Source organism: Oryza sativa, chromosome 5 (assembly GCF_034140825.1).
Source record: "Oryza sativa Japonica Group chromosome 5, ASM3414082v1".
NCBI lineage: Eukaryota > Viridiplantae > Streptophyta > Magnoliopsida > Poales > Poaceae > Oryza > Oryza sativa.
Window position 1 is genome coordinate 10,675,251 of NC_089039.1, and position 71,681 is coordinate 10,746,931.

General features: G+C 44.4%; 3 protein-coding genes and 1 long non-coding RNA gene across 15 annotated transcripts; all 4 read right to left on the minus strand.

Annotated features, from left to right (window-relative positions):
- Positions 1–6,908: 6,908 nt before the first annotated feature.
- Positions 6,909–13,847, minus strand: LOC107281151 (uncharacterized). The gene is made up of 5 exons (XM_066310871.1): positions 13,839–13,847; positions 11,374–11,854; positions 10,842–11,291; positions 8,919–8,973; positions 6,909–7,536 (listed from the first exon to the last, which is right to left on the minus strand). Exons 1-4 carry the CDS (start codon positions 13,845–13,847, stop codon positions 8,942–8,944), a joined length of 972 nt encoding a protein of 323 aa, XP_066166968.1. The 3' UTR covers positions 6,909–7,536; positions 8,919–8,941.
- On the minus strand, positions 13,042–31,052 carry LOC112939045 (uncharacterized). 12 transcript variants are annotated; one of them, XR_010741526.1, is made up of 8 exons: positions 28,566–30,153; positions 28,034–28,483; positions 26,111–26,165; positions 19,974–22,595; positions 19,631–19,891; positions 19,442–19,553; positions 17,519–17,573; positions 13,042–16,136 (listed from the first exon to the last, which is right to left on the minus strand). XR_010741526.1 is itself a non-coding variant. In XM_066310731.1 (8 exons), the coding sequence occupies exons 5-7, from the start codon at positions 20,455–20,457 to the stop codon at positions 17,542–17,544; spliced, it is 966 nt and encodes a 321-aa protein (XP_066166828.1). In that variant the 5' UTR covers positions 20,458–22,595; positions 26,111–26,165; positions 28,034–28,145; positions 28,223–28,483; positions 28,566–30,153; the 3' UTR covers positions 13,042–16,136; positions 17,519–17,541. The 12 variants fall into 12 exon arrangements, 8 of the variants coding, with proteins under 8 accessions (XP_066166828.1, XP_066166827.1, XP_066166826.1 ...); XR_010741525.1 differs by having other exon boundaries at positions 19,974–24,728; XM_066310731.1 differs by having other exon boundaries at positions 19,442–19,891; positions 28,034–28,145; positions 28,223–28,483.
- Positions 31,053–31,838: 786 nt separating this feature from the next.
- LOC4338247 (uncharacterized) lies at positions 31,839–35,363 on the minus strand. The gene is made up of 5 exons (XM_015785295.3): positions 34,970–35,363; positions 34,090–34,269; positions 32,996–33,097; positions 32,473–32,718; positions 31,839–32,321 (listed from the first exon to the last, which is right to left on the minus strand). The coding sequence occupies exons 1-5, from the start codon at positions 35,048–35,050 to the stop codon at positions 32,079–32,081; spliced, it is 852 nt and encodes a 283-aa protein (XP_015640781.1). The 5' UTR covers positions 35,051–35,363; the 3' UTR covers positions 31,839–32,078.
- A 21,292-nt stretch (positions 35,364–56,655) lies between these two features.
- LOC136356579 (uncharacterized) lies at positions 56,656–58,702 on the minus strand. The gene is made up of 2 exons (XR_010741527.1): positions 58,384–58,702; positions 56,656–58,069 (listed from the first exon to the last, which is right to left on the minus strand). It is a non-coding gene; the product is annotated as an uncharacterized lncRNA (long non-coding RNA).
- Between the last annotated feature and the right edge of the window lie 12,979 nt (positions 58,703–71,681).

Below are 71,681 nucleotides of genomic sequence, written 5' to 3' on the forward strand. Positions count from 1 at the left end.
CCATGCTCATGTAAATATATGAAACCAAAATGGCATGCACGCCCCCGACACTAATAATTGCATTTTATATTTTTCAAGTTTCCATGCATTCAATATATAAATATATGAAGACAACCTAGGACAAAATAATGTGCAAAGAGGAGTCATTCATTAATATGTGAACAGAGATCCAATACATAGTATTTCGAATTCACATATTGAAATCAAAGTTGTAGTCTGTAGGAAAAAATAATAGTGCAAACACGTATCATTTATTAAAGTTCAATGTTTCAGAATGTCCAAGCATGAACTTGGACAATTGTTGCATAATGCTAGCAATATTTTCAAATATTCGGCCCAAACCACGAGCGGACATACATAGTATAAGTGTCCTCGACACTTTCGTCCTCTGCTGGAAAGGCTTGATGATGTTGGTATGCTTTTCAGTGTTATCTTCATTCTCTGGAGATGTTTGGTGATGTTGGTTTGCTTGTCCAAATATATCTTCGGTTTGTGAGGGCATTTCTCCATTCCTAAAATTACATGAACCATCCTACATTGAAAAATGGATGAAAAACTTCAAAATAAGTACAGACCACAGGACGCTCAACAGTAACGCTGAAAATAATATAAAAAGTTCTAAATGAGTTTATTACCCAATGAAAACCTAGAGATGGAGCTGTACAAAAAAAAATGCAGCAAAGTTGAGTTGTGGTGGAGGAGCACCATATTGTGGTTATCTATAGTACTGTTGATAATTGCATCCGAATTAATATGTTAATTCTAAAATATTACAATGATAGGAATGCAAGTAATTCTCATATATATTCTGATGAGAAGGAAAAGAACCTGGGTACATTTGTTGGTTAAAGTGAAGTAATGCATTTATCTTTCCTTGATGCTCTAGATCTAGTCGTTGTCTTTTCAGTTCTTAAATTTCTTAATTAAGTTAGTTCTGAATGACCATTGTTGGAGATTTGAACCTGAGATGAGGAGCTTTGTGCATGAGATGGGACAACATTAGTTGACATTTGCACTACAGAGTACTGACATGGCTGTTGGATTTGTATACACTATAAGTGACAGTCCTGTTGCTATAATCAACTATGAGAGGGTTGTTTGTGTATCTACATATCTTTTGCCATGAGCATTGTTGTAAATCGTTTTAGTTGTTGGGCAAAACTGCAGCTGCTGTAATGTCTTGTGGCTAAGGGTTATACCAAAAGGAAGGCGAGCACTTTTTGAACACTTTTTCATCAGTTGCTTGCTTGTCCACGATTCGACTATTACTTGCTATGGCAGCCCCTCATGATCTTCTCATTTATCATATAGACGTTAAGACAACTTTCCTAAATGGAGAGTTGGAGGAGGAGATCTACACATATCAACCGAACAAGTTTGAACTAGAAGGTCAAGGAATGGTGTGCAAGCATCTAAGTAGTGACATGAGAAGTTCGATAGAACTCTGATATCTGTTGGCTTTGTTGCGAATGAAGCCGATAGATGCGTGTACTATCGCTATGATGGAGGAGAGGGAGTGATATTGTGTTTATATGACGATGACATATTGACTTTTTGGAACAATCTCAATGTGATTGAAGAGGCCAAGGACTTCCTGTATGAAAGCTTTGAGATGATAGATTTGGGGGTAGTTGATCTTATTTGGAACATTAAGCTACTAAGAGAAGACAGTGATGGGGTTGCACTACTGTAATTCCACGATGTAGACAAGATTTTGAGTTGCTTTGGTTATAGTGATTGCAAGCCAACTCCCACTCCTTATAATCCGAGCGTGTTATTAAGGAGAAAACCGAAGAATAAAAAGGGGTCAACTAATTAGATACTCTTAGATCATTGGTTCACTGATGTATTTGGCTAGTGCAACGAGGTCTGACATCTCATTTCCTATGAGCAAGTTGAGCCAGTTTGTTTCTAATCTAAGAAGTTATCACTAGCGTGCTCTAAAAAGAATTATGTGCCATCTAAAAGGCATTGTTAAGGGTACAAAGAATTATGCGCAAACCAAAATTCTCTGAGATCTTTATAATATTTCCTTATTTCTTTAGCATGGACATTCACTAATGTTAAGTTAAATAATGCATCACCTCATACAGAGACTGCATGGCATAATTCAATAATCATATTAAAAAATTATTTTATGGAGATATTGATTTGGTTATATTAAATAAAAAATTGTAAGGATCATAGAGAACTTTAGTTCACATCAATCGGACTTTAAATGATTTTCTATAAGTTTTTAAAAAGGATTTTCCACATCTGGAATTCTTAGTGAACACCAAAACCACGCTTGACTACGGGAGCAATATTATAATAATAGGAAACCAAATCATAACTCTTTCATAAAAAGTTGGTTGATGACCAACGTTATATATATGAACACTATTGTAGGTCTTGGTGAAACCTACAACTTTTATTTAAAAGTCTTTTTGTTTGAGATCGTTACAAGCCCTTAGGTGTAGTTTGAAAAGGTGGATGTTTGAGTTTTTAAATGACCTTATATGAAGACATGCTCTATATCAAAGTTTTACAGCTCGAAGATATTTTGAAGTTTCTAGTGGACGTATTTTCATTTTATGTCGTTGAAGGTGCCAAATTCAAAAGAATAGCATCTATCCTAGTCATGATAGTGATTGACCTAAGGTCAGATCGTAACACTACTACAGAACCCCTAATATATATATCAGCTCATGGTAAAACCGACAGTCACTGACCGTTTTCCACCTCCGCAAGATGAAAAATAAAATAAAACCAGTACTTTTGAGCAACTATAGGTGTTGGCTATATATAAAAAAACTGGCATCAGTATTTTCAAAAGAACATGCGCCAAAAATATATTATAGGTGCTAGTCTTAAAGAACCAGCATCTATACTTATATTGGGGGTACCGGTTCTTTTCAAAAATAAAAAAACGATCTGAGCCATGAGCCGAGCCGAACCCGTCCTTATCTCCTTGCCTTATCCTCAACTCTCTCTTTTGTGCGTCTCTCCCACTCCCTCTCAGGTGCATGTTGTTGATGTAAAAAACACGAGGACTGGGAGATCTGCTTAACTCCAGTGCAGGTCCAAAAATCTTGCCTTTAGGTTCGTGAGCGTGCCAGTTGATTTGATCCTGCAATTAACAAGAAATAAAGACAAAGAAACCGCGGTTAAATCCATAAACGATAGCCGATCGGCTAGTTGCCGATGACATATCATTTATCTCTGAGCCGATGTCATATGTGAATCGATCGGCAATCATGAATAAATAAGAAAGAACTAAATCTACTCAATATATATTAACAATATATAATCCTTATGTCGATATATACTTAAATCAAGTGATTGGGATAGATCGGTCGCCATACCAAGACAGTATAAACCACTTAAATCGAAATATATATTAACAATGAGATTATAGATGTTCATAGCATAGCCGATCAGATATATCTGGCATGTATCGGCTAATACTCTGATACTACTCTATATTAAGATAGTAAAGCAAGTAGAATATACCAAACAGAAGCCTAATATACTTAGATGCAACAAGATCTTAACATAAAGGGCAAATTTAACATATCAATGAAGCATATAAGATATAAAGTAGTTAAATCAGGTAAGATCGGCTGAAACTCCGACGCTACCCTAATCAGCAACCAAAAGCAGGCTAGAGATTGAGATTCTAATCACGACTTGTAAGGTCAAACTCAACTGATGCAGCTATAAGTATGAAAAGAAGGACAATATCTAGACAATCAAGCTGTTGATTGTTTCATAGAGTGGTGGATATCCTATATAATCTAAGTCAACATTGGTATTTAACCTAATCGGCTGCCTTCTAGCAACTGATATTAGCCGATTAGAGGTTAGATAACAATATTGCCAAGGATTATATGGAATATATGATAACTCAACGAATTACATAAACAAGATTATAGTATCATAAAGATGGAAGCACTAATCCCGAGAACGCAAGCCGTCATAACAAGTTTTACCTCTAGTTGAAGATCGAAACCGTTGCAGCTCAACCCGAAAGCAAGAACTCGTCGAAACAAAACGAAAGTAAAAGGGTGGCGATGCGCCGAGATTGTATTGAACGTCTGTTGTTGTATTACATGGGGCTCGGGGTCTATTTATACCCAAGATTACAAAATATGTCCGTGTCGGACACGACTCTTATCTCTAACAAACTTAAAGATACCATAAGTCTTTGCGACAGACTTTTGCCCAAACATATCTATAAGAAAACTACATGAAATATCCTAATTAATAGATACCATTGCCTTCTCAGGACTCAATCCGTGCATGGCAATCCTCATGAAGCACATTAACTCAACCCGACAACGTGTACCACGTCATATTGTCAGTATCGGCTGAATCGGCCAACCTAGTCCGACTCGAACTCTACCGATCCTGGTCGCAGCCGATTCAGACTTTAGCCGATCCTCACTCTGTTTCCGGAACGATTCCATCTCGAATTCCGCTTCGATCCTATCTTCATCTCCGATACTTGGATTACCAAATTTGGTTGTTAACACATGTCCCTCACCATCTCAGACGCGCTCCTCCGGTGTATCTTCACTCCCTCCATTGGCACCTCTCACACTCTGAGCTTGGCGGTTGGTGATCGGCTTTCCCAAACGATGTGGTGGTGGAGGCAGCCGGCCCGTGTCCATGGAGAGCAGTGGCGGACAATCCCAAGCGACCAAGACCTCTTTCCCTAGCAGCCAGAAGAGGTGGCTCGGGGGATGGGCAGATATGGCCTGTAGCAGTTTGGAGGCGTCGAGATCTAGTAGCCCTCAGCGGGCACGGTAAGGGATAGCCCCTCCCCAGCAAGCGATGTCGCATCCCAACGAGTGACGGCGGCGATGTAGTTATCCACATGATTGGTGCATTTTTTATTTGGTTTTCTAGACTCCTCGATTATTGTTTTACATTTTTTATTATGTGATGTGAACTTGTTGATGAATGTATAAGTCTATGGTTTGTAATGTGAAGTTGTTGATTCTCCAATATGAATTTGAATATTTTTTTGGATTTCTGATTTATTTTTTTAATTGAATACTCCTAGGCATTTACCCAGTAGTGTAGTTTTATAAAAGAGAAATAAAGTATTTACAACAAAATTTACAAGAGGTAAACAGCTCCAAAAGTGAAATTAAAGGTTGTGCAACCAATCAAAAACTGCTTGTTTAAGAGTTTTATTCATCCTACACATTTGTAGGAGAATCTCATTTGTGAAGGCACACCACCAATTGTGAAAAGAAGGATCAATATTCTGAAAAATCTTCCCATTGCATTGCTTCCAAATATGCCAACACGCTATGAAGAAAATTTCCAAGAAACCCTACTGCCTAAACCCCAATCTTGCTAAGGCCATCATCTGAAAGAATTGCAAATAGGTATTCCTAGATATTCCATGTTTATGCCAACATGTCTTATTGAAAGGGCATAGAAAAAAGAAATGAAGAAAGGTTACCCTTTGCTGCAAATAACAGACGATACATGTAAGATCAGCATTCAAGGGGGCACATTTTCTCCTGTCCAGCATGTCCCTTGTATTCAGCCTGTCATTGAAAAGCAGCCAAATAAAGACTTTGATCTTCATCACACATTTTGTTTTCCAAATCAAGCGAAAATGTCTTGGAGGTTGCATGGAAGCAAAGTTCTGCTTGTAAAAGATTTTTGAGGTGTAGGTGTTTCGGTTCCAAATGAAACTCCAATTATCCCCGTGCTGGTTGGATAGAGTTAAATTATCAAGTTCCCCTCTGAGCTACAGGAATTCCATATAAGCCTCATGAGTGAGTGGCAGTTTAAAAGAATTCTCCAAAGGTTTTGAAAAAGTGACAGCCACCGATCAAAAACAGATTTCTTCTTAGTATCAAGAATAGCATGCTTGCTTGACAGGAATGAATGCCTGAGGCAGTGAAGATTTTTTCGAAACCACTTTCGCAAAAGAAATCCCAGGTTGAATAACACCGTTCGAAATAGTTTTAGATTTTCTGGCAACTTTTGTCCAAGAACTTCAATAACCCATTGAGTATACTCATGATACCTATCAGGACCACCATTTCTCCACAAATGGAAGTGCAACTTGAATAACTTATTTTGAAAGGATTTCAAGGAATAGATACAAAGATCTACTTTCTTATCGGCCACCCAGAAACAATACCAAGAATTTTGAACATGTCAAACTCAATAATCATTGGGATTACCACCAAGACAACAATTAAGGGCTAGCGCCACAGATCCCACAGAAAGCCAAAAAGAGAAATGTGAAAAACATACCACCAAATGGAAAGATGAGGAAGAAGGGGAATGAGATCGAGAAGAGTGCATCGGTAGACGATGCAAACCCGGGAGACAAAATCAAGCCCGGAGAGAAATCCCACTTATCTGTGAAGGAGAAATCCTCCATTGCTGGGCGAGATCGCCATCAGATCGCATCACCATGCCCCTTCGTGAAAACCGGACTTTTTATTTAATTTTGGTGGCTTTGAAGCATCAGGTCAAATTCAGATGAGCCGGCTTTCTTTTTTTTTTTTTGCAAACCATTCACCCCAGAGGTGTCGCTTTTGTAACCGGCATCTATACCATCCGCATAGGTGCTCCTTACTGGGTACTGGTTGGGAAACTAGCACCTATAATGGAATCCCAACATATACCCATTTGGGAGACTATAGTAGTGTAAGAAGGCTATGTTTTGAGTAAGAGATTTTGGGTTTAAATCTTATATATCACGCATGCATATATTTTACGCGTAAAACCATGTGATCATGTATGGATGCTTTCTAAAATTTGAAGTACTTTTTATCTTTTTTGCGGCTATAAAATTGAAAAGTAAAAATTAAGTTTACGTGCAATAGAAAGGATAATTGATTTTTGGGTGCAATAAATAGGATTCTGACAGCCTATATAATTGTTTCGTGTTGTAGATGAAACTCCGTTGGTTGATTTTATCGATTGTTGCCAATACAGGTAGAGATAAATTTCATCATTTTCTTCCCTAACAAGAAAAGAGATAAAATAGTGTCGTAGGCTCTCCGGACCTTCCATTATATTTGAGAGATGAAGTGAATAATTCAAATCATCAAACAAGCATAATGAAACATCCGACACCTCGAGAGAGGAATATTGGAGACATTGCTGGGCCCTTAGCCTGCCAGTCAACTTCAGCCTGAGATGTGCCCGTCAAACCACTCGAAGGCGGCGACCAGATGTGTTACACATTCAGGAGACTTGACAAAAATGGCTAAAGATCTACAACCTCTCAAATATTCCTAACTCATACTCATGTGAATCTAGTTCCCAGGATGTGCACTAGATTCACACTTTCATCTTAAGCATGATTACACATAGCAAACACAACTAAGATGAAAGAAACTTAAGACTTACAACAACTTAATAATTACATAGGCCGACCGGCCAAATAGACTTATTAGAGAACAGCGGAAGCTTGACTACCCAATCACAAGCACACCGACTAGGGGTTTACCCCATTAAGTTCTCATCCTAGAAGAAGCAATCGAAACCCGCATCACTCAAAGACTAAGACTAAACCTGCAAACAAAAGGTTATATCAAACAGCAAGAGTCAGTACATTAAACAAGTTAATGTACTGGCAAGTACAAGTCAATCCTACTATACTACATGTAAAGCATATATTCAAAGGAAGGCAATATGTAGTTCATTTTCAGCATAAAGCAAGTTTTGTTTCACAATTCTTTTGTAAAAGAGTTGATGCTTCAATTAACAAAGACAAGTTTTAAGTTTTCATTATTAACTTCTTCATAATTCCATCATAAACAATCTCTTATTACCGTACTTAACAATAAGTCATAATGTATCACCACATACACAACTCAACACATTTATCAATTTCAAACCAATGTCACAAGATCACATTTTTAAAACATAGTCTATACTCATGGCACATCACCAAAGCGCTCATGACCGTGAGCACGGCTAATCGATTAGTTTAAAGAACTCTGCAGAGTTTGTACAGCTTTACCCACATGATATGAACTCTCTAGTTTGTTTTGAGTTTGCAAGACTCCATCACACTCTTCATGTTGAATGTGATCTAGAGGTCATAACGAAGCCTTTACACTACTTAGAATCTAGCCTTGCACCAGCACGATACGTGTTCCTCCATCCTAGGCATACTTGGAAATATGTCTAGAACCGTTAAGTGGCGGGCCCACGCCTTAAACTTAACGCCGTGGTGGCGGACACAACGGGAACCCACCACGTGGCACAATACCGTTGTATTGGACAGACTTAGTCACCTAAACTACCACGTCGGGGCAAATAGGAAGTTCCTCTGAATCATCGACTAATTCCTCAGAATTATCGACTAACTCATACACACCGGCCTACCAGAATGCAAGGCTAGTCCTAAATAGATTAATCAGCTTAGGCCATCCCATACTAGCACATGTGGATGTACGGATAACTTTAAATGGGTGACACAAGTTCGGTCCTTATGGACTTGGGCAAACACTTCCCCTATCGGTATGCAACTAACACTATATGCACACCACTTGCTGCCCAAGTGTAAAATCACATTTTACACATTTTAGTTCGCAAATACCCATCATATTCATTTTATTCCAGCAAAGGTTCAAGTATCAAAACCACATTTTAATTATAGATGGAATGAGCATTTGCATATTTCTAAGCATGGCTAAGCAAGTAATTGCACATAGAGCATATATAAACCCATTTGAGCACAAAGAGTGTACTCTAACCATTTCTAGGGGTTTAAACAGCAAGAGGATCAATTATTCAAGGTGGAATATGCAGCAAATAGGTCATAACTACCTTAACCCAATTTCAAATACCAATATAGTCTAAGTTCACATGCAACTTTGCAAACAAATATTTTCATTCCTCAAATCATGGGATTCAATGTGTTCAAAGGATGGGAGGAGAAAACTTGCCTTGATCAGAGAATTGTTAGCACCTAATCCACTTCTTCACCGATTATGCAATTATCTAGATAAAGGACACGATATGCAATTAAACACCGAAAGAGCTGAAAATCCAAAATGCTCTAAAATGCATGATTTATGCACAGTGGGTTGGTACTGATCTAAAATGAATTTAGGTGAAAGAATTTTTATTTTATCTTATTCCATTAGGGAGTTATGAATTTTTAGAAGTTTTATCGGTTTATAGTAGTATAGTCTTAGGTAGTGTTATGAAATACTTTTGTAAAGTGATTTTTACTAGATTAGACTTCACAGGGGTGTGGAGATGTGTTTTCTAAGACTAACACATTTGGTTTCACAATTTTTGGATTTATAATGAATTCTTTATGCATTTTACAAGTTATAACGTGTTATTGGTGTATAGTGTTTTATATGTTCATGACTTTTGAGTTATAGGTTCAGAACATGCTACTTCCTGTATAAGTTGAATAAAAGGAATAATTTGGTTATCTAAAACATTTTTAGTTCACATGTTTATGGTCTTTACTAGTATGGTTCATATTTTATAAACTAGAGATGCTCTAATCTAAACTAGCAATATATTATATTAACCTAGAAATTGTTATATGAGCTAAGTTCTTCTAAGTTTTAGTGGATGAGGATGGAACTATGGCTTCACTGGTCAATCAAGTTTTTATTTAGGTTTAATTAGACCTAAAGTGTATATATATACTTATACATGTTTATGTATTACTTAAACAACACTATGTGTTTAAATTCTTATTTCACTAAGTTAAGGTTTTGATCAATGTTCTCTACAGAAGGTGCCAAATTTTATTTTACTATGTTGAAGCTAACTATTTGCTGGTTCTATAGAAACTTTGTTCATTTCATTTGGACTAAAAATGAATTTTCTACAAGTTTTACAAATTAAAGGCTGCTCTATGTTAGTAAATCCTTATATGAATATTTAGAGACTTTTACTACACAGCAAGTATATAATATTATTTCATAACTTGGAAATACATGTGTTAGTGATCCTACATAACTTAAGTTTATTCAAATTGAAGCTAAATTGGGTTCTACATGAATTTCTAAAGTTTAGCTTATCTAAAACTAGTCATTTTAAAGATAATAGTTTTAGAGGCTTTTGATGCAAAGTAAGTAATTACTTTTATTTCACTTAATCAGAGACTGTATGATGATGAATGATGAATCTGATTTTGTTTCAAAATGAGTTGAAATGAATTTTCTATGTATTTTATAAGTTTGTACATGTTTTATGTATAACCTATCTTAGATAAATTTTAGAGACATTATTTGTACAGTGAGTGTCAAGTTTTATATTCCTGGAATAAAGTTCATAACATCAAGAATCTACAGCAACTGGAATCACTTCAAAATGAGCTATATTTGATTTTATATAGATTTTACAACTTTGTGCATTTTTCTGCTAAACATATAATTGTTTGGGCATTTTCCTAATTTTTCTTCAGATTTTAAAGGATGGGTCCACATGGCTGTGAGGGACCAATATGCACAAAGGCCCTTGAGGTTTCTAGGAATCAACCCGCAGTCCTAGGCCCATATGTCAGTGTGTTTCTACAATTGTAAACGGATCCCTGCACTTAATCTAATTCACGGAAGTCATCCCTCTGCTCTAGACATAGCAGAGCTAGCCATGGCTGAGCTCGATCTGGAGCTCGCCGGCGGCAAACGGTGGCTCGTTTGAGGTTGAGGTCAAAAGATAAAATGAAGAGCAAGCTCTCGCGATTCCATTCCTCTAGTTTTCTTGGTTAGAGGACATCGGAGTAGCGCCGATGGCGAGTGTGAGCGGCGGTGGTTTTGGGGTGAAAGTGCATGTGCGCATGGAAGTCGATTACGAACGAAAAGGATGCATGCATGCGGTCTTCTAGACTTCAGGATGCTCACCGTGGGTCGAGCTAGGGTTGTCGAGGTCTTGGCGGCAGCGGTGACTTGTGGAACGGCTCGGCGACGGCGCTCCTCCTCGGGTGAACGACGACGGCTCGAACGGGACAATGAGCTGCTTCAAGCAAGCATGCACGAGGGTTGTGAGGTCAAGGAGATGGTGTATGCGCAAGGAATCGAACAATGGCTCACCGAGGCAGCGGTAATCGACGATGACGGCGGAGGCGATCCTAGATTGGCGCCGGTGAAGAAAAGGATGTGTTCTCCGTGTTCTTGATGTTTTCGGCTGGGGTTCTTGAGGTGTTTTGAAGAGGAGGTTGAGGCGATGACAATGGCGCAGCGGCTTTCTCTGAGGTGGATGAGAATGGCCGGACGACGACGATGGTTGAAGCGGCGGCGCACCGGTGCGTGCTCCAGGGCGTTGTCGACGTGGCTTGCGTTCCCGGCGATGCACTGCACGAGAGGGGTTTAGGTCAAAAGAGGAAATGCTCGGCATTGTGTGGAGAGATGGGAACGCGAAAGAGATGGAGGTGACCTTGACTCAAACGGAGATGGCGAAGGTCGTCGTCACTACGACCGGCGGCGAGGTTGAGGATGACGGAGAGGCAGAGAACCTCTCCCTCGGCTTCTTCAGCTCCAAAGTGATGTGTGGAGTTGGGCGACTCGGTCTGGAGGAGATGGAGGCATGACTCAGTGACTTGAAGGCGTCGACACGTCGTCACCACGCGTCGACGCGTCCAGGACTCGGTCGGCTCTCGATCTCTCCCTCTCTGTGTTTCTTGGTCGGCTGAGGATGAGGGACAGAGGAAGGGCGAGCTGGAGAGGCTGCCAGGTGGGACCAAGTCGTGGCAAACTAGGCTAGGGTGAGAGGGTTGGGTAAGATTCTGGGTAAACTTGATTTTTAGATTAATTTTCGGAATTCTTTTCTCCTCTAACTTTGTAGCTTCATAACTTAATGTGTAGACCAGAAGAATTAGTGTAGATTTTACCGGTGGTAGATGATTACACCTAGATACCTAGATTCCATTTTCTTTGGTTGCACTCAAAAATAATGGGTGGACTGCTCACAGAAATTAAACAAAGATGGGCTATTAGAAAGCTAGATTGAATTTTTAGGAGGCTTAAACAGAGGAGGAAAAATCTAGAAAAATTACATTTATTCATGATAACTAATCTAGTATTTGAATAAATTATTTCCCATGTTCACTTATGTGCAGTTAAATGTACTTTTGGATGAAATATGGTTTTAGCCGATTAAATTTAATTTGATTTCTTTTAGTTGTCTGCTTCAACCGATTAATTTGAGATATCAACTTGAGTGTTAACACGTTACCAAATTACGGAGGATAAGTTTGTGCTAATCATTGTCCACATAAATTTTTCTATGATTTTATCTTGCACAAAATATTTTAGAGAATTAGGATGACCTTTGTTTGTATATGTGTTCCCACTTCATAATTGCATCTAATATTATTATAGGGATTACATTAAACTTCTTTTAGACTGAGAAGATGATATTTGAGTTTAATATTAAGTCCACATGTTATCACTCAAGATTAACTATAGGTTTGTTTAGTGAAGTAATTCTTTTAGATTATGCTCATGGGATCTATTATGGAATGCAAGACCAAAACTCCAAATGCACAAAGAACTCGAGCCTAGGCATGCATTATGTACATGTATGCTTAATGACATTTCTAGTCTAATGTTGGGAATGAAAAGATTTTATTTTGTTCTCAAATTTTAATCATGCAATGGTTTAAGTTGATCATCACCTAAATTAAAACGGAAATTTTTGGCTCTCGAAATTTGGAGAAGTTAACCTCTAACTATTTTGACAAGAAATTTTAAGTCCTAAAATTTCGGGTATGTTACAGTCTATCCCCCTTAAAATAAATCTCGTCCCCGAGATTTGGGTAGGGTTGGCTTAAGTTATGACTATCTCCAGAGGATTGACATTGACAGCAGATAATAATTTCTTTTAAGTTGTATGACAGACTTGCTACCATAAAACATTTGGAAACTTTTATTTCGCGGGTGAGTGGCAAGTTCTACTCAGTTGTGGGTTTATGGAAGCTTAGATAGTTAGTTAAATTGACACTAGAGAAGTTAGTTCCAACAAGATAAATGTTGGTTCATATTAACAGGAGCTTATAACCAGATTTCTAACTTAGATGAACTTATGTTTACAGATTTTCCAAAGTTCTGGACAGCAAGCACAGAGGTTACTAAATTAAGGACAAACGAGTTCTTAGTTACTATTACATCCATCCAACAAGTTCTTACATAAATGGAGTACATGGCAGCCATATTACATATATTACATACCATGATTTTCTTCCAAAATGGGCCACCATATACCTAGCGTATTCCTTAAGCTTGTCCTTAAGTCATACTACCGTGGCAGTAGAGGTTAGATAGGACTATTGCTTAGTCTCTCATCCTCAGCTTGAAGACTCGACCATACCATTGAACATACTCTGGCGGTCCATACGGTCCAGTGGTTCCAAGTGGAGGATAAGCAGTCCTGACATCGACGCGCGAAGGTGGGCTTCTTTCAAAATACATTCCAACAGGTGGTGGTATATCTTCTGCTGGTGCAAGCATGGCATCCTCACCAAACATGAACTCCGATGTATAATGTCCCTGGCGATACCTTGGCATAATGCTTCTTTCTAAAGTGGCTACCCTGGTGCGGACGCGTTGCAGCTCAGCAAAGGTTGAGCGATAAAGCATATCTAGTGAGCGCACAAAGTTTGCAAGTTGGAGGTATGGGGTATGTAGTCCTACACCTATTTCAGCTAACCCTGGGTAGGTAGTGTGTTGAGCTCCCTCAGTTAAGGATGGAACGTAGCAGTAAAATTCTTCTATCTCAGGTAGCTCATAGCGAAGGCGGATGATAGCAACATAAGCACAGTTTTGCAAAGCGGACTTAATATCCCACCCATAACCAGTATATTGAAGGTCTTTCTCTAGTGGAGTTCTACCCCGAATGCTTACACGAACCATGACTGCGGTTTGGGATGTTCCAATAGGTTTCTTGAGGATATGATACTCAGGTGGATAGGTGAATCGGGCGTACTGAAGCATAAGCCATAGCACATGCTAAGTTGAGTTCCAGGTGAACCCACGGCAATAGCAGTACAGTGTGTACATGGTAGGCATCTATAAGAATAAAATTTTGAACAGGGATTAGCCAAAAACTTCTAAAATTAAACACTTGCAAATTAAAGGTTTTCCTTACTGTTATTATTAAGGTCGACACACATTTTTTTAACAACCTATGGTTATATAGACCTCTAATCATTAATTCTGGTCATATTAACGGTACAGGGCTTACTAGAATGGGATTTCTATTTTAGGTCTAAGAAGAATTATGCAAGGTTAAAAATTTTATCTTTGGTTTTGATACAAATATGGCTTACTATCCCCCTTAAATTAAAATAATTTTTTTTTTGCACTAGGTTTTTTTTTTTAACAAATTTCAGAAGGTAGGAGCTAATCTGACATGAGTGCTAGGTGCTGGAATTCATCACTTTACTGTCTTAATCAAATTTTTAGGTCTAGCTCTAAAGATACAAAAATTTTGACAAAAATCAGAGAGATAGACGGGTTAGATTAGGAACTACCCTAAAGGAATCATGACTTTATCATTTGTAGTTTAGGCTACACAAATTTGTGAAACTGACAACCTACAGATTTCAGGACAGAACTATACAGTATTATATGAATTTTTATGCCATGATGCAATGACTCAAAAATTCAACCAAAATTCGTGGAGCCTACAGGTTATGTATGAAAACTACTGTAAAAAGATGCATATTTAATCAATTATGGTTTGGGCTACATGAAAAGATGAATGCAGCTACTACCAATTTCCAGAATATGATTATGCTAACTATCTAGATTGTTTCACTATGATGCAGGGGTCTAAAAATTATGCCAAAATTCATGAAGCTTACTGGGTTAGTCTACATGATGCATGTAAAAATTCTCATGTTTATCACCTACAGTTTAGTCTAGACAAAATTAACAAGCAGACTGACTCAAGATTCCAGAAAAAGAACAACCGGCACAAAATGAAACTTTAATCAAGTTTTAGGTTGTATAAATTTTATCACCATTTTAGTCATATTATGTTAGGGTGGTCCAGAAGCTAGATGAATTTTGGGTGGTCCATCTAAGCAAACAATCTAAAGGGTTAAGCACAGCAAATTCTATTCTATACCCATCTACACGCTTTAGGTCATACCGGTAAAATTTTGAAATATCGGGAGAGGAAAGTACAAAATCCCACCAAATTCATTTTGGTTCAGAGACAACATAGGGAGATGGAATTCCAATATTGTCTAGCAAGTTTTAAGTTTTATCGACTCATTTTCAAAACCCATTTACTAGGGGCTATGTTTAACCCGATATTTTAGAAATCCGTGCTAATACATAGGAGTAGTTTGCAAATGGATTTCAAAACTTTTCAAAACACTATGTTACTGTTTTGCTGTGATTATTAAGTGATTTCAAATAAAATTCAACAAGAGTAGTATTTCCAAAATGTTTCGGTCCTATAGAGCAAGATAAGAGTTTTAAAAATCAAAACATGAGACATAAAGTAAAATAATCTCTAAAGAGGGATGAGATATAAGATTGAACATGATTTTTGCAAATAATTTGTAACTGAGAGCATAGCACTCAAAATAATTTTTAAGAAACAATTCTAAGCAACCAACTTAAGGGGCTCCTATAGTCGGTATTTGCTCTGATACCATGCTGTCGTAGGCTCTCCGGACCTTCCATTATATTCGAGAGATGAAGTGAATAATTCAAATCATCAAACAAGCATAATGAAACATCCGACACCTCGAGAGAGGAATATTGGAGACATTGCTGGGCCCTTAGCCTGCCAGTCAACTTCAGCCTGAGATGTGCCCGTCAAACCACTCGAAGGCGGCGACCAGATGTGTTACACATTCAGGAGACTTGACAAAAATGGCTAAAGATCTACAACCTCTCAAATATTCCTAACTCATACTCATGTGAATCTAGTTCCCAGGATGTGCACTAGATTCACACTTTCATCTTAAGCATGATTACACATAGCAAACACAACTAAGATGAAAGAAACTTAAGACTTACAACAACTTAATAATTACATAGGCCGACCGGCCAAATAGACTTATTAGAGAACAGCGGAAGCTTGACTACCCAATCACAAGCACACCGACTAGGGGTTTACCCCATTAAGTTCTCATCCTAGAAGAAGCAATCGAAACCCGCATCACTCAAAGACTAAGACTAAACCTGCAAACAAAAGGTTATATCAAACAGCAAGAGTCAGTACATTAAACAAGTTAATGTACTGGCAAGTACAAGTCAATCCTACTATACTACATGTAAAGCATATATTCAAAGGAAGGCAATATGTAGTTCATTTTCAGCATAAAGCAAGTTTTGTTTCACAATTCTTTTGTAAAAGAGTTGATGCTTCAATTAACAAAGACAAGTTTTAAGTTTTCATTATTAACTTCTTCATAATTCCATCATAAACAATCTCTTATTACCGTACTTAACAATAAGTCATAATGTATCACCACATACACAACTCAACACATTTATCAATTTCAAACCAATGTCACAAGATCACATTTTTAAAACATAGTCTATACTCATGGCACATCACCAAAGCGCTCATGACCGTGAGCACGGCTAATCGATTAGTTTAAAGAACTCTGCAGAGTTTGTACAGCTTTACCCACATGATATGAACTCTCTAGTTTGTTTTGAGTTTGCAAGACTCCATCACACTCTTCATGTTGAATGTGATCTAGAGGTCATAACGAAGCCTTTACACTACTTAGAATCTAGCCTTGCACCAGCACGATACGTGTTCCTCCATCCTAGGCATACTTGGAAATATGTCTAGAACCGTTAAGTGGCGGGCCCACGCCTTAAACTTAACGCCGTGGTGGCGGACACAACGGGAACCCACCACGTGGCACAATACCGTTGTATTGGACAGACTTAGTCACCTAAACTACCATGTCGGGGCAAATAGGAAGTTCCTCTGAATCATCGACTAATTCCTCAGAATTATCGACTAACTCATACACACCGGCCTACCAGAATGCAAGGCTAGTCCTAAATAGATTAATCAGCTTAGGCCATCCCATACTAGCACATGTGGATGTACGGATAACTTTAAATGGGTGACACAAGTTCGGTCCTTATGGACTTGGGCAAACACTTCCCCTATCGGTATGCAACTAACACTATATGCACACCACTTGCTGCCCAAGTGTAAAATCACATTTTACACATTTTAGTTCGCAAATACCCATCATATTCATTTTATTCCAGCAAAGGTTCAAGTATCAAAACCACATTTTAATTATAGATGGAATGAGCATTTGCATATTTCTAAGCATGGCTAAGCAAGTAATTGCACATAGAGCATATATAAACCCATTTGAGCACAAAGAGTGTACTCTAACCATTTCTAGGGGTTTAAACAGCAAGAGGATCAATTATTCAAGGTGGAATATGCAGCAAATAGGTCATAACTACCTTAACCCAATTTCAAATACCAATATAGTCTAAGTTCACATGCAACTTTGCAAACAAATATTTTCATTCCTCAAATCATGGGATTCAATGTGTTCAAAGGATGGGAGGAGAAAACTTGCCTTGATCAGAGAATTGTTAGCACCTAATCCACTTCTTCACCGATTATGCAATTATCTAGATAAAGGACACGATATGCAATTAAACACCGAAAGAGCTGAAAATCCAAAATGCTCTAAAATGCATGATTTATGCACAGTGGGTTGGTACTGATCTAAAATGAATTTAGGTGAAAGAATTTTTATTTTATCTTATTCCATTAGGGAGTTATGAATTTTTAGAAGTTTTATCGGTTTATAGTAGTATAGTCTTAGGTAGTGTTATGAAATACTTTTGTAAAGTGATTTTTACTAGATTAGACTTCACAGGGGTGTGGAGATGTGTTTTCTAAGACTAACACATTTGGTTTCACAATTTTTGGATTTATAATGAATTCTTTATGCATTTTACAAGTTATAACGTGTTATTGGTGTATAGTGTTTTATATGTTCATGACTTTTGAGTTATAGGTTCAGAACATGCTACTTCCTGTATAAGTTGAATAAAAGGAATAATTTGGTTATCTAAAACATTTTTAGTTCACATGTTTATGGTCTTTACTAGTATGGTTCATATTTTATAAACTAGAGATGCTCTAATCTAAACTAGCAATATATTATATTAACCTAGAAATTGTTATATGAGCTAAGTTCTTCTAAGTTTTAGTGGATGAGGATGGAACTATGGCTTCACTGGTCAATCAAGTTTTTATTTAGGTTTAATTAGACCTAAAGTGTATATATATACTTATACATGTTTATGTATTACTTAAACAACACTATGTGTTTAAATTCTTATTTCACTAAGTTAAGGTTTTGATCAATGTTCTCTACAGAAGGTGCCAAATTTTATTTTACTATGTTGAAGCTAACTATTTGCTGGTTCTATAGAAACTTTGTTCATTTCATTTGGACTAAAAATGAATTTTCTACAAGTTTTACAAATTAAAGGCTGCTCTATGTTAGTAAATCCTTATATGAATATTTAGAGACTTTTACTACACAGCAAGTATATAATATTATTTCATAACTTGGAAATACATGTGTTAGTGATCCTACATAACTTAAGTTTATTCAAATTGAAGCTAAATTGGGTTCTACATGAATTTCTAAAGTTTAGCTTATCTAAAACTAGTCATTTTAAAGATAATAGTTTTAGAGGCTTTTGATGCAAAGTAAGTAATTACTTTTATTTCACTTAATCAGAGACTGTATGATGATGAATGATGAATCTGATTTTGTTTCAAAATGAGTTGAAATGAATTTTCTATGTATTTTATAAGTTTGTACATGTTTTATGTATAACCTATCTTAGATAAATTTTAGAGACATTATTTGTACAGTGAGTGTCAAGTTTTATATTCCTGGAATAAAGTTCATAACTTCAAGAATCTACAGCAACTGGAATCACTTCAAAATGAGCTATATTTGATTTTATATAGATTTTACAACTTTGTGCATTTTTCTGCTAAACATATAATTGTTTGGGCATTTTCCTAATTTTTCTTCAGATTTTAAAGGATGGGTCCACATGGCTGTGAGGGACCAATATGCACAAAGGCCCTTGAGGTTTCTAGGAATCAACCCGCAGTCCTAGGCCCATATGTCAGTGTGTTTCTACAATTGTAAACGGATCCCTGCGCTTAATCTAATTCACAGAAGTCATCCCTCTGCTCTAGACATAGCAGAGCTAGCCATGGCTGAGCTCGATCTGGAGCTCGCCGGCGGCAAACGGTGGCTCGTTTGAGGTTGAGGTCAAAAGATAAAATGAAGAGCAAGCTCTCGCGATTCCATTCCTCTAGTTTTCTTGGTTAGAGGACATCGGAGTAGCGCCGATGGCGAGTGTGAGCGGCGGTGGTTTTGGGGTGAAAGTGCATGTGCGCATGGAAGTCGATTACGAACGAAAAGGATGCATGCATGCGGTCTTCTAGACTTCAGGATGCTCACCGTGGGTCGAGCTAGGGTTGTCGAGGTCTTGGCGGCAGCGGTGACTTGTGGAACGGCTCGGCGACGGCGCTCCTCCTCGGGTGAACGACGACGGCTCGAACGGGACAATGAGCTGCTTCAAGCAAGCATGCACGAGGGTTGTGAGGTCAAGGAGATGGTGTATGCGCAAGGAATCGAACAATGGCTCACCGAGGCAGCGGTAATCGACGATGACGGCGGAGGCGATCCTAGATTGGCGCCGGTGAAGAAAAGGATGTGTTCTCCGTGTTCTTGATGTTTTCGGCTGGGGTTCTTGAGGTGTTTTGAAGAGGAGGTTGAGGCGATGACAATGGCGCAGCGGCTTTCTCTGAGGTGGATGAGAATGGCCGGACGACGACGATGGTTGAAGCGGCGGCGCACCGGTGCGTGCTCCAGGGCGTTGTCGACGTGGCTTGCGTTCCCGGCGATGCACTGCACGAGAGGGGTTTAGGTCAAAAGAGGAAATGCTCGGCATTGTGTGGAGAGATGGGAACGCGAAAGAGATGGAGGTGACCTTGACTCAAACGGAGATGGCGAAGGTCGTCGTCACTACGACCGGCGGCGAGGTTGAGGATGACGGAGAGGCAGAGAACCTCTCCCTCGGCTTCTTCAGCTCCAAAGTGATGTGTGGAGTTGGGCGACTCGGTCTGGAGGAGATGGAGGCATGACTCAGTGACTTGAAGGCGTCGACACGTCGTCACCACGCGTCGACGCGTCCAGGACTCGGTCGGCTCTCGATCTCTCCCTCTCTGTGTTTCTTGGTCGGCTGAGGATGAGGGACAGAGGAAGGGCGAGCTGGAGAGGCTGCCAGGTGGGACCAAGTCGTGGCAAACTAGGCTAGGGTGAGAGGGTTGGGTAAGATTCTGGGTAAACTTGATTTTTAGATTAATTTTCGGAATTCTTTTCTCCTCTAACTTTGTAGCTTCATAACTTAATGTGTAGACCAGAAGAATTAGTGTAGATTTTACCGGTGGTAGATGATTACACCTAGATTCCATTTTCTTTGGTTGCACTCAAAAATAATGGGTGGACTGCTCACAGAAATTAAACAAAGATGGGCTATTAGAAAGCTAGATTGAATTTTTAGGAGGCTTAAACAGAGGAGGAAAAATCTAGAAAAATTACATTTATTCATGATAACTAATCTAGTATTTGAATAAATTATTTCCCATGTTCACTTATGTGCAGTTAAATGTACTTTTGGATGAAATATGGTTTTAGCCGATTAAATTTAATTTGATTTCTTTTAGTTGTCTGCTTCAACCGATTAATTTGAGATATCAACTTGAGTGTTAACACGTTACCAAATTACGGAGGATAAGTTTGTGCTAATCATTGTCCACATAAATTTTTCTATGATTTTATCTTGCACAAAATATTTTAGAGAATTAGGATGACCTTTGTTTGTATATGTGTTCCCACTTCATAATTGCATCTAATATTATTATAGGGATTACATTAAACTTCTTTTAGACTGAGAAGATGATATTTGAGTTTAATATTAAGTCCACATGTTATCACTCAAGATTAACTATAGGTTTGTTTAGTGAAGTAATTCTTTTAGATTATGCTCATGGGATCTATTATGGAATGCAAGACCAAAACTCCAAATGCACAAAGAACTCGAGCCTAGGCATGCATTATGTACATGTATGCTTAATGACATTTCTAGTCTAATGTTGGGAATGAAAAGATTTTATTTTGTTCTCAAATTTTAATCATGCAATGGTTTAAGTTGATCATCACCTAAATTAAAACGGAAATTTTTGGCTCTCGAAATTTGGAGAAGTTAACCTCTAACTATTTTGACAAGAAATTTTAAGTCCTAAAATTTCGGGTATGTTACAGTCTATCCCCCTTAAAATAAATCTCGTCCCCGAGATTTGGGTAGGGTTGGCTTAAGTTATGACTATCTCCAGAGGATTGACATTGACAGCAGATAATAATTTCTTTTAAGTTGTATGACAGACTTGCTACCATAAAACATTTGGAAACTTTTATTTCGCGGGTGAGTGGCAAGTTCTACTCAGTTGTGGGTTTATGGAAGCTTAGATAGTTAGTTAAATTGACACTAGAGAAGTTAGTTCCAACAAGATAAATGTTGGTTCATATTAACAGGAGCTTATAACCAGATTTCTAACTTAGATGAACTTATGTTTACAGATTTTCCAAAGTTCTGGACAGCAAGCACAGAGGTTACTAAATTAAGGACAAACGAGTTCTTAGTTACTATTACATCCATCCAACAAGTTCTTACATAAATGGAGTACATGGCAGCCATATTACATATATTACATACCATGATTTTCTTCCAAAATGGGCCACCATATACCTAGCGTATTCCTTAAGCTTGTCCTTAAGTCATACTACCGTGGCAGTAGAGGTTAGATAGGACTATTGCTTAGTCTCTCATCCTCAGCTTGAAGACTCGACCATACCATTGAACATACTCTGGCGGTCCATACGGTCCAGTGGTTCCAAGTGGAGGATAAGCAGTCCTGACATCGACGCGCGAAGGTGGGCTTCTTTCAAAATACATTCCAACAGGTGGTGGTATATCTTCTGCTGGTGCAAGCATGGCATCCTCACCAAACATGAACTCCGATGTATAATGTCCCTGGCGATACCTTGGCATAATGCTTCTTTCTAAAGTGGCTACCCTGGTGCGGACGCGTTGCAGCTCAGCAAAGGTTGAGCGATAAAGCATATCTAGTGAGCGCACAAAGTTTGCAAGTTGGAGGTATGGGGTATGTAGTCCTACACCTATTTCAGCTAACCCTGGGTAGGTAGTGTGTTGAGCTCCCTCAGTTAAGGATGGAACGTAGCAGTAAAATTCTTCTATCTCAGGTAGCTCATAGCGAAGGCGGATGATAGCAACATAAGCACAGTTTTGCAAAGCGGACTTAATATCCCACCCATAACCAGTATATTGAAGGTCTTTCTCTAGTGGAGTTCTACCCCGAATGCTTACACGAACCATGACTGCGGTTTGGGATGTTCCAATAGGTTTCTTGAGGATATGATACTCAGGTGGATAGGTGAATCGGGCGTACTGAAGCATAAGCCATAGCACATGCTAAGTTGAGTTCCAGGTGAACCCACGGCAATAGCAGTACAGTGTGTACATGGTAGGCATCTATAAGAATAAAATTTTGAACAGGGATTAGCCAAAAACTTCTAAAATTAAACACTTGCAAATTAAAGGTTTTCCTTACTGTTATTATTAAGGTCGACACACATTTTTTTAACAACCTATGGTTATATAGACCTCTAATCATTAATTCTGGTCATATTAACGGTACAGGGCTTACTAGAATGGGATTTCTATTTTAGGTCTAAGAAGAATTATGCAAGGTTAAAAATTTTATCTTTGGTTTTGATACAAATATGGCTTACTATCCCCCTTAAATTAAAATAATTTTTTTTTTGCACTAGGTTTTTTTTTTTAACAAATTTCAGAAGGTAGGAGCTAATCTGACATGAGTGCTAGGTGCTGGAATTCATCACTTTACTGTCTTAATCAAATTTTTAGGTCTAGCTCTAAAGATACAAAAATTTTGACAAAAATCAGAGAGATAGACGGGTTAGATTAGGAACTACCCTAAAGGAATCATGACTTTATCATTTGTAGTTTAGGCTACACAAATTTGTGAAACTGACAACCTACAGATTTCAGGACAGAACTATACAGTATTATATGAATTTTTATGCCATGATGCAATGACTCAAAAATTCAACCAAAATTCGTGGAGCCTACAGGTTATGTATGAAAACTACTGTAAAAAGATGCATATTTAATCAATTATGGTTTGGGCTACATGAAAAGATGAATGCAGCTACTACCAATTTCCAGAATATGATTATGCTAACTATCTAGATTGTTTCACTATGATGCAGGGGTCTAAAAATTATGCCAAAATTCATGAAGCTTACTGGGTTAGTCTACATGATGCATGTAAAAATTCTCATGTTTATCACCTACAGTTTAGTCTAGACAAAATTAACAAGCAGACTGACTCAAGATTCCAGAAAAAGAACAACCGGCACAAAATGAAACTTTAATCAAGTTTTAGGTTGTATAAATTTTATCACCATTTTAGTCATATTATGTTAGGGTGGTCCAGAGGCTAGATGAATTTTGGGTGGTCCATCTAAGCAAACAATCTAAAGGGTTAAGCACAGCAAATTCTATTCTATACCCATCTACACGCTTTAGGTCATACCGGTAAAATTTTGAAATATCGGGAGAGGAAAGTACAAAATCCCACCAAATTCATTTTGGTTCAGAGACAACATAGGGAGATGGAATTCCAATATTGTCTAGCAAGTTTTAAGTTTTATCGACTCATTTTCAAAACCCATTTACTAGGGGCTATGTTTAACCCGATATTTTAGAAATCCGTGCTAATACATAGGAGTAGTTTGCAAATGGATTTCAAAACTTTTCAAAACACTATGTTACTGTTTTGCTGTGATTATTAAGTGATTTCAAATAAAATTCAACAAGAGTAGTATTTCCAAAATGTTTCGGTCCTATAGAGCAAGATAAGAGTTTTAAAAATCAAAACATGAGACATAAAGTAAAATAATCTCTAAAGAGGGATGAGATATAAGATTGAACATGATTTTTGCAAATAATTTGTAACTGAGAGCATAGCACTCAAAATAATTTTTAAGAAACAATTCTAAGCAACCAACTTAAGGGGCTCCTATAGTCGGTATTTGCTCTGATACCATGCTGTCGTAGGCTCTCCGGACCTTCCATTATATTCGAGAGATGAAGTGAATAATTCAAATCATCAAACAAGCATAATGAAACATCCGACACCTCGAGAGAGGAATATTGGAGACATTGCTGGGCCCTTAGCCTGCCAGTCAACTTCAGCCTGAGATGTGCCCGTCAAACCACTCGAAGGCGGCGACCAGATGTGTTACACATTCAGGAGACTTGACAAAAATGGCTAAAGATCTACAACCTCTCAAATATTCCTAACTCATACTCATGTGAATCTAGTTCCCAGGATGTGCACTAGATTCACACTTTCATCTTAAGCATGATTACACATAGCAAACACAACTAAGATGAAAGAAACTTAAGACTTACAACAACTTAATAATTACATAGGCCGACCGGCCAAATAGACTTATTAGAGAACAGCGGAAGCTTGACTACCCAATCACAAGCACACCGACTAGGGGTTTACCCCATTAAGTTCTCATCCTAGAAGAAGCAATCGAAACCCGCATCACTCAAAGACTAAGACTAAACCTGCAAACAAAAGGTTATATCAAACAGCAAGAGTCAGTACATTAAACAAGTTAATGTACTGGCAAGTACAAGTCAATCCTACTATACTACATGTAAAGCATATATTCAAAGGAAGGCAATATGTAGTTCATTTTCAGCATAAAGCAAGTTTTGTTTCACAATTCTTTTGTAAAAGAGTTGATGCTTCAATTAACAAAGACAAGTTTTAAGTTTTCATTATTAACTTCTTCATAATTCCATCATAAACAATCTCTTATTACCGTACTTAACAATAAGTCATAATGTATCACCACATACACAACTCAACACATTTATCAATTTCAAACCAATGTCACAAGATCACATTTTTAAAACATAGTCTATACTCATGGCACATCACCAAAGCGCTCATGACCGTGAGCACGGCTAATCGATTAGTTTAAAGAACTCTGCAGAGTTTGTACAGCTTTACCCACATGATATGAACTCTCTAGTTTGTTTTGAGTTTGCAAGACTCCATCACACTCTTCATGTTGAATGTGATCTAGAGGTCATAACGAAGCCTTTACACTACTTAGAATCTAGCCTTGCACCAGCACGATACGTGTTCCTCCATCCTAGGCATACTTGGAAATATGTCTAGAACCGTTAAGTGGCGGGCCCACGCCTTAAACTTAACGCCGTGGTGGCGGACACAACGGGAACCCACCACGTGGCACAATACCGTTGTATTGGACAGACTTAGTCACCTAAACTACCACGTCGGGGCAAATAGGAAGTTCCTCTGAATCATCGACTAATTCCTCAGAATTATCGACTAACTCATACACACCGGCCTACCAGAATGCAAGGCTAGTCCTAAATAGATTAATCAGCTTAGGCCATCCCATACTAGCACATGTGGATGTACGGATAACTTTAAATGGGTGACACAAGTTCGGTCCTTATGGACTTGGGCAAACACTTCCCCTATCGGTATGCAACTAACACTATATGCACACCACTTGCTGCCCAAGTGTAAAATCACATTTTACACATTTTAGTTCGCAAATACCCATCATATTCATTTTATTCCAGCAAAGGTTCAAGTATCAAAACCACATTTTAATTATAGATGGAATGAGCATTTGCATATTTCTAAGCATGGCTAAGCAAGTAATTGCACATAGAGCATATATAAACCCATTTGAGCACAAAGAGTGTACTCTAACCATTTCTAGGGGTTTAAACAGCAAGAGGATCAATTATTCAAGGTGGAATATGCAGCAAATAGGTCATAACTACCTTAACCCAATTTCAAATACCAATATAGTCTAAGTTCACATGCAACTTTGCAAACAAATATTTTCATTCCTCAAATCATGGGATTCAATGTGTTCAAAGGATGGGAGGAGAAAACTTGCCTTGATCAGAGAATTGTTAGCACCTAATCCACTTCTTCACCGATTATGCAATTATCTAGATAAAGGACACGATATGCAATTAAACACCGAAAGAGCTGAAAATCCAAAATGCTCTAAAATGCATGATTTATGCACAGTGGGTTGGTACTGATCTAAAATGAATTTAGGTGAAAGAATTTTTATTTTATCTTATTCCATTAGGGAGTTATGAATTTTTAGAAGTTTTATCGGTTTATAGTAGTATAGTCTTAGGTAGTGTTATGAAATACTTTTGTAAAGTGATTTTTACTAGATTAGACTTCACAGGGGTGTGGAGATGTGTTTTCTAAGACTAACACATTTGGTTTCACAATTTTTGGATTTATAATGAATTCTTTATGCATTTTACAAGTTATAACGTGTTATTGGTGTATAGTGTTTTATATGTTCATGACTTTTGAGTTATAGGTTCAGAACATGCTACTTCCTGTATAAGTTGAATAAAAGGAATAATTTGGTTATCTAAAACATTTTTAGTTCACATGTTTATGGTCTTTACTAGTATGGTTCATATTTTATAAACTAGAGATGCTCTAATCTAAACTAGCAATATATTATATTAACCTAGAAATTGTTATATGAGCTAAGTTCTTCTAAGTTTTAGTGGATGAGGATGGAACTATGGCTTCACTGGTCAATCAAGTTTTTATTTAGGTTTAATTAGACCTAAAGTGTATATATATACTTATACATGTTTATGTATTACTTAAACAACACTATGTGTTTAAATTCTTATTTCACTAAGTTAAGGTTTTGATCAATGTTCTCTACAGAAGGTGCCAAATTTTATTTTACTATGTTGAAGCTAACTATTTGCTGGTTCTATAGAAACTTTGTTCATTTCATTTGGACTAAAAATGAATTTTCTACAAGTTTTACAAATTAAAGGCTGCTCTATGTTAGTAAATCCTTATATGAATATTTAGAGACTTTTACTACACAGCAAGTATATAATATTATTTCATAACTTGGAAATACATGTGTTAGTGATCCTACATAACTTAAGTTTATTCAAATTGAAGCTAAATTGGGTTCTACATGAATTTCTAAAGTTTAGCTTATCTAAAACTAGTCATTTTAAAGATAATAGTTTTAGAGGCTTTTGATGCAAAGTAAGTAATTACTTTTATTTCACTTAATCAGAGACTGTATGATGATGAATGATGAATCTGATTTTGTTTCAAAATGAGTTGAAATGAATTTTTTATGTATTTTATAAGTTTGTACATGTTTTATGTATAACCTATCTTAGATAAATTTTAGAGACATTATTTGTACAGTGAGTGTCAAGTTTTATATTCCTGGAATAAAGTTCATAACTTCAAGAATCTACAGCAACTGGAATCACTTCAAAATGAGCTATATTTGATTTTATATAGATTTTACAACTTTGTGCATTTTTCTGCTAAACATATAATTGTTTGGGCATTTTCCTAATTTTTCTTCAGATTTTAAAGGATGGGTCCACATGGCTGTGAGGGACCAATATGCACAAAGGCCCTTGAGGTTTCTAGGAATCAACCCGCAGTCCTAGGCCCATATGTCAGTGTGTTTCTACAATTGTAAACGGATCCCTGCACTTAATCTAATTCACGGAAGTCATCCCTCTGCTCTAGACATAGCAGAGCTAGCCATGGCTGAGCTCGATCTGGAGCTCGCCGGCGGCAAACGGTGGCTCGTTTGAGGTTGAGGTCAAAAGATAAAATGAAGAGCAAGCTCTCGCGATTCCATTCCTCTAGTTTTCTTGGTTAGAGGACATCGGAGTAGCGCCGATGGCGAGTGTGAGCGGCGGTGGTTTTGGGGTGAAAGTGCATGTGCGCATGGAAGTCGATTACGAACGAAAAGGATGCATGCATGCGGTCTTCTAGACTTCAGGATGCTCACCGTGGGTCGAGCTAGGGTTGTCGAGGTCTTGGCGGCAGCGGTGACTTGTGGAACGGCTCGGTGACGGCGCTCCTCCTCGGGTGAACGACGACGGCTCGAACGGGACAATGAGCTGCTTCAAGCAAGCATGCACGAGGGTTGTGAGGTCAAGGAGATGGTGTATGCGCAAGGAATCGAACAATGGCTCACCGAGGCAGCGGTAATCGACGATGACGGCGGAGGCGATCCTAGATTGGCGCCGGTGAAGAAAAGGATGTGTTCTCCGTGTTCTTGATGTTTTCGGCTGGGGTTCTTGAGGTGTTTTGAAGAGGAGGTTGAGGCGATGACAATGGCGCAGCGGCTTTCTCTGAGGTGGATGAGAATGGCCGGACGACGACGATGGTTGAAGCGGCGGCGCACCGGTGCGTGCTCCAGGGCGTTGTCGACGTGGCTTGCGTTCCCGGCGATGCACTGCACGAGAGGGGTTTAGGTCAAAAGAGGAAATGCTCGGCATTGTGTGGAGAGATGGGAACGCGAAAGAGATGGAGGTGACCTTGACTCAAACGGAGATGGCGAAGGTCGTCGTCACTACGACCGGCGGCGAGGTTGAGGATGACGGAGAGGCAGAGAACCTCTCCCTCGGCTTCTTCAGCTCCAAAGTGATGTGTGGAGTTGGGCGACTCGGTCTGGAGGAGATGGAGGCATGACTCAGTGACTTGAAGGCGTCGACACGTCGTCACCACGCGTCGACGCGTCCAGGACTCGGTCGGCTCTCGATCTCTCCCTCTCTGTGTTTCTTGGTCGGCTGAGGATGAGGGACAGAGGAAGGGCGAGCTGGAGAGGCTGCCAGGTGGGACCAAGTCGTGGCAAACTAGGCTAGGGTGAGAGGGTTGGGTAAGATTCTGGGTAAACTTGATTTTTAGATTAATTTTCGGAATTCTTTTCTCCTCTAACTTTGTAGCTTCATAACTTAATGTGTAGACCAGAAGAATTAGTGTAGATTTTACCGGTGGTAGATGATTACACCTAGATTCCATTTTCTTTGGTTGCACTCAAAAATAATGGGTGGACTGCTCACAGAAATTAAACAAAGATGGGCTATTAGAAAGCTAGATTGAATTTTTAGGAGGCTTAAACAGAGGAGGAAAAATCTAGAAAAATTACATTTATTCATGATAACTAATCTAGTATTTGAATAAATTATTTCCCATGTTCACTTATGTGCAGTTAAATGTACTTTTGGATGAAATATGGTTTTAGCCGATTAAATTTAATTTGATTTCTTTTAGTTGTCTGCTTCAACCGATTAATTTGAGATATCAACTTGAGTGTTAACACGTTACCAAATTACGGAGGATAAGTTTGTGCTAATCATTGTCCACATAAATTTTTCTATGATTTTATCTTGCACAAAATATTTTAGAGAATTAGGATGACCTTTGTTTGTATATGTGTTCCCACTTCATAATTGCATCTAATATTATTATAGGGATTACATTAAACTTCTTTTAGACTGAGAAGATGATATTTGAGTTTAATATTAAGTCCACATGTTATCACTCAAGATTAACTATAGGTTTGTTTAGTGAAGTAATTCTTTTAGATTATGCTCATGGGATCTATTATGGAATGCAAGACCAAAACTCCAAATGCACAAAGAACTCGAGCCTAGGCATGCATTATGTACATGTATGCTTAATGACATTTCTAGTCTAATGTTGGGAATGAAAAGATTTTATTTTGTTCTCAAATTTTAATCATGCAATGGTTTAAGTTGATCATCACCTAAATTAAAACGGAAATTTTTGGCTCTCGAAATTTGGAGAAGTTAACCTCTAACTATTTTGACAAGAAATTTTAAGTCCTAAAATTTCGGGTATGTTACAAATAGTTATCATGATCGTGTTGGAAATTTGGTCATAAATCGACATATTTTAATCCAGAAAATTAAGATACTAAGCATGACATGTATATAGTTGAATGATCTAGTGAATGTATTAAAAATGAGCATGTTTTTGAAAATATAAGCATAAACATCAAGTATATTCACATAGGATAGAAATCCTAAGGATAGCATTGTGATATACATGAATATACTAACAGTAACAATAGAATCTAACAAGTTTAAAACGACGATGACTTTAGCAACGTACCCAGAGAACGGTTCAGAACTAGTTGAGGCATTGTTGGAGTTGTTGCCTCCATTGATATTGCCGTTCTCGCCTTCCCCAGTACCAATGCGGGGGGTCGAGTCGGTGTTGACGGTAGACATGGCGTTGAAGAGGAAGGAGAGCCTGATGAAGAGGATGTAGAATAGTGAAAGCAGAACAGGAGCAGTCGCGCCAAGACGCTCCCAAAAAGCTGATTGCCCGTCTACCTGTGCAGGTTCTCAAGCGAACGGAGTTTCGGAGGCACCTCCTCATCCCGTTTACCCGTGCGTGTAGGAGAACAGGACAGGGGAATGCTCATCCCGTTTACCCGTGCGTGTAGGAGAACAGGACAGGGGAAGGCAGTGGCTAGTACAGGAATAGAACGGAGAGGAACCAACGAGGAAGAATAGAGCAGAGCTTGAGATGCGTTCTTCTGCCTGTCCCGTAGGTGGGATTTATAGTGCGTGAGGGAGTAACGTTCTGGAGTAACCAAATCATAATCAATCTGATTAAATTCTGTAGTTAATGGTGAAATCAATCCGTTAGAATTCGTTCACTCGTTAATATAGAATTGATCAGTGGAATTAGCATTGATTCGATTACCGTCCGTTACAAAATAATGTGTGTGTGTGTGAGAGAGAGAGCGCACCAGGCTAATACGGAATTGATCGGCTGAGTTACGTTGATTCAATTCCCGTCCATTACAAAATAATGAGAAAGGGAGAGAGTAGCCGCCTGCCTCGCCCACGGCCCGGCCCAGCCCAGCTCGCACGTGTGTGGCTGTCCCACTACCACCTCAACCAGTCAAGAGGGGTTCTATAATAGCTTTCTATTTAAATTGAGATCTCCCCACTTAAATTTCTAAGGTGGTATTAATCCCCGTAGCATTAATTGTGGCCAGTGGAATTAATTGTGAATAAATTGGGCCTAGCCCATTAATTCCAACAGATCGGTGGTAATAACTAGATTCTAATCGAGATAAGCTTCTAAGCCCCACCTGTGCAAATAAAAGGGAGAGAAGGCGGTAGATGGATGTGACGACTAATTCCTATTCATAACCCCAAAACTGTAATAGAGCCCGATCGATCTATCCCGCTGAAAGGGTTTCGTAGCACTATCCTCTAATTTTCCCATGTAGGAGATACACAAAGAAGAAAGCTAGTGTCCGGGCATCGGCGTTGTTAATTTTTCCTCTACCTAACGTGGACTACATTGCATAATGTAGGAAACATGAAGAACAAAAAGAAGAAACACAGAGAAGAACAAAAGTAGGTTAGCAATTATTCCCTCCGTCCCATATTAAGTTCATTTTTAATTAGCTCATCTCATTAATTTGTGTAAAAATAAGTTCATTTTTAGTATTGATTTCATCAGAATTTGTGAAAGAAGAAAAAAATTGGATTGAAGTAGATAAAGTGAGGAATGGTTGTATTGGAATTGGATAAAGTGGTATTCTATTCTTTGGGAGTTCGTATTGGTATACATGGGTTGCGTAAAAGATAAACTTATTTTGGGACGAAGGTGGTATATCTTCAACTAATCCGGTCAGGGTTTAACATATTCAAATTCCACATTAATCTTTGAATTGGTGATCCTGTGTGTTAAGCTAATTAAGCGAATCAGATCGATACCGAGTAAACGATTCCAACAATTACCCGGTATTGTTTTCTTTCTGCTTTTGCTGTTTAAAGACTGGTGCGCGTGTTTACCACTATAATTAACGCAACTGAAATTTGGGTTATTACATGATTAGCTTCTTCCTTGTACATAATTTGTCATGGAGTTTTACTCAGGTCCGCCCGCCTCAAAATCCTACCTAAGAGTGACATGCATCACTTATTCAGATCTAACCGGCGTATATATATTTATGCCACTTTATATGAAACTAAAAGAAATTAAGGTGAACTTTTATGTGGTCAGGTTTGGGTAGAGCAAGAGTAGCCATTGGCATGCATGGGAGCTCCTCTCATTTGGTCACTTCGTTTCATTCTCTCTGCATACTTGTCCATGTCAAATGGAAGTGTGTTCCTCCCCCCAAATGCAGACTCCAGCTTGTCCAAATCAAACATATCAGCAACTATCTTGTGGCTCTCTGGATTGTTAGTATATACGAACTTCACTTTTTCTTTCAACTTTGGCTCAATGAAATAGCACACAATCTGCATGCAGTCAAATGGTAATTAAAGTTACTAGACTATAATTAAGTAGCTACTATGTTTAAGCTAAGATTGCATCCCAATTAAATAGCACACAGGAAAATGTTTGGATAACCGTACTGCTATAAGTTTCAAGTTTTGTGAGTATTATTACCTTCCAAAAGGATTCGAAAATCCTTGGTGGGTTGCTGAGGATTGCGACAGAAATCAGCCCTGGATAATGGTTTTGAATTATGTGAGTGCATTCACGAAGCAACGGCAATGGCGTATTTGTTAGCACCCAGCCTTGAAAGTCAGTTAACCAAACAGTACATTCGTCTTCCATGTTTTCTGAGTGCATGGCAAAAATCTCCAGGTTATACACTAACTGTTTTATCTGGTCCTTGGTGGATGATTTACTCTGTTGTCAGACAAGTGAAACAACATATATTGGTGGTAAATTCGAATATATAAATAATTTAGAAAATTAGTTGAAGACTCAAAGTTTCTCCCACCGTCCCATAATATAAGAGATTTTGATTGGATGTGACACATCCTAATACAATGAATCTGGACATATCTCATATCCACCCAAAATCTCTTATATTATGGGATGGATGAGTACTCTGTTAGACTAATAAAAAAAATAGTTAACAGGGTACTCTGCCGGTCATTAAATGCATGATCAGTTAATGAACCTTAATTGTCGGATTCGATATGAAGACGATCCTTCCATTCTTATCAAAGTAGTCGGCTATATATGTTCTCCTAGCTTCGTGCTCCCTTCCAGGAATGTCTTCCTAGCGTTGGATCAAAATACAGATGACATTTATTCTAATCAGTTCATAACGATACACAGAATTAATAAGACAATATAAAAAAAATCTACTGCACGTCTCGCGGTAATATACATAAAGAGACAAAACATATATTGGTACTATAAAGATATTCCCTTCATGAGTTTCAAAAAAACAAAGATATTCCCTTCATGATATATGTCCTTTAATTTATAACTATTCGATGTTTAGAATAAGTTTTGATCAAACTTTTAAAAACTTTGACCATCAAATTCAAATTACATATATAGATTTATTGGAAAGTTATGCTATCATGTTGGTCTGACAAGAACACATAACCACCCTCTCACTCAGTGTCACAAAAGCTTGATCCTGGTAGTGAACATGTACTTCTCCGGTCATAAAGTAATACTATTTGACATTTGAAACAAGATCCTCCCTCCGTCCCATTCTAAGCGCAGCCATAAGTTTCCATGTCCAACTTTAATAATCCGTTTTATTTAAAAATAAATAAAAAAACATAAGTCACGCATAAAGTACTATTTATGTTTTATCATCTAATAACAATAAAAATATTAATCATAAAAATATTTAAATAAGAAGGATTATTTAAGTTGGACACGAAAACTCGTGGCTATGTTTAAAATAGGAGGGAGGGAGTAGTTGGTTATATATATAACACACTTTTTTTTGTTACTTCTCCACGAAATGATTGACTACAAGCATTGGTATATCTCTCCGAGCTGGGTATAAAATTAAGCTAATGACATCAAATGTAAACGCATTTGCTTCGAAAACTTTGACTGCTGCTTTAAGGGGGTTGCCTGCTTCGTAATCCCTAAGTCTTAAAAATCCCTAATCATATATCTTAGTACTTGTCCAAACTCATCTTTAGGATTGATGTTTTTTAGAACATAGAGAGTACGCAATGAGCGAGAACAACAAAGGACTATAGGAAGAAGAATGAAAATTGGAGCTAGTGGTCGTGCGCGTACCCAGCGGATTGTGTCCGGCCTGTACTGACGCCTCCATTTGACAGTCTCTTTGAGAGCCTTGGTTGCTTGCTCCGTGCTCCAGTTCCTTGCCCGGAGGAAGCGGCGGATGGTGGCGTCCGACAAGAATGACGGCATCTCTGCTGTCATCTGGCTTCCCAGGAGTTCCCGGACTTTCTTTATCTGCAGGTTTGAAATTGAACGTTTATATATTATTTTCGAAAAATTATGGTTAACTGTTCTTGTTTCAAGCCCGCTATTTGCTGTAGATATATATATATATATATATATATATATATATATATATATATATATATATATATATATATATATATATATATATATATATATATATATATATATATATATATATCGAATTCCCGATGTAAGTGGCAGTTGTACCGGCCACCTTATAATTTTTACACAGTCAAACTGTATATTTGTTACATGCTGAATTCTATACGGCGCCGATGTATCGCTAAACAGCAAGATAATGGTTTGGAGAATGGAGATATATATACGTACGGACCCTGATTATATTTGGTCAGTTTTAGTGTCGAACGTGTCTCAAAAATAGGTTGGATTTTGAACTAATTCCACTAGAGTTCGAATGGATTCCTTAGATTTTCATGACAGGTTCGATATGATCTCGGCGAACTGTTCATGAATTTCCTATAAAGATTCTGATCCAAGTGAAGGAATTGAAGAGCGTCTGTCATCTCAATCTGTCATATATAGAACGTTTTCACCACAGACGTAGCTAGTAGAACACGCAATCGTATATACTTAACCAAGTCACAGTCAGGCTAGTAGAAAACATAATTTAAGATATATAGCCGAAGGGAAGCTAGCAAAACTCGCTCGTACAATCAAAGTAGCATACCTTGTCATTCTGTTCATCAGAAGCAGTCGCTGCAGCTTTCTCCTCTGGTACCCAGCTCTTAGCCTTGAGCAGATTACTCATCTTCAGAAATTAAGCCAGTGCATGAGCAACCCAAAGTGCACGTATACTACTGGAGCTCGATCGCTAGCTCTTCCCTTAAAAACAGAGAGGTAATCCATAAAATATATAGAGAGATCAGATCGATATGGAATCGATCAACAATCAGGGGGTAGTTGTTGCTACAGATCGATACAATCGAGTTGGTTCGCTAGCTAGCTGTTGACGTAATTAATGTGCAAAAAACGACATGGACACACATGCCCTGAAATTAATCGAGGTCCCCGTCATCGCATGTACTCAGCCGGCGTCGCGACACGTTTGCATTCTTGGCGCCGTGGAGAAGGGAACAGTGCAGTCGTCGGCTATCGTCGGCCGGCGTCTCGTCGCATTCGAGTGGTGGATAGCTCCGTATAATGTGTGCTGGTGCAGTTGGCTGGTGAGCGTTTATTGAGAGAATGAGAGGGACAGATCGTGAGCAATAGGGCATATATAGAGCCCGTCATTCTCGCTGGCCGATCATCATGGGCACAACAGTACACGCCGTTCTGGAAGGATAGGTGTTTCGGAGAAATGGATTTCATCAAGGGAAGGAACGGTGCTAATTGCTAAACGACTGGATGACTGTCACGCCCGGAATTTCTATCCAAAATTCCAAACGCTTACATGTGTGTTAAACCCTCGTCCAGGAATCAACCGAGGCACACAATAACAAATTGATAATAGAGTACAAATAAATAACTATTTAATATTCGCAAATAAATAATTACTACAGAGAAAGATAGTTCCTCTCAAAGAATAACCTTCTACGCAGCGGAAAAATAAAACTATAACAAACTACGGAACAGCTATGGCGACTCCACTCCATAGGCATCTTAACCAAGAACAAGCCTAATCCTCCAGATCATCACCTTCACTGAGATACTCCTCTTCTGATGAATGAATATTGCAAGAATGAGCATATGACATACTCAACAAGTCACACAGCAAATATGCAAGTGCACAGGATAACAAAGGATGGCATAATATAGCTCATTTGCAGAAACAGCATTTAATAAATATTTAAGGGAATGGTAAAAACAGTTGAATAATTAATCAATATTAAATAACACCATACAACACACCCATGTTGCATAGGCCCAACCTCATATGAACAACCAACCCCGGTTGTACAAATCTAACCTCCATACCAGGAACGTACCATTCCAAACCAGGAGTCAAATTAATTATCACAATTACCATTAATGAATAATATGGGACTAATCACGAAAAACATTGCTCAACTCACCCATAACCGCGGGTACGGCTATTCGAATAGATTAAACTCTGATCAGAGGTGTACCACTGTACCCACAAGACACAATCCCACAACATGTTACCATGCGCCTTAGTACCACCACGATACCTCGGAAAGGAACTGTGACAATACCCCTTGCACAACACAACTCACCACAGCGCACCGTACCTGGATCATAATCACCCCCTCTACAACCAGAGGCATGGACTCCCCAGCGACCCCCACGGACTTCTCGCCGCTTCTCAGTCTGGCACTCCATAATGAATCATGCTATACAAAAGGTAAAGCCGTTGCCCACGCTGGCTTGTGGTTGGCACGGTAAAAGTTTTACAACAGTAGCTCGCGAACCGGTCCTTAATTGTCATGAGCACAACCATCAAAACCATATGCTCACAACCCACCTTAACCAGGCTTTAATTATCAATTAATTAACCTCACACGATTAACCATCGTGAGCTACCATTTAATGTAACCATAATTAAAATAATAATGTAACATGGTTTATAATTAATCCCTTTAGTTAGCTAATGTTTCTAAGCATGGCTAAGCAAACTTACATATAGCATTTAGCTGAACCAATCCAACATATAAGGTTCATGCTAATCAAATTATAACCCATAGGAAAATAAGATCATCTTCGGCCATTAATTAATTGGGAAAGGTTCACCACCCGATGACATTCGAAAACAATGCATAGTTGAAATAAAATAATAGCTTTAAACGGGTTCAACATGCTCAATGGGTTGTTTGGGATCTGTGTGACTTGCCTTGGGCTTCCGCAAACGCTTCGGAACCTTCCTCAACGGAAACGCTCTCCTCCGGAACGTCGGAAACTAAAGCAATTAAACAAAAATTAACAAAACAGTACAAAAACAAGCATAAACAGTACATGTGGATATTTTTAACATGTAGATCTTGATTTTAGAAAAATTTAGCAACTTGAACCACCTGAAACGGATCTACGGTTATTTAGTTATGATTTTCCGAAGATTTAATCTATTAGAAAAACGAGAAAAAGAAAAACCGATGATGACATGATGACATCATCAATGTCGGCTCGACAAAGGCGACGACCTCGCCGGCGCTAGGAGACTCGGCCGGACTTTTGGAGGGCACCTACGCGTAGAGGACGACGACGCGAACTCACCGGTGCAAAGAACAACGACGGACGACGACGAACGACGGCCGGCGGCGAGCTTGTGCGGCGGCGGCGATTCGGTCGACGGCGGCGGCGGGTCTCCGCCGACCGGCGACGGCGGGGAGGGGGCGGCCGAGCTTCTACTCCACCGTGCGCACCTAACGGCGGCGACGTGAGGCGGCGGCGACGATGCAAGCAGCGGTGCGAGGCGGCTGTTCGCAGGCGGGCGACGGCGGCGGTTTGGGTGGCGCGGCGGCGGCACTACGAGGCACGAGAGAGCTCGGGAGATGGCGCAAAAGAAATAGGGCGACTAGGGGATGCTATTTATAGGCTTGGATTGAAGAGATCGGACTCCAACCGAGAGGATTTGAGCCGGAAAAACAGAGGGTTAGATGGAGAGATAAACTCAAAAACGAATTCGATTCCGCGTTGATTTCTTCGGGATAAAGTCCGATTCTTGGGGGAAAGGATAGAGGAGGATAACAGGAATATTTCCCCTCAACTAATTTTGCAAACGGAGCTCGGGATGCGGCGGATTTGGTGGAGAAAGCGGCGGCTGCACAGGGCACAGGACGGCAGCTCGGGCTTCTGTCCAAGCTTGAAGATGAACAGTATTCGGGGAGGTAAAGTAGACTTTTGGCTGGCTGAGAGGGGGGAAGGGGGAATGTTGGGCCAAAAACGGCCCAACGGCTTTAGGGAGGGTTTTTTAAACTTTTTCAATTAAAATAAATGGTGAAATGTTGTTTCAATTATTAAAAATACTTCCCTTGCTCAAATAATTCCCAGAAAATTCTAGAAAATAGAGGAACAAGCAAAGCATTTAATAAAATTTTATCTAGACCATTTTTATGTTGAAATTTTTCCTAGATTATTAGGGTTTAGCTTGTAGGCTTTTAAAATAATTTCTAAAAATGATTTAAACAATGTATTTTTACATTAGACGTTTTTTTTAGGGCGTGACAAACCTACCCCCTTAAACGGAATCTCGTCCTCGAGATTCAGAAGAACCGGCGAAGAGATGAGGATGAGCTGACTTCAATTCATCTTCTCGCTCCCAAGTGGCTTCTTCTTCTGAATGATTGCTCCACTGAACCTTGCAGAACCGTATAACGCGATTCCTGGTATTCCTCTCGCTTACTTCCAAGATTCTGACTGGCTTCTCCACATAAGTTAAATCTTCTTGAAGCTCTATACGATCAGGATCTGCTTCCTCCGTAGGTACACGTAAACATTTCTTCAACTGAGACACGTGGAACACGTCATGTATTCCCGCCATTGACGGAGGCAATTCTAACTGATAAGCTACCTCACCTCTTCGACTCACAATCTTAAAAGGTCCCACGAAACGCGGTGCCAATTTCCCTTTGGTTTGGAAACGATGAACACCTCGTAACGGCGTAACCCGAAGGTATACATAATCTCCTTCTTCGAAAGCCAAATCTCTGCGACGATTGTCGGCATAGCTCTTCTGACGTGACTGAGCAACGCGCAACCTTTCTTGGATAATCTTCACTTTTTCTTCCGCCTCTCGCAATATGTCTGTCCCAAAAACTTGACGTTCACCGGTTTGATCCCAAAGGAGCGGCGTACGGCACTTTCGGCCATATAATGCTTCATACGGAGCCATTTGCAAACTAGCTTGATAACTGTTGTTATATGAGAATTCCGCGTACGGCAAATTCTTATCCCAACTTCCACCAAAATCTAGAACACAGGCTCTCAACATATCTTCTAAAATTTGGTTTACTCTTTCCGTCTGACCATCTGTTTGAGGGTGATAAGCGGTACTGAAATTCAAACGGGTACCCATCTCTACTTGTAATTTCTGCCAAAACTTCGAAGTAAACTGGCTACCTCTATCTGACACTATCTTCTTAGGAACGCCATGCAAACATACCACTCTGGCCATGTATAACTCTGCAAGCTTATTCCCCGTGTAGGTTGTTTTGACCGGTATGAAGTGAGCGACTTTTGTCAACCTATCAACCACTACCTAAATAGAATCATGTCCTGCCGACGTTCTGGGTAGACCGGTTATAAAATCCATTCCTATTTCTTCCCACTTCCACTCTGGAATCTTCAACGGTTGTAACAGACCGGCTGGCTTCTGATGTTCTGCCTTGACCCGCTGACATACATCACATAGAGCCACATATTCTGCTATCTCACGTCGCATACTGGCCCACCAGAATTGTTGCTTTAGGTCTTGGTACATCTTAGTGCTTCCAGGGTGAATGGAATACAAAGTTTCATGAGCTTCTTTCATGATAGTATCCTTCAACTCCTTATTATCTGGGACGCAAATTCTTTCTCCTAACCACGCAGTTCCTTGCTCATCTTCTACATAACCGATGGCTTTTCCTCTTCTCATGTTTTTTTTTATTTCTTGGATATCAGGATCATTCACTTGAGCTTCTCTAACTTGATCAAACAGAGTAGGTTGAGCTTCTAAAGTAGCCACAAAACCTTTGCTGACTATATCCAAGTTTAACTTTTCAAATTCTTGGCATAACTCCCAAGGTAAATGTCGACCTTCTGACATATTACAGTAGCTTTTCCTGCTAAGAGCATCGGCTACAACATTTGCTTTCCCCGGGTGATAGTGGATTTCCATATCATAATCTTTAATCAACTCTAACCATCTTCGCTGACGCATGTTCAAATCAGGTTGAGTGAAAATGTACTTCAAACTTTTATGATCCGTATACATCTCTGTACGGTTACCGAAAAGATAATGACGCCAAATCTTCAATGCATGCACCACAGCTGCCAACTCTAGGTCATGCGTTGGGTAGTTATTCTCATGAGGACGTAATTGCCTAGATGCATAGGCAACCACCTTTCCTTCTTGCATCAACACACAACCCAAACCGAGTCGGGATGCATCACAATACACTTGGAAACCTTTCCTCGAATCAGGCAAAATTAACACAGGCGCAGTCACTAGCCTTTTCTTCAGTTCTTGGAAACTTTGTTCACAATCCTCTGTCCACTTGTACTTCACTTCCTTCTGAAGCAGACGAGTCATTGGTCTGGCGATCTTTGAAAAGTTCTCAATAAACCTGCGGTAATACCCCGCAAGTCCAAGGAAACTACGAATTTCCGAAACCGTCTTGGGTTGCTTCCAACTTAACACTGACTCCACATTGCTTGGATCTACTGCCACTCCTCCGGATGAGATGACATGACCAAGAAACTTCACTTCGGACAACCAAAATTCACATTTACTGAACTTGGCATAAAGCTGATGCTCACGTAGTTTCTCTAAAGCTAGACGAAGATGCTCTTCATGTTCTTCCTTCGTCTTGGAGTAAATAAGAATGTCATCAATAAACACCACGACAAACTTATCCAGATATTCCATAAACACCTTGTTCATCAGATTCATGAAAAAGGCTGGGGCATTAGTGAGTCCAAATGACATAACGGTACATTCGAACAAACCATACCGAGTTGTGAAGGCGGTCTTTGGTATATCTTCCTCACGGATTCGAAGTTGATGATATCTAGAACGGAGATCTATCTTGGAGAAAACTGTAGCACCTTCCAGTTGATCAAACAGGTCATCAATTCTGGGTAGAGGATACTTATTCTTGATAGTAACCTCATTCAACGCTCGATAATCCACGCACATTCTCTGAGTATGATCTTTCTTCTCCACAAAGATGACTGGTGCTCCCCATGGCGAAGTACTGGGTCTGATGTATCCTTTCTGAAGCAAATCATCCACCTGTCTCTTCACCTCAGCTAACTCATTAGCTGCCATTCTGTATGGTCTCTTATGGATAGGGTTTGTTCCAGGTACCAAGTCTATCCGAAACTCTATGTCTCTCTTAGGTGGCATACCTGGCAAATCCTCGGGAAACACGTCTGGGTAGTCTTGTACTATGGGGATCTCTTGCAGAGCAACTTGGTTTAAGATCACACCATGATATTTAGGAGAGGACACAAAGAAAGAAACGGTTTCCCCATTGCTACTGGTTAAAGTCACCTTACGGTTGGCACAATTTATAACTCCTCTGTGACGAGATAACCAGTCCATCCCTAAGATAACATCTAGATCTTTGGATTCTAGCAAGATAAGCGAGGATGGGAAAGGAACTTCTTCTATTTCTATAGTAGCGGAAGGACAATACTGTGTCGAAAATACTTGATTGCCTGGGGTATTAACTAGTAAAGGTCTCCCAAGACTAATAAATTCCATCCCATGATTGCTCGCAAAACTTTTAGACAAAAAGGAATGTGTAGCACCGGAATCAAAAAGCACAGATGCGGGTATAGAGTTAACAGGAAACGTACCCAAAACCACATCTGGTGCATTCTGAGCTTCTGCTGCAACATGATTAACACGTGCCTTCGGCGCTGGAGCATTGGAGTTGTTCGGGGCTGGAGCGTTCTTCATGCGCCGAGGCTTAGGATACTTATCAGCATAATGTCCTGGATCACCACAATTGAAGCACACCCATGGCTTGCTTCCCTGTTCCTTCCTGACGGGCTGATTCTGAGCTGGAGTTGCTGCAGGACGAGCAACCATGTTGCGGTTGTCATTGCCACGATTACCAGTATTGTTGTTGTAGAACTGGCGTTGGGGGCGGACAACTGATGAAGATCCTCCTTGAGGGTACGATGGAGCTTGAGGTCCCGTAACGAGACGCGGCCTCTGGTTACTACCCTGTTGTGCCTTGAATTGGGCAGCCCTGCGCTTCTTCTGCTCCATCCGGTTATACTTGTCTTCCTGACGAATCGCCTTGTCCACCAACTGCTGGAAATCCCGGAAATCCGTAGACATCAAAGCATAAGACAACTCATCATTCAGTCCCTCCAAGAACTTCTCCTGACGCTCTTCATCGGTGCGAACATCTTCCGGAGCATAACGAGCTAAACGGTTGAAATCATGGAGGTACTCGGTGACCGAACGAGATCCCTGGTTGAGTGCTCTAAATTCTCTCTTCTTTAGAGCTACAACACCCGTTGGTATGTGTGTCTTCTTGAAAGCGGCCGTGAATTCCTGCCACGTAATAGGCTCTCCTTCAGCCCTGCCTTGGCGAAAATGATCCCACCATTCAGCAGCAGGACCATGCAATTGATGCGAAGCAAAAGAAACTTTCTCCTGCTCAGTACACTGGATCAAATCCAACTTCTTCTCCACCGCATGCAGCCAATCTCCTGCTTCTACTGGATTGGTGGTGCTTGAAAAGGTAGGGGGTCTGTCGCGTCCCAAAACGACTCTAAAATACATCCTCGAAATTGTGCCGAGAATAATTAAAATTCGTGTGAAAGCCTCCAACAATTAAAATGTGCAAATATAAAAGTCAAATAAGGCTTGGAGGATTTTTGTATATTTCCTAAAAGCCTAAAATGCGTAAATAAATTTTAGTGGAATTTTCAGAGCACAAATAATAATTGAGAAGAAATAAACAAAGTTAAAAAGGGTTTTATAAAAAGAAAAATCCCTAAAAGTCCTTTTCCCCCCCCCTTCCTCTCTTGGGCCGGCCCGGCCCAACTCCCTCCCTCTCTCTCCTCTTCCCCGCGGCCCATCGGCCTCCTCCCCGCGCGCGCGCCGCTGACGGGCGGCCCCGCCCGCCACCCTCGCTGACGGGTGGGGCCCACCCGTCATCCCCTACCTCGCGCCGCGCCCGCCGCCCGCCCGTGCCCTAGCGCCGCCGCCGCCGCCGAATCCGCCGCATCCCGCCGTCCCCGCGCGCCATAAAGAGGGGGAAATCACTCCCCGTGATTCCCTCCCTCTTTTCCCCCTCTGTCCCCTCTCTCTCTCCCTCGGATTCGCTCGGATTTACTCCCGCAATCTTCGCCGGCGCATCAATGGAGCCGAGATCGCCGCGCCGGTTTCCTTCCTCTCCGGCCGCTCTCTCCCCCTCCCGACGCTATATAATCGCTCCCCGAGCCTCTCTCCTCCGTTTCCGCCACTCGCCGCTCTCTCTCCCCGTCGGAATCAAGCCCGCGCCGTCGTCCTCTCTCTCCGCCGTCGCCGCCGAGCTCCGGTTCGCCGCCGTCGTCGCCCCGGACCTCCTCCCGTCTCGGCGTCACCTCCTTTGGCTTCGCCGCGTCCTCGTCGACCTCGTCCACTCCTCCGTTTCGCCCGCCGACCGTCGGAGCGCCGCCGTCCTCGTCGATCCGAACCGCGCCGCCGCCTCTCGCCGCTTCGGTCGCCGTTTCCGTCACCGCCGTCGACCCGGGGTGAGCCGAGGACCGCCGCTTCGCTTCCCTCTTCTCTCCTCTCTCTCGGCCGCCGCTCCGCCGTGCCTATGGCCGCCGCCGGCGACCATAGGGGCGCGGGCGCGCCGCCTCCCGTCGGCCGTGCCGGCAAGGCCGCCTTCGGGCGCGTCCCGCGGCTGCCAGGTGGGGCCCGGCCGTCAGCCGCCCGCGCCCGCGGGTGCGGCTGACGCGTGGGACCCACGGCGCCGGCCGGCGTCAGCCGCGTGCACCCGGTCCACCGTGGACCGAGAGGCTGCCGCGTGGGCCCCACTCCCGTGGACCCGGTCCGCGCGCCCTCTCTCCCGGCTGACGCAATAAATGAGTTTTTAAATTAAAATTTAAATGAAGAAATTCGCAAATATCCATTTACAGAGCATATAAACTTCAAACGGCCATAACTTGGCCATTTGAACTCGGAATTGGACCGTTCAAGTCTCTAATTTTTCCTTAAGAAGTCAAGAGCCCATTTTTATGCTTTGTTTCTGCTGTTATATGGAGTTTATTAGAGTAAAAGCCTTTTCTTTTCCGTTGGTCGTGTAGACGCTGCAGCTTCGGAAGATCCGCTCTTCGTGGAAGTTGAAGCCGACGTTTGGGAAAGCGAGCAAGGCAAGTCACATCATCTTTGAGCATATTGAATCCCAGTTTATAAAATTATGTTGATTCAAATTATTGCATTATCGCTTTATTTAAATTCCCGCGTTATCACTGTTTTATTTAGCCATGCCTATTTACCTTTGTTATGACCTTATTATTATTGTTATTGTTATTATTACCTTGTTCACCCTAGAATAAACAAAACCTCAACTAGTGGACACTCTACTCATGGCACCACTAGTTTAGTTTTAGGTAGATGCTTCGCAATTTAATTAGGTAACATTAGGTGGTTTTTCAACTATAGACCTTGGGAAATATTCATATCATCTGGATACTATGGAATGGTTTGGTTATTGTGGAATTGGCTTCACACCGCTCCTTCTATTCAAAATCCCCAAAATGGTTTTAGGCTAGGCTCGGGGTGCATGGTTTTGATAGTAGCACCTCGGCCATATAAGGACCGGTCTTCGGGCCTCTGTTGCAAAGCACTACCGTACTTCCACATGTCTAGTGGGTAAGGCTTAGTTTGTGGCTCAGTCTGGTTATAAACAAAAGTACACGGATTGGAGATGGATGAAGTCGGGGGTCGATGGACATTCTCCAGGGCAAATGAAGGCTACACGAGCTGCGGCCCGGTAGTCGAGATGTCATGGCACAGGGCCGGTGTCCTGCTGCTAGGGGCTCAGTCCTGCCTGCCTGTCCCGGGGGTTCCGGCCGTAGGTGGGATTGGGTCGGTACTCTTGTCTATGGCTACGATGGGTTGGAAACTATGTCACGTCTTCCGTCTGTATACCGTGGTGGTATGTGGCACGTGGTTGCACGTGAGGAAGATGTGTCTTGTGGGTAAAGATGTACACCTCTGATCAGAGTATAATCTATTCGAATAGCCGCGCCCTCGGTTATGGGCAAGCCGAGCAATGTACCCAAGTTAGCGTTTCAATTCTTAAAACCTGCTTAACAACTAAAATGTGGAATGGTTGGCCTGGGTTGGCTTGGGACGAGCTGGGACCCAGGGTCGGGTTGCCAGTTCGGTCTGAATCATCATAGGCCTTGGGTTAAGGCAGGTTCGTGTGGGTTCACGGCCTTGATTAATAACATTGTATAGTTCTAGGATCGCGTTTACAAAATAGCTTTGAGCAACTAAACGTCTTTAAATGCTGTTTACTGCAACCCTAACCCCTTTATAGTATAATTCCTTTGTACTCCCTTGCATTTATTCTGCATTTGTGGGTGTGTCTTGTTGAGTACGGTGGTTGTACTCAGTCTTGCTCAATTTTTCCCAAGCCTAGAAGAGGAGCTCCTTGAAGATGAAGGCTTTGGTGTCTAGCTCGTGCCTGCCGTCAAGCGCCTGTGGTCGTCGCCCTAGTCTTCCGCTGTTTCTCGTTTGTCTCTGTGTGTGCTGGGCCTTCGCTGCCCATGTAATAAGTTAACTATTTACGCTTCCGCTTGTTAAACTCTGAATTGTATCAACTTTTGGTGTACCTTGCCTCCTGGGACAAGGATTAATGCACGCACGTCAGGAACGCCCGTTGGGTTATTTCCGGTCGTGACAAGTTGGTATCAGAGCCACCCTTGACCCTAGGACGAGCCGTAGATCCCAAGCCTTAGCAATATTTTCAAAAATAAAAATCTTTTGTTATTTGTGAAAACTGTCTAGTCTCTCTCTGTCTTGCTGCTTCATTTATCGCCAAAATCTGACCTTTAAAATGTTGTCTTTTCTTTTTGTTTTTGTTTGTAGATGGCCGGCAGCGTCACCCGTCGTGGTTTGGACATGACTGGCTTCGTCTTGGAGCTGCGGGGCATGTGCGTGGTCTTGGGGTATCCACATGGAGTGGACTACCAGGCCAGGCCGCTTCCGGAGCAGGAGGGTGACGATGCAGAGCCCCACGCTGGTTGGGAGGTCACTGCAGTGATCCTCTCTGGCTCTCCCGAGCGGACCTCGCTGGCAGTCACCGCGGGTGGAGATTCCTTCCCCGCCGCTTGCCAGAACGCCGCTCTCCTCGCCATCGGCACTCTTCACCAGCGCTACCCGGACGAGTTGCAGCACTCGCCCTACCGCTACCACCCTCGTCGCGGAGGAGCCCGCGACTACGCCACCTTCCGGGATGCTAGCTCGGAGGATGACGCTACCATCGTGCACCTGGCGCGCATGGTGGAGGCGTACGACGCGGCTCGCATCGACTTCCACCAGATGGTACGTCGCGGGATGGTCGAGAACAATCTGAAGATCCTGGAGCTGCGTCAGGAGAACCTGCAGCTCAAGAAGGACCTAGACGCGGTGGAGGCGCAGCTGCATCAGCTCAAGATCGCCCAGGGAGAGGTCTGCCGCCCCAAGCGTCGCCGCGTCTGCCGCAGCCAGAAGATCACCGCCCGCAAGAGCACCTCCAGGCCCGAGCTTGTTCATCAGTCCCTGGCGTGGACTTGCTTCGTCGAGACCCCTCGTGCCGAGCCCGCGCCTGTGGTTCCCCAGGAGGGGGAAGCCTCCGGCGTTGGTAGCACGGAGGATGTGCTGTTGCTCACCTTCCGTCCTGGCCCGTCGCAGCGGTAGACGAGCAGTTAGTAGGCTTGCGCGTGTGTTCTTTCTCGTTTGTCTTTTGTTTGAGTCGTGTGGGGCATGGTTATGCCAGTGTGTGGCATAACTGTGTCGGAGCCTGTCTTATTTTATTTGCCTAAGCAACTTGAACTTTAATGAACCCATTTAATAGCAGTAATAAATTCAAGAATTATGGTAGTCGTGGGTGGTTAGTTTTAATTGTTAGCTCTTTCTCTGTTTGCTGGTTCTGTGTGGGGTTTTCAGATGGTGACGACTAGGAGAAATGCTGCTACCGGTGATGGCAACCAACCTGAAGGCAGCAACCACAACCACCAGGGCAACCCACCTCCACCTCCTCCTCCGCCTCCTCCACCACCACCAGATACCAATGCCATTCTCACCCAAATCCTCGCCCAGCAGGCCAACATGATGACCGCTTTCCTCCACCACCTCCAAAATCCGCCACAACAGAATGCTCCACCACCACCCCCACAACACTCTAAACTCGCCGAGTTCCTCCGCATCCGCCCACCTACCTTCTCTAGCTCCAACAACCCCGTGGATGCGTTGGATTGGTTGCATGCCGTGGGGAAAAAGCTAGACACGGTGCAGTGCAGCGATGAGGAGAAAGTCATCTTCGCCGCCCACCAGCTGCAGGGGCCCGCATCTCTATGGTGGGACCATTTCCAGGCTACGCAGCCAGAGGGACAGCCTATTACTTGGGCCCGCTTCACCGCCGCTTTCCGGAGGACCCATGTGCCCGCTGGAGTCGTGGCTCTTAAGAAAAGGGAATTCCGAGAGTTGAAGCAAGGCAACCGCTCCGTGATGGAGTATTTGCATGAGTTCAACAATCTGGCCCGTTACGCCCCGGAGGATGTGCGGGAAGATGAGGAGAAGCAAGAGAAGTTCTTGGCAGGAATGGACCCTGAACTGTCCGTCCGTCTAGTCTCTGGGGACTATCCGGATTTCCAACGTCTGGTGGACAAGAGCATCCGTTTGGAAGCCAAGCACAAGGAACTGGAGTCGCACAAGCGCCGCTTGGCGAATTTCCGCAATCAACAGGGTGCTAACCAAAGGGTCCGCTACACCAATCCCTATCCAGGGGGATCCTCCTCGCAGCAGCAACAACAGCAGCAGCAACCTCGCTCCGCGCCTCGACCGCAATTCGTGGTGCGCGTCCCACAGCCGCAGCAGCAGCAGAATCAGCAAGGGACTCGTGCGCCCCGTCCTCCTACGCCAACTGTGCAGCCTGGTTAAGGCCGCAGGGACGCTCAAGGTCAGCAGCGTCTGTGCTTCAACTGCTTCGAGCCCGGGCACTTTGCGGATAAATGCCCGAAGCCAAGGCGTCAGCAAGGTCAAGCGCCTCCCCGCTCCAACAACGGTGGGAAGGATGTCATTCGGGGTCGTGTGAATCACGTGACGGCCGAGGACGTGCTGACAACTCCAGACGTCATCGTTGGTACGTTCCTCGTTCATTCCATCCCTGCTACCATTTTGTTCGACTCTGGAGCTTCCCACTCGTTTATATCTGTGCCATTCGTGGGGAGAAATCAGTTGGGGGTAGAAAGGCTTAGGAACCCTCTGCTCATCACCACCCCTGGAGGGGTTATGACAGCAAAGTATTATAGCCCTGCCGTCCCTATAGACATTCAGGGGATTCCTCTTCCCTCGGATCTGATTCTGCTAGACACGAAGAATTTGGATGTGATTCTTGGGATGAATTGGTTGGCTCAATTCCAAGGAGTAGTGGATTGCGCGAGGCGCACTGTCACTCTGTACCGAGGGCCGGAACAACCGGTTGTTTTCTTTGCACCCCCAACCTCTGTCAGTAGTTCAGAACTGCATCAGATAGGACTGTCAGAAATCCCCATCGTCAGGGAGTTCGGAGATGTGTTTCCGGAAGAACTACCCGGTATGCCGCCCAAGCGAGAGATTGAGTTCCGGATAGATCTTGCTCCAGGAACCACTCCTCTGCACAAGCGACCCTACCGTATGGCAGCAAATGAACTGGCCGAAGTAAAGAAACAGTTGGAAGAGTTGAAAGAAAAGGGGTACATACGTCCGAGTACTTCCGCCTGGGGTGCTCCTGTGATTTTTGTGGAGAAGAAAGACAAGACTAAGAGGATGTGCGTTGACTACAGAGCTCTCAATGAAGTCACCATCAAAAACAAGTACCCTCTTCCCCGGATCGATGATCTGTTCGATCAGCTTAAAGGTGCCACTGTATTCTCCAAGATTGATCTTCGTTCCGGATATCACCAATTACGTATTCGTGAAGAAGATATTCGGAAGACCGCATTCACCACGCGATACGGGCTGTATAAATTCACGGTGATGTCATTCGGCCTAACCAATGCACCTGCCTTCTTCATGAACTTAATGAACAAAGTGTTCATGGAATACTTGGATAAGTTTGTTGTGGTTTTCATTGATGACATTCTGATATACTCACAATCAGAGGAAGACCATCAGCACCATCTCCGTCTGGTGTTGGGAAAGTTGCGGGAACGTCGATTGTATGCCAAACTTAGCAAGTGTGAGTTCTGGCTGTCCGAAGTCAAATTCTTAGGACACGTGATATCTGCTAAAGGAGTTGCTGTGGACCCCGAAACAGTGACCGCCGTCACCGATTGGAAGCAACCCAAGACAGTTACTCAAGTCCGCAGTTTCTTAGGTTTGGCAGGATACTACCGGAGATTCATCGAGAACTTCTCCAAAATCGCTCGACCCATGACACAGTTGTTGAAGAAAGAAGAGAAATTTGTGTGGAGCCCGCAATGCGAGAAGGCGTTTCAAACTCTCAAGGAAAAGCTGGTTTCCTCGCCGGTGTTAATCTTGCCGGATACTCGCAAGGATTTCATGGTGTATTGTGACGCTTCGCGCCAAGGATTGGGGTGCGTGCTCATGCAGGACGGTCACGTGGTAGCCTATGCCTCACGTCAGCTACGACCTCATGAAGGCAACTACCCTACACATGATTTGGAGTTAGCCGCGGTGGTTCATGCTCTAAAAATCTGGCGGCACTATCTCATTGGGAATCGCTGTGAAATATATACCGATCATAAGAGTTTGAAATACATCTTCACCCAGTCGGATCTGAATCTTCGGCAAAGGAGATGGTTAGAACTCATCAAGGACTATGATGTGGGAATTCACTATCATCCTGGTAAGGCCAACGTGGTTGCCGACGCTCTAAGTCGAAAGGGCCATTGCAACACTCTTAACGTCCGTGGCATTCCACCCGAACTTAATCAACAGATGGAAGCCCTGAACCTAAGCATAGTTAGTCGTGGATTCTTGGCTGCGTTGGAAGCCAAGCCTACCTTGCTCGATCAAATCCGCGAGGCTCAGAAGAATGATCCGGACATGCATGGACTCCTCAAGAATATGAAACAGGGTAAAGCCGCTGGTTTCACAGAGGATGAACACGGAACCCTGTGGAACGGAAAGCGGGTATGCGTTCCACATAACAGAGAACTTAAACAGCTGATACTTCAGGAAGCTCACGAGAGCCCTTATTCCATTCACCCGGGCAGTACAAAGATGTACTTAGACTTGAAGGAGAAATACTGGTGGGTTAGCATGAAGCGGGAAATTGCAGAGTTTGTGGCCCTATGTGATGTGTGCCAGCGTGTCAAGGCAGAGCACCAACGACCGGCCGGACTTCTCCAACCTCTCCAAGTACCAGAATGGAAATGGGATGAAATTGGGATGGATTTCATCACCGGACTTCCAAAAACCCAAGGTGGATATGATTCTATATGGGTAGTTGTGGATCGATTAACCAAGGTAGCTCGATTTATTCCTGTGAAGACCACCTATGGAGGGAACAAACTAGCCGAGCTCTACTTCGCTAGGATCGTGAGTCTCCATGGCGTTCCCAAGAAAATCGTATCTGATAGGGGAAGCCAATTCACCTCTCATTTCTGGAAGAAACTCCAAGAAGAGTTGGGAACCCGATTAAATTTCAGCACCGCGTATCACCCACAGACAGATGGACAGACCGAGCGTCTAAATCAGATCCTAGAAGATATGCTCCGCGCATGTGTGCTAGATTTCGGGAAGACCTGGGATAAGAGTCTCCCCTATGCCGAGTTCTCCTACAATAACAGTTATCAAGCCAGCATACAAATGGCACCTTATGAAGCGTTGTACGGGCGCAAATGCCGGACACCGCTCTTGTGGGACCAAGTTGGAGAAAGCCAAGTGTTCGGGACTGATATCCTGAGAGAAGCTGAAGCTAAAGTCAGAATCATTCGGGATAATCTAAAGGTGGCACAGTCTCGGCAGAAAAGTTATGCAGATAACCGTCGCCGTGACCTGGAATTCGCAGTGGGTGATTTTGTATACCTTCGGGTCACGCCATTGCGAGGTGTACACAGGTTTCAGACAAAAGGGAAGCTCGCACCTCGGTATGTGGGTCCTTTCCATATCATTGCTCGACGCGGAGAAGTCGCTTACCAGCTGGAGCTGCCCGCCTCCTTGGGCAACGTGCATGATGTGTTCCATGTGTCGCAACTCAAGAAATGCCTTCGAGTGCCATCCGAGCAGGCCGACTCAGAGCAAATTGAAGTTCGCGAAGATTTGACCTACGTGGAGAGGCCAGTGAAAATCCTGGACACCATGGAGCGCAGGACCAGGAACCGGGTAATCCGTTTTTGCAAGGTCCAGTGGAGCAACCACGCTGAAGAAGAAGCTACCTGGGAGCGTGAAGACGAGCTGAAGGCAGCCCATCCCGATCTCTTCGCCAGTTCTTCCGAATCTCGGGGTCGAGATTCCGTTTAAGGGGGGTAGGTTTGTCGCGTCCCAAAACGACTCTAAAATACATCCTCGAAATTGTGCCGAGAATAATTAAAATTCGTGTGAAAGCCTCCAACAATTAAAATGTGCAAATATAAAAGTCAAATAAGGCTTGGAGGATTTTTGTATATTTCCTAAAAGCCTAAAATGCGTAAATAAATTTTAGTGGAATTTTCAGAGCACAAATAATAATTGAGAAGAAATAAACAAAGTTAAAAAGGGTTTTATAAAAAGAAAAATCCCTAAAAGTCCTTTTCCCCCCCCCCTTCCTCTCTTGGGCCGGCCCGGCCCAACTCCCTCCCTCTCTCTCCTCTTCCCCGCGGCCCATCGGCCTCCTCCCCGCGCGCGCGCCGCTGACGGGCGGGCCCCCCCGCCACCCTCGCTGACGGGTGGGGCCCACCCGTCATCCCCTACCTCGCGCCGCGCCCGCCGCCCGCCCGTGCCCTAGCGCCGCCGCCGCCGCCGAATCCGCCGCATCCCGCCGTCCCCGCGCGCCATAAAGAGGGGGAAATCACTCCCCGTGATTCCCTCCCTCTTTTCCCCCTCTTTCCCCTCTCTCTCTCCCTCGGATTCGCTCGGATTTACTCCCGCAATCTTCGCCGGCGCATCAATGGAGCCGAGATCGCCGCGCCGGTTTCCTTCCTCTCCGGCCGCTCTCTCCCCCTCCCGACGCTATATAATCGCTCCCCGAGCCTCTCTCCTCCGTTTCCGCCGCTCGCCGCTCTCTCTCCCCGTCGGAATCAAGCCCGCGCCGTCGTCCTCTCTCTCCGCCGTCGCCGCCGAGCTCCGGTTCGCCGCCGTCGTCGCCCCGGACCTCCTCCCGTCTCGGCGTCACCTCCTTCGGCTTCGCCGCGTCCTCGTCGACCTCGTCCACTCCTCCGTTTCGCCCGCCGACCGTCGGAGCGCCGCCGTCCTCGTCGATCCGAACCGCGCCGCCGCCTCTCGCCGCTTCGGTCCCCGTTTCCGTCACCGCCGTCGACCCGGGATGAGCCGAGGATCGCCGCTTCGCTTCCCTCTTCTCCCCTCTCTCTCGGCCGCCGCTCCGCCGTGCCTATGGCCGCCGCCGGCGACCATAGGGGCGCGGGCGCGCCGCCTCCCGTCGGCCGTGCCGGCAAGGCCGCCTTCGGGCGCGTCCCGCGGCTGCCAGGTGGGGCCCGGCCGTCAGCCGCCCGCGCCCGCGGGTGCGGCTGACGCGTGGGACCCACGGCGCCGGCCGGCGTCAGCCGCGTGCACCCGGTCCACCGTGGACCGAGAGGCTGCCGCGTGGGCCCCACTCCCGTGGACCCGGTCCGCGCGCCCTCTCTCCCGGCTGACGCAATAAATGAGTTTTTAAATTAAAATTTAAATGAAGAAATTCGCAAATATCCATTTACAGAGCATATAAACTTCAAACGGCCATAACTTGGCCATTTGAACTCGGAATTGGACCGTTCAAGTCTCTAATTTTTCCTTAAGAAGTCAATAGCCCATTTTTATGCTTTGTTTCTGCTGTTATATGGAGTTTATTAGAGTAAAAGCCTTTTCTTTTCCGTTGGTCGTGTAGACGCTACAGCTTCGGAAGATCCGCTCTTCGTGGAAGTTGAAGCCGACGTTTGGGAAAGCGAGCAAGGCAAGTCACATCATCTTTGAGCATATTGAATCCCAGTTTATAAAATTATGTTGATTCAAATTATTGCATTATCGCTTTATTTAAATTCCCGCGTTATCACTGTTTTATTTAGCCATGCCTATTTACCTTTGTTATGACCTTATTATTATTGTTATTGTTATTATTACCTTGTTCACCCTAGAATAAACAAAACCTCAACTAGTGGACACTCTACTCATGGCACCACTAGTTTAGTTTTAGGTAGATGCTTCGCAATTTAATTAGGTAACATTAGGTGGTTTTTCAACTATAGACCTTGGGAAATATTCATATCATCTGGATACTATGGAATGGTTTGGTTATTGTGGAATTGGCTTCACACCGCTCCTTCTATTCAAAATCCCCAAAATGGTTTTAGGCTAGGCTCGGGGTGCATGGTTTTGATAGTAGCACCTCGGCCATATAAGGACCGGTCTTCGGGCCTCTGTTGCAAAGCACTACCGTACTTCCACATGTCTAGTGGGTAAGGCTTAGTTTGTGGCTCAGTCTGGTTATAAACAAAAGTACACGGATTGGAGATGGATGAAGTCGGGGGTCGATGGACATTCTCCAGGGCAAATGAAGGCTACACGAGCTGCGGCCCGGTAGTCGAGATGTCATGGCACAGGGCCGGTGTCCTGCTGCTAGGGGCTCAGTCCTGCCTGCCTGTCCCGGGGGTTCCGGCCGTAGGTGGGATTGGGTCGGTACTCTTGTCTATGGCTACGATGGGTTGGAAACTATGTCACGTCTTCCGTCTGTATACCGTGGTGGTATGTGGCACGTGGTTGCACGTGAGGAAGATGTGTCTTGTGGGTAAAGATGTACACCTCTGATCAGAGTATAATCTATTCGAATAGCCGCGCCCTCGGTTATGGGCAAGCCGAGCAATGTACCCAAGTTAGCGTTTCAATTCTTAAAACCTGCTTAACAACTAAAATGTGGAATGGTTGGCCTGGGTTGGCTTGGGACGAGCTGGGACCCAGGGTCGGGTTGCCAGTTCGGTCTGAATCATCATAGGCCTTGGGTTAAGGCAGGTTCGTGTGGGTTCACGGCCTTGATTAATAACATTGTATAGTTCTAGGATCGCGTTTACAAAATAGCTTTGAGCAACTAAACGTCTTTAAATGCTGTTTACTGCAACCCTAACCCCTTTATAGTATAATTCCTTTGTACTCCCTTGCATTTATTCTGCATTTGTGGGTGTGTCTTGTTGAGTACGGTGGTTGTACTCAGTCTTGCTCAATTTTTCCCAAGCCTAGAAGAGGAGCTCCTTGAAGATGAAGGCTTTGGTGTCTAGCTCGTGCCTGCCGTCAAGCGCCTGTGGTCGTCGCCCTAGTCTTCCGCTGTTTCTCGTTTGTCTCTGTGTGTGCTGGGCCTTCGCTGCCCATGTAATAAGTTAACTATTTACGCTTCCGCTTGTTAAACTCTGAATTGTATCAACTTTTGGTGTACCTTGCCTCCTGGGACAAGGATTAATGCACGCACGTCAGGAACGCCCGTTGGGTTATTTCCGGTCGTGACAGGGTCTCACACGTAAGAAATCTGCCAGCTTGTTTTGGGGAGGTGGGGGTGGATTCTGGTTCTGATTGTTTGCCTGCTGATTCTGTGCCTGCTGCACTAACAGATTGATCAGTTGTGTTTGTTGGGCCAGAATCTGAGCTAGCGTGGGATCTCCTCCATTGTTAGCAGCTCCACTTCCACTTCCACTTCCACCTCCGGTGCGCGTGTTCACCATCTGACGATAAGCAGAGACAACAGGAAAGAACGACAGAGAGACACCCTTAGAACGGAGTTATTTAATTAATTTAAATTCTATATTGCTCTTAACTGTGTATGATTACATTTAAATTGCATTAACACTATCTCACCAACTATCTTACACTCTGACAAGCAAAAGAACTAGACTCATGTTGTTACATCACACCAATGATGTAAGCAACAACTAAAACCCACACACTCACAAGCAAACTTAAACAAGCAATCTAACACAGCGAACTACGGCAACGATCTAACTAAGCGACTAATCCCGCCTTGCGTCGGAACGAAGCGATGGATCTTCTTCCTCTGGAGTAGCTGGCTCTCTTTCTTCAGGGTCTTCCTCTTCTTCCTCATCACTTACGATGTCGATGACAGGTTCAGCACGATTGGGCACAGCTTCACCCATCACGCGAATCTTCGAAGCTAACTGGAGACGAGGTGGCGGACAGGTTCTCTTTCTTGCGATGAGGCGAAGCTTGGGTGTTGGCGGCGGCGTTTCTCCTTTAAGTTCAGCTAATTCCTTCTGTAGACGGTACACCTTGCTCTCCAACTTGCAAATCTTGCCTCGATTCCAGTTTTCCCTGTCATGAGCTGCTTTGTCTCGCTCCACACTTACTGCATCCATAGCACTAAGCATATGCACCGCATGCATCAGAGTGGCACTCTCTTCACCATCAGGACAGGTATAGGTTCCATAGTCTTGACCATGAGGCTTGTGAGGATGATACTGGAAAGCTGATGAATCCAACTCTTCTTCAAAGCGTTGACGCAACTCTCCAATGGCCACCAAAGCTGCTTCTTGACAAGCATGGCTGTACGATCTTCCTCCAGCTTCGAACTTAATGGACGGAAGGTCTTCACGATCACTAGCCAATGTCACACGAACACGACACTTCTCCTCGTTGGGGTCATGGGAAATCCGGCGATACTCAGGAGCAACTTCATAACCTACCTCAATAGCCATCAACCTCAGCTCCCTGACGAATCCTAACACCTTGATCAAATTTCTCGGTGAATGGGGCGGCATCTAAAGAAACATAGAAGAGAGGAATTAATGCATATTTTTTTTTAAGTTAGCTGCACCATCTAGACTTAACTGATTTGACCAATGAGGAAGAAAAATAAAAGAAAAGACACATACCAAGCTATTATATAAATATATTTTTAGAATTTAACTTTTTGGACAGAGACAAATAATTTTTTTGACAAATAACTAAAATAAAACTAAAATACTTATGATCTATTATAAGCACGGTACAGTGTCACCATAAGAAGGATGAGTAGTACTAGTGCTATCATGATTGTATCGATACCATAATAGATGTACAGTGCCGACTAATCAATGAAGTTTACTAAGGCGGAATAAGAAACATTTTGAGAAGAACAATTTTTTTTTCTTTTTAAAAGAAAACAAAATGAATTAAATTAATTTTGTGCATAACCTTGCATGTGCTGCCAACTTAATTAATTTATAAGAGAATAGAGAAGAACAGTTCTATTTTTTTCAAAATATTTTAAAGGCTACTTAAGGTTTACCATTTGGCTTATCCTAAGGTCAATGTGGCTCTGATACCAACTTGTCACGCCCGGAATTTCTATCCAAAATTCCAAACGCTTACATGTGTGTTAAACCCTCGTCCAGGAATCAACCGAGGCACACAATAACAAATTGATAATAGAGTACAAATAAATAACAATTTAATATTCGCAAATAAATAATTACTACAGAGGTAGATAGTTCCTCTCAAAGAATAACCTTCTACGCAGCGGAAAAATAAAACTATAACAAACTACGGAACAGCTATGGCGACTCCACTCCACAGGCATCTTAACCAGGAACAAGCCTAATCCTCCAGATCATCACCTTCACTGAGATACTCCTCTTCTGATGAATGAATATTGCAAGAATGAGCATATGACATACTCAACAAGTCACACAGCAAATATGCAAGTGCACAGGATAACAAAGGATGGCATAATATAGCTCATTTGCAGAAACAGCATTTAATAAATATTTAAGGGAATGGTAAAAACAGTTGAATAATTAATCAATATTAAATAACACCATACAACACACCCATGTTGCATAGGCCCAACCTCATATGAACAAACAACCCCGGTTGTACAAATCTAACCTCCATACCAGGAACGTACCATTCCAAACCAGGAGTCAAATTAATTATCACAATTACCATTAATGAATAATATGGGACTAATCACGAAAAACATTGCTCAACTCACCCATAACCGCGGGTACGGCTAATCGAATAGATTAAACTCTGATCAGAGGTGTACCACTGTACCCACAAGACACAATCCCACAACATGTTACCATGCGCCTTAGTACCACCACGATACCTCGGAAAGGAACTGTGACAATACCCCTTGCACAACACAACTCACCACAGCGCACCGTACCTAGATCATAATCACCCCCTCTACAACCAGAGGCATGGACTCCCCAGCGACCCCCACGGACTTCTCGCCGCTTCTCAGTCTGGCACTCCATAATGAATCATGCTATACAAAAGGTAAAGCCGTTGCCCACGCTGGCTTGTGGTTGGCACGGTAAAAGTTTTACAACAGTAGCTCGTGAACCGGTCCTTAATTGTCATGAGCACAACCATCAAAACCATATGCTCACAACCCACCTTAACCAGGTTTTAATTATCAATTAATTAACCTCACACGATTAACCATCGTGAGCTACCATTTAATGTAACCATAATTAAAATAATAATGTAACATGGTTTATAATTAATCCCTTTAGTTAGCTAATGTTTCTAAGCATGGCTAAGCAAACTTACATATAGCATTTAGCTGAACCAATCCAACATATAAGGTTCATGCTAATCAAATTATAACCCATAGGAAAATAAGATCATCTTCGGCCATTAATTAATTGGGAAAGGTTCACCACCCGATGACATTCGAAAACAATGCATAGTTGAAATAAAATAATAGCTTTAAACGGGTTCAACATGCTCAATGGGTTGTTTGGGATCTGTGTGACTTGCCTTGGGCTTCCGCAAATGCTTCGGAACCTTTCTCAATGGAAACGCTCTCCTCCGGAACGTCGGAAACTAAAGCAATTAAACAAAAATTAACAAAACAGTACAAAAACAAGCATAAACAGTACATGTGGATATTTTTAACATGTAGATTTTGATTTTAGAAAAATTTAGCAACTTGAACCACCTGAAACGGATCTACGGTTATTTAGTTATGATTTTCCGAAGATGTAATCTATTAGAAAAACGGGAAAAAGAAAAACCGATGATGACATGATGACATCATCAATGTCGGCTCGACAAAGGCGACGACCTCGCCGGCGCTAGGAGACTCGGCCGGACTTTTGGAGGGCACCTACGCGTAGAGGACGACGACGCGAACTCACCGGTGCAAAGAACAACGACGGACGACGACGAACGACGGCCGGCGGCGAGCTTGTGCGGCGGCGGCGATTCGGTCGACGGCGGCGGCGGGTCTCCGCCGACCGGCGACGGCGGGGAGGGGGCGGCCGAGCTTCTACTCCACCGTGCGCACCTAACGGCGGCGACGTGAGGCGGCGGCGACGATGCAAGCGGCGGCGCGAGGCGGCTGTTCGCAGGCCGGCGACGGCGGCGGTTTGGGTGGCGCGGCGGCGGCACTACGAGGCACGAGAGAGCTCGGGAGATGGCGCAAAAGAAATAGGGAGACTAGGGGATGCTATTTATAGGCTTGGATTGAAGAGATCGGACTCTGTCACACCCCGAAGTTCTCCTCCCAAGCCAAAAATTTAATTTTTAAAACGACCCCTAGAAAATGCAGGTGAAATTAGGAGAAAACCCTAAGAAAGTAATGGAAATAATAATCGGATTTGACATGTGGAATTTTTCTTGAGTTCTACATGTCGAAATTCATTAACAGGATTTTTAGTGGAATTTTCAGAGCTCTAGAAATAATTTTAACCAATTAAAATTGAGCAAGCAATATTTTAATTCCAGGGAAAATTCTTTTTCCTTTTTCTTTTTCCTTTTTCCTCTCTTTTTCCTCCTTTTTGTCAAATGGGCCGTCGGCCCATTTCTCCTTTCCTCCCCCTCCTCTCTGCCGGGCCGGCCGTAGGCCGAGGCCCAGCCAGGCCGCCCGCCGCCCTCCTCTCTCGGGGTCGCCGACAGGTGGGGCCCACCTGTCGGGTCCTTCCCCCACCTCCCGCCGCTCTCGCTCGCGCCGCCGCGCCCACAACCGCCGCCGCGCCCACGTCTCCGCCTTCTTCGGGCCACGTCGACCACGCCCGCGCGTGCGCCGCGTTTCCCGCGCCCATTCCCCTCTCTCTCCCGCTCGTGCCCGCGCCCGAGATGGCCGGGATTCGATTTTCGAATCCCGCCTCTCTCTCCTCCCCACTCCCCCGCGTCGGCCGGCGATTCCCGCCTCTCCCGGCCACGTCCGGTCCCCTCTCCCCCTATTTAAGCATCGCCGTCGTCCCCTCTCACTTTTTCCCCATTTCGCCGCACTCTCTCGAGCCTCCCATCGCTCCTGCGCCGTGCAACCCCTTGCCGCCGCCTTTTCTGCTACTCCGGCCGCCGCTAGCCGCCGTTAGGGTCGCCGCCAGGTCGCGCCGTCGCCGCCGTCGGGTTCGCGTGGCCGAGATCCACCCCGTCCACCCCTCCTCCGTCGAGGTTCGTCGCCGGAGCCCTCGTTCCCTCGCACTCGGGTGAGCACCACCTCCACCGCCGCCTTCGGCCATGGGTTCCGATCGCTGTGGTCCATCTCCCTCTCTCTAATCCCTCTCTTCTCCTTCCTTAGGGCACCCCGAAGCTCGTCCGCCCACCGACGTCGTCCTCCCGTGGCTTGCCGTCGCCGTTCGCCATCGTCTTCCTCCGCGCCGGCCACCCTCGGTGAGGCATCCCTCCCCTCTTTTCCCCTTCCTCTCCTCCTAGTGCCGCGCCACCGCTTCGAGTCGCGCGCCGTCGCCTTTTGCGCCGCCGCCGCCTCCCGTGCCGCCGGTCGTCGCCGTCGTCGGCCGCATGCCGTCGCCGCTAGACCCGGCCGGCCGGTCGGCTTTGGTGCCGAGCCGAGCCGGCGGCCGCCTTTATCGCCGCCCGATCCCTCCCCTTCCTAGCCGCCGCTTAGCGCAGCCGCCTTCGCGTCGCTTTTTGCGCCGTCGCCTTCGCCGCCGGTTGCCGTCGCCGGTAACGCGTTCGCGCGCGCGCCGTCGCCGTCGCCGCGGCCGGTCGGTTGGCCCTGAGCCAAGCCGAGCCGCGTGTCGCCGCCCTCCTGCCCTCCTCTCCCGAGCCGCTGACCAGTGGGCCCGCGTGCCGGCGCCTCTTCTCCCTCTCCCGAGTCGCTGACCGGTGGGCCCCGCATGTCGGCGCCGCTTCCCTTGTGCTGACGTCAGCCCTGGATAATATTGCGCAATAAATGATTTAGGGTTTTATCTTTTATAGTAATAAACACAGTGAATCTTCTAAAATTCATAACTAATTCATCCGAGCTCCGTTTAAGCCCATTCAAGTCTCAGTAAATCAAGAAAAATGTGTAGAATCCATTAAAAATGGTTTTGTTCCCTGTTTCAGTAGTCTTATAGCTTGTTTGCAATGTTTGCTTTGTATGTCGCTAGATTCCGATTCCTCCGACGCTCCGGTGTACTTCGAAATAGTCGCCGAGGTTCCTCCAGCTGCAGAGCAAGGCAAGTCATGCTTGTCACTTGATCATATTGATCCTATATTGCAAATGTCCTAATGTTTTCTTTCAAATACCGCATTTGTTTTGCAATTATACTATGGGATGGTTACCTTTTGTTATAGCCATGCTTCTTGGATACCATGCTCCTTTGTTAGCTTGGGTTATAACATGACTAGACTTTGGACTAGGAATTGCTTAGCCATGCTTAGTTCAACTAGCACACAATGGGGAAATCTCATTTAAAACCTAGACTATAGGTTTATGTGATAATGTTGGATTAGTACCACCGCGCTGGTGTTGGTTAAATAAAATGAATCACATGGTGGGCTGTGGGTGCATGGTTGTAACGCCCCGATTTTCGTTCAGGTTTAAAAATCATTAAATGATGCATTTTCTAGAAATTAAATAAAAGTTAAATCAATTTAATCAAGTGAAATAATGGGAGAATTAAAATTTTCCCTTAAAAATCATTGGCCGGGAATATTTTGCAATATTCTTTGTGCCCTAAAATACTCTCCGGAATTTTCCGTGAATTTTCGGAGCTCAAGAAGTAATTTTAATAGCACAAATTTCATTTAATCAATTAAAATAAAAAGAAAACAATTAAAATCCTCCTTCCTCTCTTTGGGCCCCTTTCGGCCCAACCCCTCCTTTCTCTCCCGCGGCCCGCGCGCCCCCTCTCTCTCCCTCTCGGGCCGGCCTCCTCCCTCGGCCCGCTCGGCTCTCTCTCTCCCTCAAGTCTGTTTTGCCTCCCCAGCCGGCCTCTCCCTCCCTCTCTCTCCGACCGGTGGGACCCGTGGATCCCACCTGTCAGGGCCATCCCTAACCTCCGGCTCCCTCAGCCAAAACCGCCGCCACGGCCTCCCCACGTCGCCGCCGATTCCGCCTCCTCCTCCACCCGCGCGCTCGCCCTGACCGCGGGACCGCGTCGCCCCACCTCCTCCACTCTCCTCCCCCACTTTCCCCCTCCAAAACCGGCGCCGGCCGAGCCGCCACCACCCCACGTCGGCGCCCCACTTCCTCGGCGGTTGCCGCCCCGACTCCGCCTCTCCCGGGCTCGATCCGGCCTCCCCTCCCCTATAAAAACAATCCCCGGCCTTCCCTCATCCTTTTCCCCCATTTTCCCCAACTTTCCCGAGCTCCCGGCGCCCTCGCCCGCTCTCCCCACGCCGCTCCCGTGCACCACCGCTTTCCGGCGAGCTCTGGCCGGCCGATTCCGCCGCTCCACCCACCGCCGCGCCAATCCGCCACCACTGTCGGCTTCGCGGCGCCGTGCCGCAGCCCGGCCTCTACTCCATTTCCCCTCTCCGCCTCTGGAACACCGCCGCCTCGTGCACCACCTCTCTCCCCCGCCGCCGCCGTCTTCAGCCGGCCGCTGATGCCGCGTTAGTCGTCACCGCACCTCGTCGTTTGCGTCGTCGGCAACGCCGTGCCAAGCTCTACCTCGGCCTCTACTCCGTTTCCCCATTTCATCGCCGCAACCACCTTTCCACCGTCGACCCGAGCTCCACTACCGCCGTTGTCGTCTCAAACCACCGCTCCTTTCCGCTCCGGTCGCCTATTTCTCTCCCTAACCGCTCCAATATTTTCCCTAGGTCTTGCCGGCCCTCGGCCGCGGCTCCACCGTGGTCGGGCGTCGTCGGAACGCCGTTCCCGTCGCCTCCCGTGCCGGTCGCCGCCATCTTTTCCGCCGCCGGCCACCTCCCCGTGGTCGTCACGCCGTCGCCGTCCTCGGTGAGAATCCCCACCGCCCCCTCTCCTTTTACCCCATCCGCCGCTCCCCATGCCCGCCACCGCGACGCGCTGCCGTCGCCGGTGGTCGTCTGGCCGCGTGCGCGTAGCCGCCGTGCCATGGCCGGCCGGGTCGGTCTCGGCCGCGCCCGTGCCCCAGCCGCGCCGCCTCGTGGCCGTCCGATCGGCTTTGGGCCGATCCGGGCCGTCGGTTCCCGTGGACCGACGGTGGACCGCCTCGGTGGTCTCGGTCCACGGTGGACCGGCGCCCTTGAGCCGCTGCCGGTGGGGCCCGCCTGCCAGCCGCCCCTCTCCCTTTCTTAGTGCCGCTGACGTGTGGGGCCCGCGTGTCGGCGCTGGTCTTCCCTTGATGACGTCAGCGAGGTCCTTTTCCTTTGTAAAAATAAATAATAATTGCGCAATAAATCGTTAATAATTATGAAAATTCATTAAAATGGCTCAAAACTTCTAAAATTCATATCTAATTCATTCGAACTCCGAATTGAGCCATTCAACTTGCAAAATTCATCTAAAATTGAGCTCTACATGTTTGTTTACTTTTTATGTACTGTTTTCTTGGTTTTTATTAGAGTTTTTCCTCGTTTTGCGTGCCAGCGTGTAGTTTCCGTCGTTTCGGAAGTCCGCGGTCGCGAGGAAAAGAGTTCGGAAAATCCAAGTGAAGAGGCAAGGCAAGTCACACATTCTCCTTGAGCATGTTGATCCCAATTTATAAATGTTTTACCGTTTGCAAATAAATATGCATGTTTTGCTAATTACACGGGATCAGGGTTTACCTATCTGCTCGCTTGTGCCATGTTTACTTGATATCTGTCCTTTGTCAGCCGTGGGTAATAAATCGCCTAGCTTGTGTTACTTTGATGACCTAGCTAGAACTTTATTCTTAGCCATGCTTAATTACCACTAGCTCAGTCGATGGGATAATTGCAGTATTAAACATTCTAGTTTCTTGTTGAGCCGCGTGCTCGAGACATCTGGCCATGTTTCATGGTCGTAATTATCCAACTAAAATGCGACTGATTGGTGGGCTGTGGGTGCATGGTTTTGCGAGTCGCACCCATAGCAATTAAGGACCGGTTCACGGGAAACCCTGGAAGACTTACAGTGCTTACCACAAGCGGGAATGGGTAACTGCTTGATCTGAAGTATAGCTCGACCCTTTCCTAGGCACCGGTGGCGAGGGTGGGCGTGATGGAGTTGGGTCGGCCGGGGTGTCCGGTTGTCCAGCTGCCGGATTCACCGCGGCGCAAGAGGGGACCGCCCACTGCCTTTTGAGGGGTGGGGGTGAAACCTTAGCGTGGTGTGGATGGTTAGGGGAGGGTTATGTGAAGGGTCTCGTCACAATCACTCGACATGGTGACGTGTGCATCATGGGCACATGATGACGCGGTGACATATCGGTGGGTTGTGTCTTGTGGGTACAGTTGTGCACCTCTGGCCAGAGTAAAACTATTCGAATAGCCGTGCCCGCGGTTATGGGCGATCGACCAGATTCACCGTGATTAGTCTCACCCTTAATAAATCGACCCAATGCACTGTAGTACAGGTGGGTTGGTTGGGCCTGTTCAACGTGGTGTAGCGTTGATCAGTGGAGATTTAATGTTACTTTAATTACTCAACAGTTTTACTGTTTGCTCAATAAAATGTTTTACAACCGCCTTTATGCAAATAGCCACAAACCGTCCTTGTATCCCTTTGCACGTCTGCATCATTGGTGTGGCTTGCTGAGTACGGTGGTTGTACTCAGCCTTGCTATTATTCCCCCTTTTCAGAAGTGTAGTGCTTCTGAGCTGAAGATGGAGTTAGAGGACCAAGGCTCAGACCCCAGTTGAGTTTTGCCTGTGGAGTGGAGCTGAAGCCCCGCTAGGATCGCCTTTTTCCGCTGCTGCTGCTTTTGTTTCGGTGTGAGGACTAAGTGCCTCTTCTGTAAGTATTTTACGCTTTATTTACGTTTGGAACTGTTTATTACTTGTCGTTTTGTGTACCCTGGCTGGTCCTGGACAGGGATTTAATACACAAAATAGTCTGGAAATTTGGGCTAAATTTCTGGGCGTGACAATGGTTTTGCTGGTCGCACCCATGGCAGTTAAGGACCGGTTCGCGGGATGCCCTGGAAGAACTTATCGTACTTACCACAAGCCAGCGTGGGCAACGGCTGGGCTTGTAGTGTAGCTTTCCTCTAGTCGACGCATCCAGGCAAGGGTGGGCGTGATGGAGCGGGGCAGGCCCTGCGACGGCCTCTGTCGCTTCCGGATTCACCTAGGCACGAGAGGGGACTGCCCGTTGCCCGCTGGGGACGGGGGTGAAACCTGAGGTGTGGTGTGCTTGGCTAGAGGGGGTTATGCGAAGGGTCCTGTCACGGCCTCTTTCCGGTATGTCGTGGTGGCATGTCGGCGCACGGAAACGTGTCGTGGGGCTGTGTCTTGTGGGTACAGTTGTACATCTCTGATCAGAGTAAAACTATTCGAATAGCCGTGCCCGCGGTTATGGGCGGTCAACCAGATTCACCGTGATTAGTCTCACCCTAGTGTAATCTTTTGAATTTGGATAGTTTAGGTGGATGGTTGGACCTGTCGCAACGTGGGTTAGCGTTGGACAGCGGATGATCAATATTAATTAATTATTACAACTGTTTTCGCATTCAATTTCTGTTTATAAATGCCAGTATTTATGCAAATGAACCTGTTTAGCTATCCCTTGTTGAATCCCTGCATCATACCCCCCCCCCTTCCGGTATGACCTGCTGAGTACAGTGGGTAGTACTCAGCCTTGCTCTATTTTTCCCCCAATCCCAGAGCTCGAGTATGTGTCCGATGGCAGGTTCTCCGAGGAGTAGGCTTCGTCCGTGCCGTCGAGGATGCCTGTGGAGTGGTGTTCCCGCTGCAGTTCAAGTCAAGGATTAGCTCCAGTTATCTTTTGTTTTCCGCTGCATTTTTTTTGTAAGACTTTTATGATGTTTGTAAGACGTGGATCTGAATGTCAACATTGTCGTTTGTGTACCCCGGCTGGTCCTGGACGGGGATTTTAATGCACATTCTGCTTGGAATTCTACTCGGGAATTTCTGGGCGTGACAAGTTGGTATCAGAGCCAGGTTGACTGTAGGACAAGCCAAATGGAAAAACGAGCCCTCTGAATCCTTTTCATTGCATATGTTCTTTGCAATTGGATTTGTTCCGGGAAAATTTGGGATCTGTTCTTGTGGTTCAGGGGAAAAATCTTGTCGCTCATTTAAGTGGGATTTGCCAAAACAAGTCAGTCTAGGGTTTTAGTAAAACTATTGGGATTTATTCGTCAGTCAGTTGGGATTTGATGGGTGAAATGCATTAGGTCCTAGCTCAGTAACATGGGTTGCAAGGTATTTATGCTTTGTTTGTTATTATTAGTATGTATCTAATTTCTCATTATTTTATCGTTATGTAAGTCCGTCTTATTTATTCGCTCTCATGCAAAATGATCTATGCATAAAATTTCGCTCTTATTCGATTCCCTTATTTGAGTCTTTTATTGCTTTATTTAAATTTGGATTTGAGCATGCGTTGATCCTACTCCTTTGTCTTCTCTAGATGGCCGGTCACCCACCCAATCACCGCGGAGAAGGCATGATTGATTTTGTGGCAGAGTTGGCACGCATGACACTGGTGGTGGGCTACCCCAACGCGCCAGAGTACACGACGGTTCCACCGCTCAGTGGCGAGCTTCCTCACCGTGTTCGCTTGGAGGTCCATGGCTACGTTGGTACCTGCCTAGCCAATATGGTGGTTGAGGCATCTGGAGGCACAGCAGATCACGCCTGTCAAGAGGCAGCCTACTTGATGATGGCCAGACTACGGGAGCGCCACAACTACATCTTCCATGACACGGCGTACCGCTTCCACCCCCGTCGAGCCAACGGTGATGGTGTCAGTTCCTTCCGTCCGACAGATGGCGAGAACGACACCACCTTTGGTCACATGTGTGCTGTGATGAGGGGATTGGACAGGATGCACTCGGACCTGCACAAGGTGACCAAGTCCTTGAATGATGGGAAGCTCATGAGGATCGTCGCTCTGAAGGACGAGATAGCGCGCCTGAAGAGGGAGAACGCTCAGCTAAAGGGTCTTCCTGCGCCAGGAGGAGTCCGGATCCGCACTACGCCCCGCAAGACGACGACGGCACCCGTGCGCATCCAGCTTGCGCCCAGGAACCCACCTCCAGCAGCAGCTCCCGCAGCACCTCCAGTTCCGCCCGCAGTTCCTGCAGCTCCAGCTCCAGCTCTCGCGTCCGCTCTCTCCTTCGCTCCAGCATCAGCCGCCAGAGGTCCAGCCAGTGGCACCGGAGGTTGGTTGTCTGCTACTCCCAGTGGCTCACAGTCAGGCAGTGGCGAGACTTATCTGCCAGGCTCCAGGAGTCGCTCAGAGGGACCTGGTGACGAGCAGGAGGACGCCTTCGACTCCACCGACCGCAGGAGCCGTTCCGAGCATTAGGCTCGTTTTCCATTAGTTTATCGACTGTCTAGCTTCTGCTTGTTAGTTTGTGTGTTTAGGTTGCTGGTTTGGGGTCAGTCGATGGTCGATATCATGTGCCTATGATATGGCTGTCTTAATAAGGATTTTTGCTTGTTTTTAAGTGTTTTAATTCAGATCAGAACAATTGCAGCTTAAGTTCCTTTGTAATAAAGCTTAGTTCCTGAGCATCTGTTTTTCTTCTTTTCCCCCGTCTGCTTTTCCCTCCAGATGGTCTACACCAGGACTGGCACCCGCACGGCAGGCGAGGGCAGCAACGGCGAAGAACGCGCTGATGGTGTGCACCCCAGCAGTGATTCCGGCAATGGTCCGCCACCACTTCCCGAGAATCCGACCCTTGCCCAAGTTATGGCACATCAGACTCAGATGATGGCAGCCATGATGCAGCAGATGCAGCAGCAGCACCAGCAGATGCACCAGAGGATGATGCAGCACGCCGAACAGCAGCACCAGCAGTTTGGTCCCCCTCCCCCTCAGTCCAAGTTGCCAGAGTTTCTACGCGTCAGGCCACCCACCTTCTCCAGCACCACCAACCCCATGGAGGCGAACGACTGGCTCCATGCCATAGAGAAGAAGCTGAATCTCCTGCAGTGCAATGATCAGGAGAAGGTCGCTTTCGCCACACACCAGCTTCAGGGTCCCGCATCAGCCTGGTGGGACAATCACATGGCCACCCGCCCACCGGGTACTGAAGTCACATGGGCAGAGTTCTGCCGTAGCTTCAGGAAGGCACAGGTGCCAGATGGGGTCGTGGCACAAAAGAAGAGGGAATTTCGTGCACTCCATCAGGGCAACAGGACTGTGACAGAGTACCTCCACGAGTTCAATCGCCTCGCGCGATATGCACCAGAGGATGTCCGCACCGACGCCGAGAAGCAGGAGAAGTTCATGGCGGGTCTGGATGACGAGCTGACCAACCAACTGATATCTGGGGACTACGCCGACTTTGAGAGGCTGGTTGACAAGGCAATCCGTCAGGAGGATCAACGCAACAAGATGGACAGGAAGAGGAAGGCCGCACAGTTCAGGGCACCTCAGGGAAGTCACCAGAGGCCACGCTTCACTCCCGGGCAGCAGGGTGGACCTACCACCATGATCGTCCGTCAGCACCGCCCGTTCAACTCCAGCAACTTTCCTCAGGGCGCCAGTGGCAGTCAGAACCACCATGGTGGTCAGCCCAACCGCGGTGCAGCTCCACGCCCACCAATGGCACCGGCACAGTCAGGCCCGTCCGCGCAAGTCAAGAAGGAGACTGGAGCAAAACCAGGATCCTGCTTCAACTGTGGCGAGCTTGGCCACTTCGCTGACAAATGCCCGAAGCCTAGGCGTGCCGGGCCAAGGTTTATCCAGGCTCGTGTCAACCACGCATCTGCGGAGGAGGCACAAGCAGCAACAGAGGTCGTACTGGGTACGTTCCCTGTTAACTCAATCCCTGCAACAGTACTTTTTGATTCTGGTGCGACGCATTCTTTCATTTCAAAGAAATTTGTCGGGATGCATGGGTTAATAAGAGAGGAACTTAGCACGCCGATGCGGGTTCATACCCCAGGTAATAGCTCCACTTCGGTTCAATTCAGCCCTTCTAGAACAATAGAAATCCAAAGATCAACATTTCTAGCCAACCTCATTCTTCTCGAATCCAAGGACCTAGATGTCATTCTTGGGATGGATTGGCTGACCAAGTTTAAGGGAGTCATCGATTGTGCGAATCGTACTGTCACCTTGACCAACGAGAAGGGAGAAACGGTAGTGTACAAATCACCAGACTCACCAAAGCAAGGAGTCTCCTTGAATCAGATTGAAGCGGAAATCCCAGTGGACACCGTGGAGAAGAATTTGAGGAAATTGGAAGACATACCCATAGTCTCCGAGTATCCAGAAGTGTTCCCCGAAGACCTCACCACCATGCCACCCAAGAGAGAGATTGAATTCCGGATTGACTTGGCACCGGGAACCGCTCCAATTTACAAGAGACCGTACAGAATGGCGGCCAACGAATTAGCAGAGGTCAAGAAGCAGGTTGATGAGCAGCTGCAGAAAGGGTACATTCGACCAAGTACTTCACCTTGGGGCGCTCCGGTCATTTTTGTGGAGAAAAAGGATAAGACGAAGAGGATGTGCGTTGATTATCGCGCACTCAACGAGGTCACAATCAAGAACAAATATCCTTTGCCGCGAATCGACGATTTATTTGATCAACTGAAAGGAGCTAAAGTGTTTTCTAAGATAGACCTGCGATCAGGCTACCACCAGTTGAGAATTCGGGAAGAGGATATTCCGAAGACGGCCTTCACCACTCGGTACGGGCTATATGAGTGCACGGTTATGTCCTTCGGACTTACTCACGCACCTGCATTCTTCATGAATCTGATGAACAAAGTGTTCATGGAATTTCTGGACAAGTTTGTTGTGGTATTCATCGACGACATACTTATCTACTCAAAATCCGAAGAAGAACATGAGCAACATCTCCGTCTGGTACTCGAGAAGTTGAAGGAGCACCAGCTATACGCCAAGTTCAGCAAGTGTGACTTCTGGTTGACGGAAGTCAAATTTCTGGGCCATGTCATTACAGCCCAGGGTGTGGCAGTTGATCCGTCGAACGTAGAGTCAGTCACCAAGTGGACCCCACCGAAGACCATGTCGCAGATTCGAAGTTTTCTAGGACTGGCAGGTTATTACCGCCGATTCATCGAAAACTTCTCCAGAATCGCCCGACCTATGACTCAGTTGCTTAAGAAAGATGAGAAGTTTAAATGGACAGCTGAGTGCGATAAGAGTTTTGAGGAGCTCAAGAAGAAATTAGTATCCGCACCGGTTTTGATTCTGCCCGACCAGATGAAAGACTTCCAAGTCTATTGCGATGCATCCCGTCACGGACTTGGATGTGTCCTAATGCAAGAGGGCAGAGTGGTTGCGTATGCCTCACGGCAGTTGCGTCCACACGAAGGGAACTATCCAACTCATGACTTGGAATTGGCAGCAGTGGTTCATGCTTTGAAGATCTGGAGGCACTATCTGATTGGCAACCGCTGCGAAGTATATACGGACCATAAGAGTCTGAAATACATCTTCACCTAACCAGACCTAAATCTCCGACAACGAAGATGGTTGGAACTAATCAAAGACTATGACATGAGCATTCACTACCACCCGGGTAAAGCCAATGTGGTGGCAGACGCATTAAGCCGGAAAAGTTACTGCACTGCCCTATGCATCGAGGGCATGTGTGAGGAATTGCGGCAGGAGTTTGAGCATCTCAACGTGGGAATTGTTGAACACGGGTTTGTAGCCGCTCTGGAGGCACGGCCCACTCTCGTGGATCAAGTCAGAGCAGCTCAAGTAAATGATTCTGAAATAGCAGAGCTGAAAAAGAATATGAGAGTCGGAAAAGCCCGGGATTTCCACGAAGATGAGCATGGCACAATCTGGATGGGAGAAAGATTGTGTGTACCTGACGACAAGGAACTGAAGGATCTGATACTCACCGAGGCTCATCAGACCCAGTACTCCATTCACCCAGGCAGCACTAAAATGTATCAAGACCTCAAAGAAAAGTTTTGGTGGGTCAGCATGAGGAGAGAAATAGCTGAATTCGTCGCACTCTGCGATGTTTGCCAACGAGTGAAGGCAGAGCACCAAAGACCAGCAGGTTTACTCCAACCTCTTCAAATCCCGGAATGGAAATGGGAGGAGATTGGAATGGACTTTATAACAGGACTGCCCCGGACCTCATCGGGTCATGATTCAATCTGGGTAGTCGTGGATCGACTCACCAAGGTGGCTCACTTTATACCAGTACATACCACGTATACGGGCAAAAGGTTGGCGGAGCTTTACCTTTCGAGAATCATGTGTCTACATGGAGTACCCAAAAAGATTGTATCTGACCGAGGGAGTCAGTTCACCTCAAAATTCTGGCAGAAGCTGCAGGAAGAATTGGGGACCCGTTTAAATTTCAGCACGGCCTATCACCCGCAAACTGATGGTCAGACCGAGCGAGTCAATCAAATCTTGGAAGATATGTTGAGAGCTTGCGCTCTTGATTTTGGTGGAGCTTGGGACAAAAGCTTGCCATATGCGGAATTCTCGTACAACAACAGCTACCAGGCCAGTCTGCAGATGGCACCATTTGAAGCTTTATACGGCCGGAAGTGCCGCACACCTCTCTTCTGGGATCAGACAGGCGAGCGTCAACTGTTCGGAATAGAGGTATTAGCGGAAGCAGAAGAGAAAGTCAGAATCATCAGGGAAAGGTTGAGGATTGCCTAGTCTCGACAGAAGAGCTACGCGGATAACCGTCGAAGGGAGCTCACTTTTGAGGCAGGAGATTACGTGTATCTTCGTGTCACTCCGCTCCGGGGAGTACACCGGTTTCAGACGAAAGGCAAGTTGGCACCACGCTTCGTGGGACCATACAAAATCTTGGAACGAAGGGGAGAAGTTGCTTATCAGCTAGAACTTCCATCCAATATGATCGGCATCCATGACGTGTTCCACGTGTCCCAACTAAAGAAGTGCTTAAGGGTACCTGAAGAACAGGCTGATTCGGAACACATTGATATCCAGGAGGACCTAACATATGTGGAGAAGCCGGTTCGTATACTTGATACCAGCGAAAGGAGAACCAGAAACAAGGTCACCCGGTTTTGCCGAGTTCAGTGGAGTCATCATTCGGAAGAGGAAGCAACCTGGGAAAGGGAAGATGAGTTGAAAGCCGCCCATCCGCACCTCTTCACCAGCTCCTCCGAATCTCGGGGCCGAGATTCCGTTTAAGGG

Excerpts from the sequence above, each read along its gene's own strand:
- LOC107281151 (XM_066310871.1), bottom strand. Across the intron at positions 11,292-11,373 it reads CCATCTCCGTTTGAGTCAAG|TGCATCGCCGGGAACGCAAG; the intron begins GTCACCTCCATC and ends CCTCTCGTGCAG. Across the intron at positions 8,974-10,841 it reads CAACCCTAGCTCGACCCACG|ATAATTGCATAATCGGTGAA; the intron begins GTGAGCATCCTG and ends TCCTTTATCTAG.
- LOC4338247 (XM_015785295.3), bottom strand. The coding sequence starts at position 35,050 with ATGAGTAATCTGCTCAAGGCTAAGAGCTGGGTACCAGAGGAGAAAGCT. Across the intron at positions 34,270-34,969 it reads CTGATGAACAGAATGACAAG|ATAAAGAAAGTCCGGGAACT; the intron begins GTATGCTACTTT and ends TCAAACCTGCAG. Across the intron at positions 32,719-32,995 it reads TATCGAATCCGACAATTAAG|AGTAAATCATCCACCAAGGA; the intron begins GTTCATTAACTG and ends GTCTGACAACAG.
- LOC112939045 (XM_066310737.1), bottom strand. The coding sequence starts at position 20,457 with ATGGAATCTAGGTGTAATCATCTACCACCGGTAAAATCTACACTAATT. Across the intron at positions 19,892-19,973 it reads CCATCTCCGTTTGAGTCAAG|TGCATCGCCGGGAACGCAAG; the intron begins GTCACCTCCATC and ends CCTCTCGTGCAG. Across the intron at positions 17,574-19,441 it reads CAACCCTAGCTCGACCCACG|ATAATTGCATAATCGGTGAA; the intron begins GTGAGCATCCTG and ends TCCTTTATCTAG.